At 38.1% G+C, this 72,089-nt stretch overlaps 2 protein-coding genes across 5 annotated transcripts; one reads left to right on the forward strand and one right to left on the reverse strand.

Moving 5' to 3' along the window:
• The first annotated feature begins 15,458 nt into the window (after positions 1-15,458).
• On the forward strand, positions 15,459-19,408 carry LOC104108307 (large ribosomal RNA subunit accumulation protein YCED homolog 2, chloroplastic). 2 transcript variants are annotated; one of them, XM_009617308.4, is made up of 7 exons: positions 15,460-15,658; positions 16,060-16,239; positions 17,107-17,196; positions 18,359-18,454; positions 18,634-18,714; positions 18,816-18,861; positions 19,084-19,408. In XM_009617308.4, the coding sequence occupies exons 1-7, from the start codon at positions 15,524-15,526 to the stop codon at positions 19,170-19,172; spliced, it is 717 nt and encodes a 238-aa protein (XP_009615603.1). In that variant the 5' UTR covers positions 15,460-15,523; the 3' UTR covers positions 19,173-19,408. The 2 variants fall into 2 exon arrangements, with proteins under 2 accessions (XP_009615604.1, XP_009615603.1); XM_009617309.4 differs by lacking the exon at positions 17,107-17,196 and having other exon boundaries at positions 15,459-15,658.
• A 6,691-nt stretch (positions 19,409-26,099) lies between these two features.
• LOC104108306 (uncharacterized) lies at positions 26,100-51,087 on the reverse strand. 3 transcript variants are annotated; one of them, XM_070199841.1, is made up of 8 exons: positions 50,819-51,087; positions 47,212-47,610; positions 46,072-46,124; positions 45,571-45,966; positions 32,405-33,890; positions 31,770-31,879; positions 30,539-30,680; positions 26,100-26,941 (listed from the first exon to the last, which is right to left on the reverse strand). In XM_070199841.1, the coding sequence occupies exons 1-8, from the start codon at positions 51,069-51,071 to the stop codon at positions 26,289-26,291; spliced, it is 3,492 nt and encodes a 1,163-aa protein (XP_070055942.1). In that variant the 5' UTR covers positions 51,072-51,087; the 3' UTR covers positions 26,100-26,288. The 3 variants fall into 3 exon arrangements, with proteins under 3 accessions (XP_070055942.1, XP_070055943.1, XP_070055944.1); XM_070199842.1 differs by having other exon boundaries at positions 31,770-31,864; positions 50,819-51,086; XM_070199843.1 differs by lacking the exon at positions 50,819-51,087 and having other exon boundaries at positions 46,062-46,124; positions 47,212-47,351.
• Between the last annotated feature and the right edge of the window lie 21,002 nt (positions 51,088-72,089).

A 72,089-nucleotide genomic window follows, 5' to 3' on the forward strand; every position in this document is an offset into this window, starting at 1 on the left:
CGCATGCCATGTTGAATCCGTTCAACACCCGGACCGCCGGTACGATTTGATCCTGCTACCCCAGTGTTCTATGACCCTCGATCTGATGATGTTGGTCGAGCCACCTAGAGCAATCAACTGTAACGACCCGGCGGTCGTTTTGGGTATTTTGGCCCTGATTCCCTAATTTATACTTCCTCTATGTTATATTGTGGTTACGTGACTCGCCGGGGTATTTGGTTTTGGTTTTGGGAGAGTTTCGAAATGATATAGGACACATAGTCCCTAAGTTGGAAGTTTAAGTCGTAGGAGTTGACTGTAGTTTGACTTGGGTGAAGATGACTTTGGAATAGAGTTTTGATGGTTCCAATAGCTCCATATGGTGATTTGAGTCTAAAGAGCGTATTCGGATGTTGATTTGGAGGTCCATAGGTCGTTTTGGCATTAATTGGTGAAAGTTGGAAACTTGTGGAATTTTGGGAAGTTAGACCGGGAGTGAACTTTTTGATATTGGGGTCGGATTTTAATTTCACAAGTTGGAATAGGCCTGTAATGTCAATTATGACTTGAGTGCAAAATTTGGTGTCAATCGAAGTTGTTTTGGTATGTATCGGCGTCGGTTCCGAAATTTGGAAGTTCATAGTTGCTTAAGCTTGAATTTGGGTTGCAATTCATTGAATTCATGTTGTTTGATGTGATTTTTGGCTTTGAGTAGGTCCGTTAGTGTTTTGGAACTAGTTGGTATACTCAGACAGGGTCCCGGGGGCCTCGGGTGCGATTCGGATCGATATCAGATCATTTTAGACTTGTGTAAATCTGTTGAAGCTAGGCTATGTGTCTTCGCACCTGTGAAGGAATTGGCCGCTGGTGTGGGCAGAAGTAGATTTTGTCTAGGCCCAGCTAGGATCGCAGGTGCGATCAATTTTCAGCAGAAGTAGACTAGCGGATGCGGAGGCTACCTTCGCAGAAGTGGAACTTGGGGAGACACCCTTGGGCTTGACCGCAGATGCGGTCCTTTCTCCGCAGAAGCGGTCTCGCAGATGCGAGCCCTTATCCGCAGAAGCGAAAGCCCTGGACTTAAGTTGGGACCGCACTTGCGATGGTTTTTTCGCATGTGAGGCATCGCAGAAGCGACCTATTGGTCGCAGAAGCGGAAGTCGCTGGGCAGAAAATGGGGATTCGAGGGTTTGATTTCATAATTCATTTTGGGACTTTGGGAGCTCGATTTGAGGCAAATTTTTGAGGGATTATCAGAGGAATTGTTGGGGTAAGCATTCTTGACTCATTTTTGATTAATTCCCATGAATATACTGTTAATTACATCTTTTAAATTAGTGTTTTGGAGTTTAAAATTGGGGGAAATGGAGGAAACTTCTTAGGCTGAATTTTGGAGTTTTGAGCGGGATTTTAGTATCGTATTTGTGTAATTCTTGTATAGTTGAACTCGATATTGAATGGGTATTTAGTTTTTGTAATTTTGGTCAGATTTCGAGACACGAGCCCGGGTTGACTTTTTGGAGTGATTTTTCAATTCTTTGCTAAGATCATAATTTATTCATTTAAAGTAGTTTTCTATAGTTATATTTATAGTATGAAATTATATTGGCTAGATTCGAGTCGTTCGGAGTTGGAAAATCAAGGGAAACGCCTTCTAATTGATTGATTTGTCGTGGTTTGAGGTAAGTAACTTGTCTAACCTTGTGTGAGGGAAATATTTCTTCGGATTTGGTACTGTTGTGATAATTTGTGATATGTGAAGGCTGTGTACGCAAGGTGACGAGTGCGTACACGGGCTAAATGTTGAGATTCCAGTTTTAGCTTCGTAGTTTCTTTTTCATGCTTTAATAGAGTCACTTTAGCATATTATAGTCATCATGTTTAGACTAATTTCACATGTCTAATTATCTTATATCTTATTTGCAACTTGTACTACATGTTTAGTTGAATTACTTGCTTTCTTAATTCCGTATTCATTAAACTGTGAAAATTCTTTACTTGAAATTTGCTATCCTTGAAATATCTTGTTGTTGAGTTTGGTGTTGAGTTGCAAAGGTCGTGGTTTCTATTGAGACAAGGTGTAAGTTATGAAGTGTCATTTTATTTAGTTGTTACATTTTGACTTCCGTGTTATTGTTGAGGTGATTGTTTGGTTGTGTGCACGAGGTTTTCGCCGTGCTGTTGTTATTTTTTGTATGAGATTTCTGCCGTGTGGTTGTTACTGTTTGCACGAGGTTTTTGCCGTGACGTGATTATTGATACGCATGCGGTGGTATAAGGTCTGGGTGTTGAAACGTATGCGGTGAGATAAGGTAGGCTTGATACGCGTGGTTAGTAGGGAACTACTAGAAGCCATGCGGTGTGATAAGGTGGGCTAAAACGCAAGGTGCTATTTCGGAAAAAATGATTTTTAAAACTTAATGTAAAGGCTCCCGCGGTGATATAAGGAAAGACTATGATTTATTTTAATAATTTGGGACTACGAGGCGGTACCTTAGGAGTGCCCATATTGATCTTCTTTATTTGCTGTATTGTTTGGTTGTTGTTTCCTTAACATGTAAAATCCTTGTTTTCCTTTCGTGATTTTATTAGCTTCCTTGATTTCCGTGTTGTTACTTTCTGTAATTTCTTTATTGTTTCCCTTCCCTGTTATTTCAGTATATTATTATATTTTATGTCTTGTTTCTTATTATCTCCAGTAGGGCCTCGGCCTGACCTCGTCAATACTCTACCGAGGTTAGGCTTGGCACTTACTAGGTACCGTTGTGGTGTACTCATACTACGCTTCTGCACATGTTTTGTTCATATACAGGTACATCCTATCAACCTTTGGAGACTTCAAGGTACACCTGCCCGCGTTCGCAGGCCTCGAAGTCCCCTTCTACCCTGTTCTTTTCTTATTTCTTTTCATCTTTATAGTCAGTGATGTATATGAGTGTTCAGTATTGTATTTAGAGCTTGTGACTTATATTTTCACCAGGTTTTGGGAGATGTACATGTTGAGTTGCAGATTTTATTTCATATAGTTGTTGATATTTTTTTTGAAATTAAAATTATCATTTCAGTTATTCCGCATGTTTGTTAGGCTTACCTAGTCTTAGAGACTAGGTGCCGTCACGACATTCTACGGAGGGAAATTGGGGTCGTGACAAGTTGGTATCAGCGCTCTAGGTTCATAGGTATTATGAGTCACAAGCAGGTTTAGTAGAGTCTCGCAGATCGGTACGGAGACGTCTGTACTTATCTTCGGGAGGCTATGGAACTGTTATGAAAAGCTTTACTTCTTTGATTCCTTATCGTGCGAAATTATTGACCTCAGGATTCTAAACTTCTGTCTTTCTATTCTCTCGTAGATGGTGAGGACACGCACAGCTGGATCAGATGACCATACACCCGTGCCCCTGCTATAGCCGCGAGAGGCCAGGGATGGGGTAGAGGCTGGGGACGTCCACGTGGTGCAGCCAGAGCACCCGCACGAGCTGCTACAGAGGAGCCACCAGTAGCTCCAGTTGGAGGGCAGGCACCTGAGACGCATGTTACTGCACCAGCACTCTAGGAGACTCTCCCCCAACTTCTGAGCATGTTCGGCACTTTAGCTCAGGCAGGGTTGATCCCACTTGTTCTTGTCACATCTCAAGCTGGGGGAGGAGCACAGACTCTTGCCGCCCGTACCCCAGAGTAGCAGGTCCAGGTTGACATAATCCCAGAGGTCATACCAGCACAGCCGGTCGCCCCAGTTCAGCCCGAGGTTAGGGCAGCAGTTTCTGAGGGGGAGAAGCTCAGGCTCGAGAGGTACAAGAAGTACCACCCTCCTACGTTCAGTGGCTTGGCATCAGAGGATGCCCATGGTTTTCTTTAGGAGTGCAACCGTATTCTCCGTACTATGGTAGTCCATCCAAGGCAGCTTCACTCACTTGGACTCAGTTCTCGAATATGTTCTTGAGGGAGTATGTTCCCCAGAGTCTCAGAGATACATGGCGCATAGAGTTTGAGCAGTTGCACCAGGGTTCTATGACTGTGTCAGAGTATGCAGTCCGGTTCAGTGATTTGGCTAGGCATGCACCAGCCTTGGTTGCTACTGTTAGAGAGCGAGTCCGTCGATTTATCGAGAGGCTCAACCCTAATATCAGATTTAGCATGGACCGAGAATTGGAGATGGACATCGCATACCAGCAAGTGGTGGGGATCGCTAGGAGATTGGAGGGCATGTTGACTCAGGAGAGAGATGAGAATGAGTCCAAGAGGTCTCGAGATTCTGGCACATATAGTGGTACCCGTGCCCCGGTTGTAGCTTGTCATGATAGGGGCTATGTAAGTCGCATTGTTCATTCAGCACTTCCAGCTTCCAGCATTATTCCGGCCACTCCGAGGCCTCAGGCTCCCTATTATGCACTGTCATTGTCTAGTGCACCTCCTGCAAGAGGTGCTTTTAATGGTCAGTCCAATCGATCAGGCCCGAGCCATCCACAACAGCCACGTCCTCCGAGAGCTTATTTTGAGTGTGGTGACACTCGTCATATGGTGAGGGATTGCCCCAGGCTCAGGAGGGGTGCACCTTCACAGACTACTTAGGCTCCGCGTGCTCCACCGGGTCCTCAGGCCATTGGTACCACACCAATTACCACTCCACCTGCACAACCATCTAGAAGTAGAGGTCGAGCAGGTAGAGGTCGCCCTAGAGGAAGAGTCAGGCCAGATATTACGCTCTTCCTGCTAGGACGGAGGCAGTTGCATCCGACTAAGTCATCACAGGTATTGTTCCGGTGTGTCATAGAGATGCATCAGTCTTTGGGTGTAATCTTATTTTGCTTCATATTTGGGTGTATCCCATAATTCTTTGAGTTCTCCTGTCTATGTATCCACACCTGTGAGAGATTCTATTATTGTTGACTGTGTGTATCGATCGTGTTTAGTTGTTCTTGGTGGTTTTGAGACCATAGCCGATCTATTGTTGCTCAGTATGGTAGAATTTGATATTATTTTTGGCATGGACTGGTTGTCTCTCTATCATGCTATTCTCGATTGTCACGCCAAGACCGTGAGGCTGGCTATGCCAGGATTACCACGGATAGAGTAGAGAGGTGCTTTAGATTATATTCCTAGCAGAGTTATCTCATTTCTAAAGGCTTAGTGTATGGTTGAGAAGGGGTATAATGCTTATCTAGCTTTCGTGAGGGATGTCAGTGTTGATACTCCTACCGTGGAGTCAGTTCTGGTAGTGAGGGATTTTCCAGATGTATTTCCAGTGGATCTTCCGGGCATGCCGACAGGGATATCGACTTTGTCATTGATTTGCTACCGGGCACTCAGCCCGTCTCTATTCCCCCATATCATATGGCCCTACCAGAGTTGAAGGAGTTAAAGGAGAAGTTTCGGGAGTTGCTTGGTAAGGGCTTTATTCGGCCCAGTGTGTCGCCTTGGGGTGCTCCAGTCATGTTTGTAAAGAAGAAGGATGGTTTTATGCGCATGTGAAGAACATGTATCCATTGCCATGTATTGATGACCTATTTGATCAGCTATAGGGTGCCAGAGTGTTCTCCAAGATTGACTTACGTTCAGGCTATCATCAGTTGAAGATTTGGGAACCAGATATCCCGAAGACTACCTTTAGGACTCGGTATGGTCATTACGAGTTCCTTGTGATGTCATTTGGGCTGACCAACTCCCCAGCAACATTCATGCACTTGATGAACACTATATTCCGACCCTATCTTGACTCATTCATCATTATGTTTATTGACAACATTCTGGTGTACTCCCGGAGCCAAGAGGATCATGAGCAGCACCTGAGGACTGTGCTTTAGACCTTGAGAGAAAAGAAGTTATATGCAAAATTTTCAAAGTGTGAATTTTAGCTTGATTCGGTGGCATTTTGGGGTTATGTAGTATTGAGTGAGGGGATCAAGGTAGATCCGCAAGAAGATTGAAGTAGTGCAGAGCTGGCCCAGACCGTCTTCAGCTACAGAGATCTAGAGTTCTCTTAGTTTGGCAGGGCATTACCGCCGATTTTTAGAGGGTTTCTCGTCTATTACAACACCTATGACCAGATTGACCCCGAAGGGTGCTCCGTTCAGGTGGACCAAGGAGTGTGAGGAGAGCTTTCAAAAGATCAAGACAGCTTTGACCATAGCCCCAGTGTTAGTATTGCCTTCGAGTTCGGGGTCTTATATTGTGTACTGTGATGCATCGTGTATCGGTCTCGGCGCGGTGTTGATGCAGGATAGTAGGGTGATTGCCTATGTGTCTAGACAATTAAAGTTGTATGAGAAGAAATATCCTATCCACGACCTTGATTTAGCAGCTATTGTTCATGCCTTGAAGATTTGGCGGCACTATTTGTACGGTATCCCTTGTGAGGTCTACACCGATCACAAGAGTCTGCAACATCTATTCAAACAGAAGGATCTTAACTTGTAGCAGCGGATGTTGTTAGAGTTGCTTAAGGACTATGATATCTATATCATCCTGGGAAGGCCAATGTGGTGGTCGATGCCTTGAGTCGCAAGGCGGAGAGTTTGGACAGCTTAGCATATCTACCGGTAGTAGAGAGGCCATTAGCCTTGGATGTTCAAGCCTTGGCCAACCAGTTTGTTAGATTGGATGTTTCTGAGCCGAGTCGAGTTTTGGCTTATGTGGTTTCTCGATCTTCCCTTTATGATCATATCAGAGAGTGTCAGTGTGACAACCCCCATATGTTTGTCCTCAAAGACACGGTTCAGCACGGCGATGACAAGGAGGTCACTATTGGAGATGGTGGTGTATTACGGATGCAGGGCAAGCTATGTGTGCCCAATGAAGATGGCTTGCGTGAGTTGATTCTCCAGGAGGCTTACAGTTTGCGGTACTCCATTCATCCAGGTGCCGCGAAGATATATCAGGACCTGAGGCAGCATTATTGGTGGAGGAGAATGAAGAAGGACATAGTGGAGTATGTAGCTCGGTGCCTAAATTGTCGGCAAGTGAAGTATGAGCATCAGCGACCAGGTAGATTACTTCAGAGGTTAGAGATCCCAGAGTGGAAATGGGAGAGGATCACTATGGATTTTGTAGTTGGACTCCCGCAAACACAGAGGAAGTTCGATACAGTTTGGGTGATTGTGGATAGATTGACCAAGTCAGCTAATTTTATTCCAGTGGTGACTACTTACTCTTAAGAGTAGCTGGCTCAGGTTTATATTCGCAAGATTGTGAGGCTTCATGGTGTGCTGGTATCTATCATTTCTGATTGGGGTATGTAGTTTACATCATGGTTCTGGAGAGCCATACAGCATTAGTTAGGTACTCGGGTTGAGTTGAGCACAACATTTCACCATCAGACGGACAGGCGGTCCGAGCGCACTATTCAGATATTGGAGGATATGCTCTGTGCATTTGTGTGGAGTTTGGGGGTTCTTGGGATCAGTTCTTGCCGCTTGCAGATTTTCCTACAACAACAGTTATCAGTCGAGCATTCAGATGGCCACGTACGAGGCTTTGTATGGTAGGCGGTGCCGGTCTCTGGTGGGTTGGTTTGGGTCAGGTGAGGCTAGGCTATTGGGTACATACTTGGTTCAGGATGCTTTGGAAAAGGTTAAATTGATTCAGGATTGACTTCATACAGCCCAATCCAGACACAAGAGTTATGTGGATCGAAAGGTTCACGACGTTGCATTCATAGTTGGGGAGCGGGTCTTGCTCCGGGTTTCACCCATGAAGGGTGTTATGAGGTTCGGGAATAAGGGCAAGCTGAGCCCTAGATATATCGGACCTTTTGAGATTCTTGAGAGGGTTGGAGATGTGGCATACAGACTTGCGCTACCACCTAGTCTAGCTGTAGTTCATCCAGTGCTCCATGTTTCTATGCTCTGAAAGTATCACAGCGATCCGTCCCATGTGCTAGACTTCAGCTCAGTCCAGTTCGACATGGATCTGTCTTATGTTGAGTAGTTGGTGGCCATTTTAGATAGGCAGGTTTGAAAGTTGAGGTCGAAGAGCATTGCTTCAGCGAAGGTTCAGTGGAGGGGTCAACCAGTCGAAGATGCGACTTCAGAGACCGAGCATGATATGCGTAGCCGTTATCCTCATCCTTTCACCATTTCAGGTATGTCTCTATACTCGTTCGAGGATGAACGTTTGTTTTAAGAGGGGAAGGATGTAACGACCCGACCAGTCATTTTGAGTATTTTAACCCCGATTCCCTAACTTATGCTTCCTCTATGTTATATTGTGCTTACATGGCTCGTCAAGGTATTTGATTTTGGTTTCGAGAGAGTTTCGGAGTGATATGGGACACATAATCCATAACTTGAAAGTTTAAGTCGTAGGAGTTGGCCGTAGTTTGACTTAGGTGAAGATGACTCCAGAATAGAGTTTTGATGGTTCCAATATCTCCGTATGATGATTTGAGTATTAGGAGCGTGTTCAGATGTTGATTTGGAGGTCCGTAGGTCATTTTGGCATTAATTGGCGAAAGTTGGAAATTTGTGAAAGTTTGGGAAGTTTGACCGGGAGTGAACTTTTTGATATTAGGGTCGGATTCCAATTTTGAAAGTTGGAATAGGTCTGTAATGTCAATTATGACTTGTGTGCAAAATTTAGTGTCAATCAGAGTTGTTTTGGTATGTACCAGCGTCGGTTCCAAAATTCGGAAGTTCATAGTTGCTTAAGCTTGAATTTGGCTTGCGATTCATTGAATTCATGTTTTTTGATGTGGGTTTTGGCCTCAAGTAGGCCCGTTAGGTGTTTTGGAACTAGTTGGTATACTCGGACGGGGTCCTGGGGGCCCCGGGTGTGATTCGGATCGATATCGAATCACTTTAGACTTGTGTAAATCTGTTGAAGTTGGGTTGTTTCTGGTGTCTTCGCACCTGCGGAGGAATTGGCCGCATGTGCGGGATCGTAAATGCGAGCCTCTGGTCGCAGAAGCGGATTTTTTCTAGGCTAGCTAGGATCGCAGGTGCGATCAATTGTCCGCAGAAGCGGACTCGCGAATGCGGAGGCTACGTTCGCAGAAGCGGAACTTGGGGAGACAGCCTGGGGCTTGGCCGCAGATGCGGTCCTTTCTCCGCAGAAGTGATCTCATCCAATTTTACTCCTCTATTTGAGGATATGAAAACGGTCGAAGCAATAGTATTACCCAACAAGAGTCGGGGTCGAATTCTGCAGGGAGCTATGTGAATGGGTGTTAGTAGTATATCTCTTAGCACGTGAGTTTGCATATCTAAATTTGCACTTCCGCAATAATTGGTTTTGTTTGAAAATATAAATCAAACTACGATTGCGATTTAAAAAATGAAACTAGGAAATTATTTTTGGTTGTTTTTCAAATGATATAAAAGGCCTAGGGCTATGACCTTCACCTAGGTATTTGCCTAATGGGTTGTAAACTTTAAAGCTTGTTTTTTTGGTCGGGGTGTATTATGGCTATCAACACTCAAGTACCCACTCACTGCCTATCAGTCAGAGAGTGGTTTTGCCTAGTTTGGCCTTCTCAAGTCCAAATGGGTATTGAACAAAACAGTTGATACTAAGCTCAAGTCGGGTTTTACTATCTCTAGGTTCAACCCTTTAATTGGGCTTATCAGTCTCTCGATTGACCCAATTTCTTGCTAGCCAAGTTTTTCAAGACTAAGTCTCTTTTTCTCAAGTAGAGACCAAGTCAAATAGGCATGAAATAATATTTGCAACTATTAATTCTTCACATAAAAGCAAGAACTAGGCTAGATAATCAACACCCAACCATAAACAAGCAATAAATTAAACACCCATTAAGTTTACACACTAGGGTTGGGTCACAACTCTAGTGAAAATATAGCTACTCATGTTTAAATTGGAAGAAAAAGAAGAAGAAGAAGAAGTGATAATTAAACCCATATTGATAATTAAAATGATGAAATTAATATTCAAAAAGCTCAAAATAGCAAAAACTAATAAAAAGAGTAAAAGAAACCGTCTACTATAGCAGCTGATGTCAAAAACTTAACCTTAAAAAGTGAAACTCTCCAATTTATACAGTGCTAGAATTTTCGGACAAAAATTCCCTTTCAGAGGTTCTGCGGCCGCACAATTCCATGTGCGATCCGCACTTTGCTTCAGCTTGATAGGATTGGAAACCTGTAGCCGCATAAATCTGAACTGCGGCCGCACTTCTCTCTTTCTGAGGACAGCACAAATATGTCTGCAGTCGCACCATGCTCTTTTGCGGTCTGTACAAATGTGGTTGTGGCCGCATCATGCTCTTCTGTGGCCGCACAATAATTGTGCGGTCCGCACTCTTGTTGAACTTGAGATGCAGGTTCTCTGAACTTTGGCTTTTACCTAGTTTTTGCGATTGCACAATTTCATGTGCGGTCCGCATCTTACAACCTTCTCTGATGGAATTGCTTTATGACATGCGACCGTAGATGGTATTCTGCGGACCACACTTTAAGCTTTTGTGTTGTTTTTGTCCTTAAGTTCAAATTACTCCTTCTTGAAGTGGATTTCATCTTTGGAGCTCATCTTCCAATATTCATGCAATTAAGCATATTTTATCAGTTTTCGGGAACACAATTAAGCGCTTTTGGACTAAAACGAAAGCAAAAAGGCGCTAATAAGTAGTCAAAATCTCCACTTATCAACTCCCCCAAATTTAAGTTTTTGCTTGTCCTCAAGCAAATAAGGTAATTCTCACCTCCACAAGTTAAGAGCCATTCCAGCTAATCAAAGGTGAATCAATCACACATCAATTGGGAACAATAATTACCCACGACACTTATGAATTATCAACAAGACAACAAGTTAAACTTTTAAGCACGAATAGTTCTAATGTGACACTTGAGCATCAAGAATTGACTTTATTCATCAAGGAAGCTCGCTCTTTCATGTAGGTCATTGTGGACCCCAAACTCCTCCGCCTCTTATTTCAGTATATTATTATATTTTCTGTCTTGCTTCTTATTATCTCCAGTAGGGCCTCGACCTGACCTCGTCAATACTCTACCGAGGTTAGGCTTGGCACTTACTCGGTACCGTTGTGGGGTACTCATACTACGCTTCTGCACATGTTTTGTGCAGATCCAGGTACATCCTATCAGCCTCGGTATTAGCACATTGAGTTGCTTGCTTTGAAGACTTCAAGGTACACCTGCCCGCGTCTGCAGGCCACGGAGTACCCTTCTACCCTGTTCTTTTCTTATTTCTTTACATCTTTATAGACAGTGATGTATAGGAGTGTTCAGTACTGTATCTAGAGCTTGTGACTTATATTTTCACCGAATTTTGGGAGATGTACATGTTGAGTTACAGATTTTATTTCATATAGTTGTTGATTTTATTTTTTTTGGGATTTAAATTATCATTTCAGTTATTCCGTATGTTTGTTAGGCTTACCTAGTCTTAAAGACTAGGTGTCGTCACGACATCCTAAGGAGGGAAATTGGGGTCGTGACTTCAACACACATTTAACCCGAGATTTATTGATAAGTACGGCTATTGCTAGTGCATCATTGTGAGGCTGTATGATGCCCTTGTCATCTTCATTGCTGAACGAGATGGCTCCTTCCGGGACGTAATCCCGAGTGCATTTTTCTCTCGCGATAGAAACTTTGGTAAGTTTATCATTGGCCCTTGGGGGACATCAACTCTCCCAATGATCATGTTGGTTAGGTTGTGGGGCTCCTCTTGTTCGACTTGTTTGTTGGCGCCCCTATTTCTGAAGTGGTTTTTGGCTCTCTCGCTTAGGAATTCTCGAAGGTGCCCATTGTTGAACAATCGAGCTACTTCTCCTCTTAGCTATCGACAATATTCGGTCCTATGACCATGAGTACCGTAGTATTTACACACCAAGCTATGATCTCTCTGGGCAGGATTGGACTGCAGTGGTGTTGGCCACTTAGTATCTTTGATGCGTCTTATGAACGACACTATATTTGCAGCATCCACGTTGAAATTATACTTAGATAATCTCGGTGCTTCCCTACTCCCGAGTGACTTGTCAAATCCACTCTTGCTCACAGGCCCCGACTGCTCGGTCCTTAATCATTTCTCTTATCGTTCTTTGTCGGGTGGCGCTGGGATACTTTACTCCTCCGATCCACGTCGTATGGCTGGTATCAATCTCGGACCAGCCTCGGCTCCTGATCGATGATTCTCTTAGACCTGTCATCGGTTTTGATGGGGGTAAATAGACCCCGAAGAGGCCTAGAGTTGGTCGTCCTCGACTCTGATCTTCGATTGATACTTGTTGTAGACGTCGACCCAGGTGACCGCCGGGTACTCCACCAAGTTTTGCTTTAGCTGCTGAGAAGCCACGGAACTTCGGGGGTTAAGCCCTTGAGTAAATACCTAAATGGCCCAATCATCCGCGATCGGGGGTAGATCCATCCGTTCCATCTAGAACCTTGACATGAACTCCCTAAGCATCTCGTTATCCCTCTGATTGACCTTGAAAAGGTCCGACTTCCTCGTCTCGACCTTGATGGTGCCGGCATGGGCCTTTATGAAAGCATATGCAAGCATAGAAAACGAGTCAATAGAATTTGGAGGCAAGTTGTGATACCATATCATTGCTCCCTTGGACAAGATTTTCCCAAATATTTTCAGCAACACCGACTCAATTTCGTCACCTTCCAGGCCATTCCCTTTGATTGTGAATGTATAGGAGGTTACATGCTCATTTGGATCTGTGGTCCCATTATATCTGGGAATGTTGGGCATTCAAAACCTCTTCGGTGCCGCGCTTGGGGGGAAGACTTCTGAATGAACTTTTTGGAATCCGGCCCCTTCAATATCAGCGGCGCTCCCGGGATCTGATCGACCCTGGACTTATACGTTTCCACTTTCTTTTCATTGGCCTCTATCTTTTTCTCGCTAGACTCCACCCGTTTTGTCAATTCTTCGAGCATCTTCATCACCTCGGAAGTTTCCCCGAGCCCGAATTTACCCGGTTCCACGGCAACTTGTTCATCCCTCTGAGTATTTTCCCGGGATTGCTCGGGCTCGACCCTGTTAGGGGCATAGCTCTGGTTCTGTAACTGCACTATCGTCTCTTGCTGAGCGTGTAACATTTCAAAAATCAACCGCAGGCTCACCCCATCACCTTCACCTTCGGGTGCCTCTCGAGGCGCTGATCGGGGTCCCCGCCAAACGCTATTTTCGGGATCAGTCGGTAGATTGATGTTGATGGAAACCCGTGAGTTAGCATCCACCGGGTCGGTAGCTGGGACACCACTGGGATCAATAGGGGGCAAGTCATTGCTAGGTATCACGTTATTGTTCTCACCGTGATGGTCTGACTCGGTGTCAACGTTCAAGTAAGCGGACTGAAAATTTGACATCCTTAGGCTAACCTGGAATCAAAACTTCAACGAACAAGCGTAAAACAAGGTGTGTTATGGAGATTCGTATCAACTCAACACTATTATCCTTATCCCCACGGTGGGCGTCAAACTATTTACCCCAAAAAATGAGTAACAATTAAATTTGTACGCGGTTTAAAGGACATGTGATTTAATTCGATACGAATGAACTAAGAACAGCAAGTAACTAAGTTAAAGATAAAATGAACAATCAAACCAATTATGATATGATGATTAAGCTTGATCTTAAGATGAACGCTGAAATTTGGCCTCGATCAGACCCTCGATGTAAGCTCGGTTGCGATTAGAGGAGAGAATAACTGAAGAACACTTTGAATAATAGCTGAAAGACAAAAAAGAACTTTTATATTGCTTTGATTTACGTGTCAACAGTGTGTCAAAATAAAAAAAAACTTTCTCTTTCATATAGTAAGGGAATTTCAGTCCTAGTACAAGTCTAAATAAGGTAAAAATCTTCTTTCTCCGATAAATATCGATCCGTAGTTGATATCAGACAGGATTCGCACCGTAATATCCGGTTGAGGGCGAATATTACGGCTCCCTACTTGTCATATATAATCGTTCCCCGCGTTTCCCGTGGTCTAGAAACTTTACTTAGTCTGGGTCCGTTATTTTATTGTACCTATCCAGATACATCGTTCACTCCTCCCGGGTTCCGATACGAGGGGTCTTTCGTCCTTGCTTATAGTCGCGTTGAACCGTGCTTCCATCTTGTTTCCTTATTGGAAAATTGAAAAAAACTTTGCCTCTGATTTTACCTGTGCACAATATGTATGAGTATATAGAAAATGGTATAAATACTCAAAGTGGCACCCGAAGTACCAAAAGATTGCTTGTTGCGACTGGCCCAAGGTTTAATGTTTCGCCCTCTTGACTTGGGATCGAGCGTTGACAACGCTATTTTTTAATAACAATTCTGTTCCTCCTTACAGGATAATCGTTCTCCTATTTTCTTCTTTTCTTTTTCTGTTATGCTTCTTCTTTTCCTTGTTTCTTGATTTCTATCCTTTTCTTCAATTGTTTCTGACTCTCTTTTTCCTAATGAGTTCCTATTGACTTTTTAAATTTTATAATTCTTGCTTCTATTTCAAAATTTATAGTGTTCTGAAAAGAAAAGAAAAAATCTAGTGCATATTAAGTAAATTTTTGCTTTGAGTATCCAAATATGCATCTATGGCGAGTTTTAGTCCTATTTCTCCATCTTTTAATTAAATCATAACTTTAGAATATGAAATTTCGTCAAAGACAATTATAAATGAATAATACTAATATTTTGTTGATATTAATTATATTATTGAAGTTTTATGTTTTGCTCACCATAATTATTAAATTATTTTTTTTGATCGATTTGTCTATATAAACCAGACAGGCGAATAACCCGAACCAAAACTCAAAAGAGATCAAGTCAAAGTCCAAAGCGCTATGACACCCGGAATGTTTAAATTCTGGATCCGCCTCTTTTAATTACTAGATACTAGTTTCCACTGGATTTTTAGCATAATGCCATTCCCTTAGTGTCTTTGATCGTAAATTGTTATGAGTTTGCTAAAATCTAGTGTTTAGTTTTGATTGGTTTTGCTTGAATCAGGTATAAAAATGCATGTTCTCTATCTAACATGAGTATCCACTACGGACTCTTGTGCTTCATTTGTAATTTTTTCCTACTTTTATTCTTTCTCTACCTCTGTATTCGTTCTCTTTTTTATTTTATGTTTTTTTTTTTGAGTTATGATTTTGTTTGAAATTTCAACGGAGAAATTTTTCCTCTAATGTCAAAAGCAAGGTAGGTTATTAGCAAAAAAAAAAAAAAAAAAAAAAAAAAAAACAAGGTAGGCATCTAACCGAGAAGAAAATGCCGGCCAATCAGAAGTAGTCGCGTTCTTCTTAGAGACAAAAAAAAAAAAAAAGAATTGATTTAGCTAAATAGTATGTTGCTTAATTTAAATCTAGGTGCACCTAATTATCGAAAATAAAATTTATTTATTTCTTTAAAATTTAAACACTCTTTAATAAAATTCTTGTTTTCGCTACTGTTTGAGTCAAATGCAAATGAAGCTTTTGAGATAAAAGGAAATATCCAAATTGCCAAAATTAAAAATCCAAGAAAAAAATAAGAAACAAGAAAGAATAAATATATCCACCTATTTGGCCTACCCAACCTGTTGGAAGGTCAAGCAGTATAGAGGATAAGAAGAGTGAAAAGAAGGGATATGGCAAGAGCTGGGAGCTGGATATCATCAAGATGCTCCATAAACGCTATATCCCAAGCACAACCTATTAAACCCTTCTTCTATTTTTCCCCAAACAACACCAAAGCTTCATTAAAAGGAAATGACTTCTCATTGGTAAATTCTTTTTCTTTTTATGATTTTAAGTTTATGATCTCTCAACTTGCCATCAAATTTATAATTCATTTTAATTACCGATTCACAATTAAATATTTGTATATATTTCCTAATATAAATATAGTATCCTAGCAAAAGTTAAGAGTTCGTTCTAATCCGCACCTAGTGCTCTAGCTCCCCTGCTTCTTGTAGTAACGAAGCAACAAAACATCTTACTATTTTTTATTCTCTCTTTCATATACACTTCATTAAAAGTAGTTATTTGTAATTTTTCGTACCAATATGGACCGACAACCTACAAAAAAATGATAAATGATTTGTTAAAAGTGATTTGATAGTGTAAAGTTTTTTTACATGGTCTTAATTTTCTTGTTTAATTTGGTTATTTCCAAATCTTGAAGATAACAAAAAGAAGTCAAAGGGCTTGTAAGCGTTTGGTGACAATTTCTACCTCTGATGGAAGATGGCATGGGGAATGGAAGTGTGACTACATTTTCTCTCTTCGAGATCTTCAACTTGAAGATTTAGCTGAAGATGGCCATAAAGATACTCAAGTTTCCATTAATCTCTGTATTCACAAGGTTTCATCGCTATTCCTTTAATTTGCCATTCTTATTCTGTGATTAATTCTTACATGAATGGATTCCATAGAGTGGTGCATTTGATTATGTCAACCAAACATGCGGACAACTTAAATAGTTTTTACACTATCAAGTTATCCATATTATAAATGTAGGGTTATTCATAAAAGGTGGAATTCGTAAGCCCAAAGTTAAGGAAGACCATCTATTACAGCAGGTAAAATAAGTTGGTACTATAAAATTTCTATGCAGAGTGACAGTATCTATAAGTCAAATATTCCCTCCGTTCACTTTTACTTGGCATGTTTTGACTTTTCACGCTCCTTAAGAAATAATAAATGAAGTGCATAATTTATCATGATATCCATATTAATTGATGCATATTTTATTGGATTTGAGAAAATGATTTGAAATGAGTAATAAATAGAAGAAAAAAATTGTCTTCTCTTGATATGCGTAAAGTGACAAGTAAAAATAAAAATCTATTTTTAGTATACATGACAAGTAAAAGTGAACGGAGGGAGTATTATTTTCATTCTATTGCCAATATTAGCATTGTTATGCTGCTGATATTACTCAAAGAGTACTTCCGTTGGATAATATTTGGTTAAAAGCGAAGAAGAAAAGGAGTGTTCGAAGTTTAATAAGTTGAAAAGGAGCATTTGAATTAATTTTTTTAATTATGTTTCAACATGTATTTCACTTTAAAAAAAAATATTTGAATGTTTTGTGAGTATCCATTATTTCACTTAAAATATTTCTCAAACAAGTTTTATATATTTCACCAATGTTCAAATAGTGAAATTCTGTATTTTGCAAATAACGATGAGCAAATCCTGAATGCAAGACCTTTTAATTCATGAGCAGCACACAGGTTTTGGCCTCTCAGTGGATGGAAGAGTTATCACATCTTTCACTAGAAAATGTAGCAACTGCTCTTCCACATACTGCAGAGAGGTATTTATTGTACAGTGTACTTTCTAATATTTAAAAACTTACTGTCTGTTTGATTGGGCACGTAGTTTTAAAAAAATAAAAAAATTTAGAATTTATGATTTTAAACAAGTCAAAATATGTATGGCTATAATTGTTTTGAAACCTGTGGTGGTAAATATATCAGAATATTTGTATGGTTATAAAAGTTTCTCATTAAGGATAGAATTGAAAGTTCAAGTTAAATTATTTCCAAATTTAGGAAGGGGTCATTCTTTTTAGAACGGACCAAAAAGAAAATATGTTCACATAAACTGGAACAGAGAGAGTACGTTCACAGCTTGTTTGGATGATTGTTACCTGTTATATTGTATCGTATTGTTACTTTAAATACAATGTTTGTTTTGATTGTTACTTAAATTTTATTGTATCGTATCGTTTAAATCTGTCGTTACGTAATGACGAAAAGTGTCACTTTATGGAACGACCGATTTGGCGTGATCGCATCATTTCTTTATTTTTTCTCTCATGTTGCCTTTTTTGTTATTAAATAATCATATTTTATCCTTAACCTACCTTTTTAGTATATAATAGTATTATTTTGTACCTTACGTTTTCCTTATAATATCGTAAGTTTATTATTCGTATTGTTGGTGCATGATATCATGAAAAGACGGCAAACGATACAATCTATCCAAACATTATATACATCAAAATGATACAGTACAATGAAACGAACATAGCAACCATCCAAACTTCTGTCACGCTTTTATTCGTAACTTTTAATATTTTGAAACCAAAAATATTTTTTAAATTTGTTAAGTAGAATGGTAGTTTTAAGCCTCTTAAAATAAAGGAAAAGGTTCAAATTTGTCCCTACACTATCTTTTACCATTAGTCTTATACTTGTCTTGTAACATGAATGGGTGGATCCACATGTACAGATTCTTGGAGAAAAAAAGGTTCAAATTCACTCCACAATTTTGAGTATACTTCAAAGTTACACTAAAGTTGGAGCTCTGTTAGGGTTAGGGGTAAAAATTAAAAACTTTTTCTATTAGATCAACTAAGTGGCTCAATTTCAGATAGTACTTAAACATTTTCCCAATTCCAAATAACGAAATTCTTGTGCTTGATTTCTGGGTTTTCCTTCATAAATCTGGATAATTTGTTCCTCTTTGCTCAGATTGATGCAAGCTTTAAAGTTTGGGTTTTACCATCAAGCAGACAAAAAGGATCAGCTACCGATGAGCTTCCACTGCTTGGTTGGGATGATCCATCTGTAAGAATACAAATTAAGCCTCTTTCTCTGGTTCTATGTTTGCTCAGATTCTTCATAAATATTATCGGGTGAATTCTCCAAAAATAATGCATATTTTGAGGATACGACATTGGTATGATAGCATTTTTGGAGAGTCCAATAAAGAAACCTAAAAGTTTATCCTTTTTGGCACATTGCAGGTTATCTATGTGAAACCAGGATTTGAAGCTGACCTTGATTCTCTAATACAAGATACCATAAGCCTTGCTGCCGCTGTGAAAGTATCCAGTTTTCTTCTATATATAAAATAACTCCATTTTATTTATAAAGAAAAGAATTTTAGAAGATGGCAAGATATGATCGGTATTGCTTATTTTTGCAGGAGACTTGTTCAGAATCATGTGAAAAATCCCAACCTAAATTGCAGCGTAAGAAACACTATATTGAGATGTCCTTATTCTATCGTTTTGAGTTAGAAAAATTATTTGTACATGGTTTCAAAATATCTGAATTCTGATTTTTCAGAAACCGAATATAGTTACAGCAGAGTCGGTCAATTGATAAGTGAAATAGGAAATCAAATTGGAAAAACGAAATGCATTTCTATTACAATAATAACATACGTTAATTATTTAATTGGTTCATTGCAGCTTTGGGCAAAGAGAATGCTGCTTCAATTGATAGGAGGTGGTCCAGATTATTGGAGCTCAAGAAGGTAACTTTAATGAAATCTCAATAGCTATGGGGTGAGATTGATTATTGCACCAATGATAAAAGAAGTTGGCTTTTATTGACTCAATGGGTTGGGGAAAGAGCCAACAAAGGAAAGAGATATTTGCGTTTGGATCCATCCCTCATCACTCAAATATTCATCTCAGTGTAGACACGGTTGTTACTTAAAGGACAAGGCAAAGCACCTGAATCATACTGTAAACAAATACTTTATATTAGGAATAAAAAGAACTCATTCCTTTCTCTTTTTGTTGAAAGTTATACTATATATTTTGATACACTATAGCAGAAAGAGCAAAAGGAGAAATTGAATGATAGCAAATCAGTTGCTATAAAAGAATGTAAACTGCCAGATTGAGTCTACGGCTCATTTTGTTGCTGGAAATAGTATTATACCCGATCAGACATGGAATAACTTGCAGGGAAATGACACCAGAAAATAACGATAATAATACTGGAATAATATTATTTGTAAGCAGATATACGAATTAGCTTGAGTCGTGCTAGGCACTGTCCTAAGAAACTATTTCAGCAACGTGAAATGTTTCCCTAGGATTAAACAAGCTCATCTCTATTTATTTAGAGGATACAGGAATCAGCAAAATTAAATAATACCAGCAAGTTTTGGAATAAACCGGAGGGAAGAAATAATTTCAACAAATAATGATTTGGTCAATAGTGGGAATAATAATTATAGTAATGATTAGCCAAAGAAGAAAGCAATGATTAGCTAAGAAAAGTGTAACAAAGACCAATTTTTGTTGATATCTCTTACGGATGAACAAGAAGGCTATTTATAGAGATACTAGGGTTTTCTTAAATTGTCAAGTGTTTAATTGCACGAAAGATGATTGCCACTTGTTTTTGGCTTAGCCATTTGGCCTCATATCTTCATGCAAAAGGTCACATGGTAGATATTCATAACCACTTGAAAATAGGTAGGACACTTGTAAAATAAAAGGACACATGGCTATTTAATTTTTGAAAATACTGCCACAATCCCCACATATTTTCAAAAATTTATAGGAAAAAGATAAAAGAATGGAAGAATTAACAACTTGATGGATTTGCATGGTCCAAATATAGGTTTGGTGTATTCTGGACTATAAACCAAACTTAGACCAATAAAATTTAACTCACAGAATTACTGGTGAAATATAATATTTTTATAAACCAATAATTCTTATTGTAAGTCAGAGATTTTATCAATCACATTTTGACCCCCGGTAATTTTGCTGTTCAACGCGGTTTTGCGCCCAATGGGCCATGCGCGTGCCTGGTTATTCATGAGAGCTCTAGAGACTAGGCCAAAATCTCATAGGAGCAGCCCACTCCACTCTCATATAGGTGAATTCATCAAGTGTATACTGCTTTTAAATATACCATCCATACGGACTATGAACTTCATTAAGAGTTATAACTCAACCTCTCAATTGGTAGCAGTCAAGCACTCTCTTTTAGTGCTTCAGTGCCAATATCGACTTGTTATTACCCATATGAACTTACTTCATGGGATCTCCAATCACATAAGTTGGGTTACCATCTCTATTGACAACATGTCGGCCTTAACCCCATCTCTTTTGAGGTTTGATGAATTAATTTTCTTCCCACAGGTTTAGTCATAGGATCGGCCAAATTTATCTCTAACTTCACATAGTCAGTGAAAATTATTCCATCTCTCAACAACTGTTTTATGACATCATGTCTCAATTTTATTTGTCTACGTATACAATTATAAGGTTTATTCTTTGCAATAGCTATTGCCGCTTGACAATCACAATGCATAGACACATGAGGCAATACATCCTTTATTAAAGAGATATTAGCTAAGAAGTTTCTTAGCCACTCCGCCTCAGAACCAGCTAACTCCAGAGCTACAAACTCTGATTCTATAGTTGATCTAGCAATGATCGTCTGTTTAGCTAATTTCCACGATATTGCACCACCACCAAGGGTGAATACATAACCAGTAGTGGATTTTGTCTCATCTGAATCAGAGATCCAGTTTGCATCATTGTACCCTTCTAAGGTAGAAGGAAATCCACTATATAGAATACCATAATTCATGGTTCCTCTCAAATATTTCATTAGTCTATCTAATGTAGACCAATGATCTCTGTTGGGATTATGAGTATATCTACTCAGTCTACACACAACATAGGCTATATCAGGCCTTGTAAAATTCATTAAATGTATCAGACTCCCAATAATCTGCGCATATTTAGACTGAGCAATTGGGTCACCATTATTCTTTTTCAACTGAGAGTTAGTATTAAAAGGAGTGCTCACAGATGTGACATTAAAATATTTAAACTTCTTAAGAAGTCTCTCAACATAATGTTCTTGTGACAACATAATTCTATCTTCACTCCTTATAACTTTAACTCCCAATATTGTATTTACTTCACCCAGATCTTTCATATCAAAATTAGCAGATAAAAATAATTTAGTATTTTGCACAATAAACTTGTACCAAATATAAGCATGTCATCAACATACAGACATATTATCACATAATCATTGTCTACCACTTTAGTATAAACACATTTATCCACCTCCACTGGAAAAAAAATAGTCTCTCAGTAAGACTTATTCAAATTTCTCATACCACTGCTTAGGAGCTTGTATAAGGCCATAAAGAGATTTAATTAATTTACAAACTTTATTTTCTTGTCCAGAAATGACACAACCTTTAGGTTGAACCATATAAATTTCTTCTTCTAAATCACCATTTAGAAAAGCAGTTTTCACATCCATTTGGTAGATAAAAAGCTTACGGATTGAAGCTAAGGCAATTAAAACTCGAATAGAAGAAATTCTAGTCACTGGTGCAAATGTATCAAAATAATCTATATTTTATTTTTGAGAAAATTCTTTTGCTACTAACCGAGCTTTATATTTATCTAAAGATCCATCAGGATTAAATTTCTTTTTGAAAATTCATTTACAACCAATAGGCTTTGCACCCGGAGGTAAATCAGTTAAAATTCATGTATTATTTTTCAAAATAGAATCGATTTCAACTTTTATTACCTCTTTCCAATATTTAGCATCTGAAGAAGATATAGCTTCAAAATAATTTGATGGTTCATAATCGACAAGAAAAGTTTGAAAATCATTTCCATAAAAAAAATATTCTTTCCTAGGCCTTTTGCTCCTTCTTAGTTCCTCATTAGAGGTAATTTCACTATTTGTTTCAACAGGTGTATGAAAAATTTTATCAAACAATGAATAAATATATTCAAAGAACTCAACATTTTTTATCTCAATTATTATATTACAATTAAGCACATCACTTTTTAAAACAATAAATCTATATGCAGCACTATGTTCAGCATATCCAATAAGCATGCAATCAGCAATTTTAGAACCTATTTTTCTCTTTTTAGGTTCAGGCAAAAGACCTTTAGCAAGGCACCCCCACACTTTTAAATATTTCAAGTTAGGTTTATAACCCCTCCACAATTCATACGGAATTTTGTCAGTTCTTCTATGTGGTATTCTATTTTGTAAGTGACATGCAGATAAAATAGCTTCACCCCACAAATTATCAGGAGCATTAGAACTAACTAACATAGAGTTCATCATCTCTTTCAATGTTCTATTTTTCCTTTCAGCTACTCCATTTGACTCAGGTGAATAAAGCGGAGTTACTTCATGAATTATTCCATTCTTTTCACAAAATTCATTCAAAGATAAATATTCTCCACCTTTATCAGATCTAATTCTCTTAATTTTTCTACTAAGTTGATTTTCAACCTTAGTTTTATAAGAAATAAAATCATTAAAAGTATCATCTTTATTTCTAAGCAAATACAACTTAGTATATCTAGAAAAATCATCAATAAAAGTCACATAATATCTTTTACCACCTCTAGTCATAGTCTGCTTCAAATCATCTAAATCAATGTGAATTAAAGATAACAATTCAGTTTCTCTATTTACAGAAAAATAAGTCTTTCTATTACTTTTAGCTTCAACACATGTTTCACACTTGTCAATATTATTTGAGCCTAAACCAGATATTAATCCTAGTGACTGCATTTTCTTTATATACGCGACATTAACATGTCCTAGTCTAGCATGCCACAAAGAAATTAACTCAACCATATAAGCAGAAGAAGATGCATTTTTATATCTAGTATCAAAAATATTAAGCACAAATAAATCATGGTTACAATATCCATTGCCCACAAAAATATTATTTTTGGTCAATACGACCTCATCATTCTCGAAAGAAACCTTCACTCTAACTTTTCCTAATAATCCCACAGAAACCAAATTGGTTTGTATATTAGGAACATGCAATACATCACTCAATGCTAGAGTTTTACCAGATGTGAGTTTGAGAAGAATTTTTTCTTTCCCAGGAACGCGAGTTGTTCTTGAGTCACCAAGTTAAATAGTTTCTTCTCCTTCTTCAACTTGGGTGTAAGACATTTTTGTCTGCACAAATATGCCTAGTAGCACCAGAGTCTATCATCCAATTTTTTACATTGGCCACATTATTTATTTGAAAAATGACCGCAACAATTATATTATCCGCTTTAATCAAATTTAATTTTGACTTAGCGAGATTGTCATTTATCTCAACTCTTCTCTTGCATTGAGGTGCATTTTTCTTGAAGATTTTAATATTAGAATTGGATATGTAACCATTTTTATTTACATACCTGTATTTTGACATTATTGTCTGCCAAAGTTGTGGATGCAATAACGTATTTTCAACACCATGGATATCTGGCAGGACAACTGGAACAGTAGCAGCAGAGACAATACCAAAATTGGTAGCACCATCAAAAATTTCCGAAGTAGTTTTACTTGCCATAGTTTCTTAGATTGTAGGGAAATGACACCAGAAAATAATGATAATAATACTGCAATAATATTATTTATAAGCAGATACACGAATTGGCTTGAGTCGTATTGGGCACTGTCCTAAAAAACTATTTCAACAATGTAAAATATTTTCCCAGGATTAAACAAGTCCATCTCTATTTGTTTAGATGATACAAGAATTAGCAAAATTAAATAATACCAGCAAGTTTTGGAATAAACCGGAGGGAAGAAATAATTTCAACAAATAATAATTTGGTCAATAGTGGGAATAATAATTATAGTAATGATTAGCCAAAGAAGAAAGCAATGATTAGCTAAGAAAAGTGTAACAAAGACCAATTTTTGTTGATATCTCTTACGGATGAACAAGAAGGCTATTTATAGAGATACTAGGATCTTCTTAAATTGCCAAGTGTTTAATTGCATGAAAGATGATTGCCACTTGTTTTTGGCTTAGCCATTTGGTCTTATATCTTCATGCAAAATGCCACATGGTAGATATTCATAGCCACTTGGAAATAGGTAGGACACTTATAAAATAAAAAGACACATGACTATTTAATTTTTGAAAATACTGCCATATAACTTAGGCCAAATACATAGATAGCCCCTTAAAGTTGTCACCAATTTTCACATAGACACTTTAACTAAAGCATTTTCCTATTAGACACTCCAACCTTATCTAAAGTGTTTCAATTAAACACTAATTTGACAGCTCCAATTAAAGAGCGCGAGGTTCAGATATGTCTGATGTAAATGAACGAAGGAGTGAATGGCACGTGGAAAGACTCATTCTTGACAAAATCCCCACATTTTCGTCTTCCTCTTTCCTTTTCTCCTGTCATCTGCATGTGTATATTATTCTTCTTTACCCATTAGAAAAAGATTGGACATATACTATGCATAAATGGAGATATAAATGATAATATACTCTAGACTGGCGGAGTTCAACTTTGGCCGTGGTTATACTCCTTACATGAGTGCTCCTTCAAGCCATTCAGAAGCTGACCCAATTGAAGATGGCGATTCAATTGGAAAAAAATTCATACATGAGAAAAATCAACAACGACCCAATCGGAAAGAAATCTTAAAGAGAAAGAGATCAATATTGACCCAGTTAAAAATGACAAATTTGCTTTTGATTTTAGAGGACATTAGAGAGTTTATTTATGAGAAGCTGATTTGCTCTTTGATGGAAAGATTAAGTCCTTTGAAACCATCACCACAGTTTCACTAAACAAAACACATTGATTCTCCAAAATTACCAAAGTCCCCAAAGAAATTGTTCGAGCAAGCATTCACTCCCCGATTCAAGAAAAAGATTTTGACCCATTTGCCACTGCTACTTTTGAAAATTGATCAGAGAACCTCCAATTTGAAAAATTCTTCAAGTTAATGAAATTAAAAAGAGATATATTCGCATGGTGATAAGCTTTTCCATGATATCCGTGAATGTTTTTTGAAATATCATTTCTTAGTTACCTTTTACTAGTAATGTTTATTACTGGGGAGAATTGTATGATATTGTGTGGAAGAGCTGATGAACGAATCTGGAATCACCCGGCCTTTCACGCGCTTAAGAAATGTGTAAAACGCCCATTGGGTCATGTCAGCAACTTGTGTTTAATTGGCACACATTAGATGAGGTTAAAGTGTGCAATGGGTAAATACCTTAGTTAAAGTATCTAAGTGAAAATTGGTGACAACTTCAAGGGGTGTCTATTTATTTGGCCAATAACTTATACAGAAATAGTTTTCGAGAGATAAAACTCCTAAAAGACAAATTAACCTTGATTCATCTTTCTAATTTTCACTTTACATCAAAAGCAAGGGCAAAATTGTAAGCTTTTATATCATACACCGATATCCCAATTTTAATGCAATAAACCAAAAGTTTGCCAAAAAGATCATATAGACTACATAATCCAGCGATTTTTTATCGTGTTATAATCTTTATATAACATTGTCCACGAACCAACCACCCTAAGTTCATCTGTGGGGTGTGTGTGTGGGTGGGGGAAGGGGGGGGGGGGGTATAGAGATGAGGGAGGGACAGACAGACCGACTCAGTACGAAGTCAGTCAAATGAAAGATATGGTACAAAAAGCAGACCACATTAGGATATTTGAATGTTGTTTTATCCTTATACACCTATACACAACTCTTGTGATAGTCGCTGCCTATTGTAAAGCAAATTCTATTGTTAAACTCTAATAATGTCGCACTTTAGACTCTTGAAAGGAATAACTAATTCAGCAATTTAACCTGATCCAGAAGATCTAGGTCATCTCCAAGCCCCATCTATTTGCTCCTCATCATAATTTCTAACAATCCAAGCTCCTTCAGAAATTTCATCAAATAGCTGGCCCCAACCCCAACTCGAAAATCCCAAAAAGAACCAGAAGTCATGGATAGACTGGTTTCCTAGCCTTAGCTCTTCTATGATGCTTATTGTGGCCCTATGGTCAAGAAAATAAACATTTGGTAATACTTCCATAGACTGGTTAACAATATACTTTCTGGACAATGAAACGAGAGGCATTCCACGTTTCATAATGGGGCCACCGAAAGATAGAGGAGCCTCCTTCAGAAGCTGTAAGTTATCTTCAAGTTCATCAAGCGAGTCCCAGCTGATATGTTTGTTGACAATCAGACCTTGAAATCCTGTGCTTTGATTCACTTTCACAACAAGTACCTTGGATCCATCAAATGGGTGAACATTTAGAAGCTTCTCCGTAGCAACAAGGATGGAGCCAACAATCACATGAGGAGATATTTTCGCGGAGCTACTAAGAGGAGCTCTATTTTGGCTGAACTGAACATCTAATGTTGGCGGTCCTTCTTGAAGTATTATTTCATGCGGTAAGTTCTTAAATGGAGGAGCCTCTGCATTCATGTTATGATTTATCCCTGGTTCACCTTCACTCCACAGTATACCTGATGTAGGAAAAAGGGAAAGACAAATTTGAAACATATAAAAAGAACTTGTAATATGCAACTGCACTAATTGGCAAAGCAAATGACCAGAAAACTTATGATGATAGGTTTCACTGCAATCTGGATACTCCAGGAATCTTCCTTTAAACAGGTATTCAACAGATACTCTAGGGATAGGTTTCTCCTCTTCTTTTGGTTGGATAGATACTACTTAATTGGTTATAATTCTCTCCTTTTGCCTTCAGTGTAAAGGATAAACCTCTCTTTAATGTTGGACATGAAATGCAAACCAGTGACTTATGGAATAAGAACAATAGAGGATTGAGCATATATATTTTTCAAACAAAAGACAAAGCAATCTCACAATTACTACAGGTGCTACTAGTATTCTTTCCTAAACATGGGCGTCAATCTATCTATATCTAATATTATTATAAAAGTGGGAAGCCCATAAGTTAAAAGTTAAATTACTTAAATATCCTTTTAATTAACCTAAATATTTTATTTAACTAAAAAAAAATAACTACAAAGAGACATGTCTTTTTCAGAGTAGCCACCGTTTTGTTTCATTAACTTATTCATTTACTGTATTAATCAAGCACATATTCGCCAAATAATAAGACTTTGCTTTTCTTTGAGGATTACAAGCCTGAAGAATATTGGATTAAGACAACGTTGAAAATTAAAGATGGAATTTTCTACGAGTTTAAGGAAAGCACTATCTGAATCCTCTTGTCTTTTTTCCCGAAAGCATCTTAAATTCAAAACGACTCTTTTTTTGCTTTAAGTGGTGCTACCGGTTCAAACTTGTGGGGTGAAGGGCAATGCAAGATCTTGAATTCTTGGTATAATTTTTTTTGAAAACCTGAAGAAAAAAAGAAATGTGAATGTTTTCCTTACGAGATCAAAACACAGTGAATTCAAAGAGAAATTGACAACAAAACCGGGTTCTATTTTCTTATAACTTCAATATTTATAATCTATAATCTATATATATATCTATTTCTAGTGATTTTTTTTAACCTTATTTTCATAAATATTACGATAAATGACCATCTTGTGATTATCTTCAAATTTATGTTTGTTGTGTTTAAGAATAAGTTAGTTAATGCTACAGTTAGCTTTACTTCATTGTTAAACAGAAATTCATTAATTGGCATATTTTATGGTACATGTATAAAATCATGTGTTACTTAACTTCCAATTTATGGAAAGGTATGAAATATATATTACAGCAATATATTCAAGTCAATGTGTTTAGGTTATTCAAGCCAAAAAAAAATAATCTTAATGCTTAGAAACAGAATGTGAAAGCAGAATGCTTGAAAAAAGATAAAAAGAAATTGTTAAATGAAAAGCTAATGCATATCATTTACTCCCTCCGTTTACTTTTACTTGGCAGGTATACTAAAAATAGATTTTCATTTTTACTTGTCACTTTACGTATATCAAGAGAAAACAATTTTTTTTCCTGTTATACCCACAGTATTTATTACTCATTTCAAATCATTTTCTCAAATTCAATAAAATATGCATCAATTAATATGGGTATCATGGTAAATTATGCACTTCATTTATTATTTCTTAAGGGGCGTGAAAAGTCAAAACGTGCCAAGTAAAAGTGAACGGAGGGAGTACTTGCCTTTTACGAGTTCATTTAATTCAGGCCACAAATAGATTTAAAATTCTTCCTTAACATCGTTATCTTGCAAGAGATATAAATGTAATAAATAATCTTAAAACAAGCAAACACTTACTGAATGAAGAAATTGACCAGTACTTATCAGGATTCAAGTATGTATTAATTGTTTTTCTATTTTCCAAGAAACGAGTGATATTGTTCTTCCCAAAGTAGTTTAAGTGAGGATATATTGCATTTATATCTCCAACTGTCGAAAGAAACGTCCTCATTCAACTCACTTCACTTCTTCACTTTTTTTGTTCATCTATTATCAATTATTACTACTTTTTGAACTATGATCATTTGGTTTAGTTCTGACTAAGAAGAGGGGCTCTGCTTAATTGTTTTTCTGGGGTCTCAAATAGGTGGATTTTCTATCTTTTCTTTTTTATTACTTTCTTTTTTGTCATCATGAGTTAGTGATTGAATAACTCTAAATAATAAGATTTCGGTTTGATTTTCTTAGACCTGTTGATTGAGTTGGTACTTTATTTATTTGTAACTGACCGGAGATATTACTCATGTGCTTTTAAAGTGGTAATTATTTAGATAATTCACCTATTGAGGATGGTTTTCGCTATATATTTTTACCTCCCCTTGTAGATTGTGTGTAATTTCTCTATTATCTTTGGTTAGATGTAAATGATACACTTCCTATAAATTATCAAAATTTAATCTTTTTTGTTCATGGATTTATGTTATTAATTTGATGCATTTTGCATATATGAACGTACATGCGCTACCCGTTATTATTTTTTCCACTCCAATATAGCCTTTTGTGTTTTAGAATCATCTACATTTCATCTTATTAAACAACATTAAACGAAGAAAAATATTTTGATAAAGATTTTTATAAGAAATACGTTATCTTATAAAATCAAAGCAATGTTATAGTCACATCGTTGAAGGTGATGGTAACAAACAAGGCATATAATTTTCATATACTTATTGATATCAAATTATTTGTACTTTATTCTTTCACGTATAATTATTTACTAAGTTTTTTTATAAAGTAATATTAATCTTATTTTTACAAAATCGTATATTACGTGACTTGATATTCACGTGGAACGCACGTGCCGAGTAACTAATTTCAATAATATTCCTGTAGCTCTAGTAAGTGGTAGTTTAACTATTTTAAGAATTTATTCTAGTGCTGTCAAAGGCTCATTTAAGGCGCGCTTAAGCCCTAAAACTCAGAAAAGCTCAGGGAAGGCGCTTTGCCTCACTTAAGCTGCGCTTCAGTGTAGGCAAGGTACCAAGACGTGCCCCTTATCGCCCATGAGTTCTATCTTGAATGGAGCAATGCTAGACTACAAATATAATCGAAAAATAAGTGTATTAGTTGTTAAAGAAAAGAATATGAATGAATTTGTTACTTTTATCTTGAATTTCATATATATATTTTTTTTCTTGCATTGCGCCTTTTTTAACTAAAGCCCACACTTAAATTGCGCTTTGCGCTTAAAGCCCCAATTGACCTAGAACGCTTTTTAGAGCTTTTCGCCTTTGACAACACTGATTTATTCTGCTATATATCTACACCCTGCACAAAATTTAGCATCCTCATATTTTGCAGGTTTCTTATCCTACCTAATGTTCGGTTCAGGCGTAATTTGAGTTAACTTTATTCTCAATTTAGGAGACTTTAATTTCTACACTGCTATTAAGGACACAAAACAAAACCTATCTGTAAAAAAAAAAAGCGTACACACTAAATCTCCACATCTATTATCCTAATAATGCTTTATTAGATACTCTCAAATATATGGTTCCAGCTCCCCCACTTTCTAGGTAAGTAACCACTTCCAACTTGAGTAAATGATATTTCTTAACTTCCTCGCTCGAGTTATTTTTCCCCTTCATTCAGATGTGTTGATGAAAAACAGTGGATATTTTCAAATCTGGAAACTCACCTTTCTCCTGAAGAAGATCGTAAAAGTGGCCCCCGTGGTGAGCAAGAAAGTTAATGATATTGGATACTACTATATCTCCACCATAAGGGATAGCTTTCTTCCTCCCAGCTGGAAATAAGAGTAGAGATGGATAAAGTTCCCTCTGCAAAATTGCAATGGACAAGCACAACACAAAAATTAACACTTAAATACAAGTGGAGGCTTGATTGTGGACTGCTTAATTTGAGTTAGGAAGCACTAGAATTTAGAGATTATAAAAGCTTAGAATTTTCCACCTGCATTTCACATACCAGGATGAAACTTAATAGAAGATTTCGGAGCGAAAGTGCATGATTTTCAGCCATTAGTTTTATTTGATTAACAGGATCACCCAACAGCAAAGCTCTTCTGTAATTAGGGTAAATTTTATTTCAGAACAGCTGAGCATGTGAGGCGCTTATCTTGGCACATCCCTAACTTCACAAAGAAGATCATAGCCCAAGAATGTGAAATAGTAAAAGCAGTGCCATCTACTTGCAAAAGGGTGAAAAGATGAGAAACCAGAGTGCAGATAATTATTATTTCCGTGCCTTTGACCCCAACTATTTGGCGGCCATCTAACTTAAGTAAGCTAAGATGCTAACAATGGGATATAATACTTCTACACGTAATCAGCTGAAAAGGCTATCTCGGGAAGTCGAAATGCATATTATACTAAAAACTACTTATCAGCTAAGCATTTGAAGTATTCACAGTAATTTGTAAAAGTTGGTCATAACAGGATGGAAATGGCCACATGGTAACTATCAACGCTACCAAAGCCAAATATTTTTAGTCTCACAAAAGATTTGCAGATTAATGTAAGGACTTAACCAAGTGAAAGGGGGCACAGTTTCAAAATTGTAGAAATTTCAAGAAATGCCAGTTCCTAGATTTCCTTGTCTAAATAAGGATCCTTACAAGGTCTAATCCCTGTTCCTTTTTTCTTTGTTTCTTTTATTTATTTTATTTTATTTTATTTTATTTAAACTTTAGCTTTCATCTTTTTTGTGCTTCTGCATCTCCTTGATATGTTCTTATCAAATAATACCTCTTGTTTACTGATAAAAAAAAAGAGTGCTCAAGAAATGAGGCATGTCATAGTTGCTCCAAATATGACAATAGATTGATATACCTTGTAATTAGCAGGAGTACAAACATAACAAGTATACTAATGACACAATGACAAATTTTATATGAGTTTAATTCACACCTGAACCGCTGATTTCAGGATTGGGCTGCAGTCATTTAATGTACAATCCATCAAGTAGATCATTGGAAACTTCAGGTTCGCATTGCTCGCCTCATCTGCCACAAATTTAACTACTTGCCAATAAAACAAAGGATACTAAAATAAAGCAAACAAAGAGTATGTTTGCCATGAATGGTAAATCAACATTGCTCTTCACCGCGACCAAGGCTCTGGCAAAGATGTGCAGAATATAACTGAAAGGAAGAGATAAAGCCTATGTTTGCGTTAACTTGATTAATTTGTAATGCAGGATATCACCAGAACAAACTGAAATTAGCTAGTTCTAATATTATTCTGTTTATTATTCTCTTTCATATGGACTAAGAGAGAGGATAGACATGGACCAAATAGCTTCTCAACTTTTAAAAAGCATTTAGAACATTTGTTTATTAACTTCTAGCAGAAAATAGACCTTTCTAGAATGAGATGAAATCATGTAGATTTTGTGTTTTAAATGATATGATAGTTTAAAACAATTTTAACCATTATACATCCTTACAATCTTAATCCCAGGCCTAGTTATATATACAAATTATTTTATATAAATTAATACATAAGTTACCCAAAGAAGAGCAGACATGGGCTAGACTGCTTACCCCTATTCAATGACAGTTTCTCATTCTTAAACCCATTCCTTAAGGTTTTAGTATATCCCTTGATTGCACGATACACTTCACGAACAACCAGTTCCATCCTCTGGCAAAACCCACACCAGCTATTGCTGAAAAGAACTAAAACATCCTTATCTCGAGAATTACCAGCATTTTTGGAATCAGGCTGATTATAAAAGACCAGCTCATTGAACATATGCACTGTCACTCGAGGGATAGAATCAGCCTCGTGAAAATCCAGATTAACAAATGGTGGAATTGGAGCATCCCTAATTGTTGGAACAACATGCTCAGACTGTTGATATGGATGAAGACTTCCATTGAGAAAGCCATCAAGAAATTCAGATAGCAAAGTGCAGCTGAAATCTGTTTGCTCGCTTAAAACATAGTGTTGCTGCGAAGTGGGATCAATTAGTACCACAGATGGTATATTTGAACCTGACGTCAGGGCTCTAAGTCGTCTATAGTGACCATCGAGAAAGAAGAAGGAAGATCTGAAGTTTCTCTTTTCATTCTGCTCGTCCAGCTTCTCGACTGTTTCCTCTGCATTAGGACTAGTAGCAACCTCCAGCATACCATCATGACCAAAGTTTACAGATTTTTGTGAACTTTCATCTTCAAGTAAATTCTTCTCATCATTTTGCAATTCAGTATTAACAGGTTTTATTTGTTCGATGTGTTTCCCTTCCTCAACATGCGGCATTTGATCCTTACCTGAATCAATAGGCCTTACTAGAGCACCTTCTAAAGGACAAAGTTCATCTGACTGAACTTCCGTGTGCACCAATATAGTTTCAGCATCTTTTTGGCAAACGTGAGAAGGCTTGACTTTATTTGATTCAGATTGTTCATTGTATTGCTTCCCCAAAATGGCATCTTCATGCAGCTTTGCTTTTCTATCTGGATCAATAATACCTTCAGAAACACCTTCCACAAGGAGCTCCGAAGCCTTGTTCGACTGAACTTCTGTTTGACCTGGTAAAGCTTGAACAGTTTTGATGTCAAAATCTTCAGATAAAAGTTGAAATCTTGCATCTTTCGCAAGTGAGCTCAATTTCACTTCCTTCTTTTGCTGAAGTGAATATGCCAAGACTTCATGCAATGTACTCCCCTGTAGACCCGAAACCAGATCTTCTAGGATGACTTGTTTTCCCTGGTTCAATACAACAATTGACATCTTGTCTTTGATATTTATTTTTTGAGATGCTGACAAAAGCCCTACTTTAGGGTGTTTGGAAGTACTTCTTGATGCTTGAAAAGCCTTAAGAGATGTCTTTTGCAATCTGAATGCTTTTGGTTCACTCATTTCATTTGACATCTGAATTTTCAGGGCAAACTCTCTAAAAGAATCAAGAGCCTTCCTGCTCTTTTCTCTGATTTTCAAGGAGTCAGACGATCTATCAATGAAAAGAACAACCGATGGCTTATTTGCTGGAAGAGCATTCTCAAGATCATCCACATCATCCTCCAGCTGCATGGTAGGACATCTATGAATCAATATAAAATGACAGATAAATTAACTGAGAGAGCAACCACATTAGCACATAGAAAATTATGACATCATGTATACACATATATATAAATACTGTCTCCAAGCCATCATCTGCTTGGACAATGACTTAAGTAGGTTCTCCTTTCATTGAGTTGTTAGCTGTGATGATTGAATACAATTCAACAGGTCATACCCATAGTTTTATCAAAAAGAAAATCAATACCCATAGTTTTCATCATTCCTAGTTTTTCTCTTCCCTTAATTTTCCCTTCCAACTATAGCCTCCCTAGTCAAACTTCATCTTTCTGCAATATTGTCCTCCGCTCTTTCACAGAATTGTCTCTTTTTCATAAGGTAAATAATTAATTAATTATGGGAAAATCTCCCTTATACAACCAATATACCAAAAAAAAAAACTACAAAATAATGTTATTCTCTACGAACGACATCCATTTTTTTATAACGAAAAAGAAATTAAGAATGAGAAGTTAATCCTCAAATATAGATAGTTGTTCTCTATTCCTTCTCCTCTCCTTCCACAAGATCCGCATGAATGCCAATGGCGCAACATCCAATGCTCTTCGACTTCTCTTCTTCTAAATGTCCAACCAGAGACCATCACACCATAAGCGAGCACCTGACAATAAAGGTGGCATGTGAGCCGGGCCCGGTCCTAAGTGGTCCCGGGCTTCGCGGGCTTCTTGTTGGAACCGGACCGGGACCACGAACTAACGGTCCCGGGTTAAGTGGGCCGGTCCCGGGCCCAAGTGGGCCCAATGGATACTTTCTATTTTTAAAATTTTTTTTTATAGAAATTAGAGAAAATAAATGGTAATAACAATATCTAAGGCAATTCCTTGTAAATTATATTATACAATTGTGACCTAAATGTTTTAATTCAAATTTAAAGACAAAAATATTTTAAAGAGATATTCAAAGCAATGCGTTATAATTTTATTATAGCATTAAAAAAACATGGCAATATCTTTCTTAGTCTTCCTTCCCCTATGGAATGAGCACAACAAGGTGTTAATACCACCATTGAGAAGAAAAAGAAAATAATCAAGATGTGCCAAAATACAAGTTACATATTAATTTTTGTTCATATAAGTTACATGGGTCATCCTTGAAAGAATCGGAAAGTGTTTTTCTTTGTCCTTCCACCATTCCAAAATATTAAAGGAGCCGCCGGGATTTACTTCCTCAATTCCATGTGACAAATAAACTTCAAGCTCATTTAGTTGTGAAAAATCACTAGTACTAGAACCTTGAGAACCCCTGAACCCCACCCAAACACCAAGTGCTCTTACTCCTGCAGTTCTTTTAGATGATTGAGAACTAGAAGAAGAAGGAGTTGGAACATTTGGTCTAGCATGATCTAATGCAACTTGATAAGCATTATAAATAGTTTGAACATTTATTTTAATTGAGACTATTGCGTCCGGAAGTTTAGACTAACTCCTCATCTTCAAGTGCTAAACCATTATAAATAGTTTCATACCAAAATTGAGGACCTCCTAATTTCATAATAGGATTTTACAATGCAGCAACACCATAAATAGGGGGAATAGGGAAAAAATATTTTTTAAACTTTTTTCTCATAGAATCAATAGCAAGTTGATAAATTTCCCCACAAAATGATCAAACAAATTTGCAAGTTCTGCAATATAAACTAAACAGTTAGAAATAGTAGGATAATATTGCCCAGAAAATTCATTTGTAGCAATATGAAATTTTTCTAAAAAATCTACAAGCATTTTAACATTAGCCCAATTCGCATTTGTAAGGTGCTCATCATCATCACTTACATGAGCATTAAACGTTGAGTTTATGGAATTTCTATATTCATATGCAACAACTAAACTTTCATACATGTAATTCCATCTAGTTGGACAAGGTTTAGGAACCTTTCTTTCTCTTAGGCCAAATTCATCGCATCTTTTAAAATATTCTCTAAATCTACTTCTACCGTTTGAATAAAAAAGCCAATTAAAAGCCATTTTAACCTTTTCAATTTCAACATTTAAAATTCGCATACTACCCACAATTAAATGGTAAATATGACAAATACATCTAACATGAAAAATGTTACTAAATGCAGGACTTAGTGTAGTGGTAAGCAAGGCTACAGCATTTGTGTTACTAGTAGCATTATCCATTGAAACTGACATTATTTTATCACTAATGCAAAAATATCTACAAATATCCGTAACCGTGCTAGAAATAAACAGCCATGTGTGACGTGAATTAATTATTCTATAAGCAATAATGCGCTTTTGCATTATCCAATCCTCATCAATCCAATGACTGGTAACAGTAAGGTAATCACAGTCATTACCACTTCTACCAATATCAATTGTAATAGCAACACGACAATTTATATGAGTAAATAAATAGCGCAAATATTGTTCATATTCATGTTTATATTTATATATATCGCTCTTTACGGTTGTGCGAGGAAAACCTTTATAAGTAGGATTATAAACTTTTCTAATATAATGCACAAAGTGAGGGTTAGAAGGAAAACTATAGGGTAAGCACATAACAGTAGCCATTTTTGCCAATTCTTCCCGATCTTTTTTTGGATCATAATATAAAATACCATCGGTAACAGTGTTAATTCCCGGTTGAAATTGATTTGACCCGGTACTAAGGTCACCCTGACTAGGTGCACTTGTCCCCTCGGCCAAAGCTTTCATACGAAAATATCTAGCTTTATCTTGAGGGTGTAGCAATATATGTCTAGTCAAACTTCCCGTCCTCCCACCCCCCCCCCCCCCGACTTCCAACATATTTAAAAACTAACTCGTTGCTACAAGTTTTACACTTAGCCCTATTTTTCTCTTAGTTGAGTAAAAAATGACCAAACAACAGATGTTTCTGCCCGTTTAGAAGGTTGTCTAGAAAAAGTAGGGGCAGTAACAGGAGGGTCAGACGGGGCATCATTTGGATTATTATTAGTTGGGTTAACTTCAGGAGCAGGACTAGTGGGTGTATTGTCATCCGGTTGCGTTTCATCAAAATCTATTTCTTCATCATCATTTTCCTCAATAGTTGGATTACCATAAAGAGCATTCATATATTCATGGTTTAATTGTTCACCGGGTGCAATATTATGGCAAAATTGACTCTCGGTAAATTGTAATAAACTATTATCGCTATCAAGAATTGGAGGTGTAGGACGGGTAACAGGTTTGGGTCGGGGAGCCGGGGGAAGTGGAGGAGGAACAGATTGGCCACTAGATTCACCACTCTTGGATTTTCCCTTATTTTTACTAAATATTTTTTTAAGGAATAAGCCATCTTAATTAATCAAGCAATACAAATGAAATAAAACAAACAAAACTATAATATTAAAACTTAAGAGTTGGAACGAGTTTACCGAATTGACGAACAACTTGTTGAAAATTAATTATCGTTGAAGACTTCAATTCACCAACTTCACAATTTTGCACAAATTGTAACAATAAAGTAAGCAATTATAGAAGAAAATTAGAGAGAGATTGAGAGAGATTGATGATTTTGTGAGAAAAATGAAAGAATGAGGGGTATTTATAGTTGAAAAAAGTGTAATTATAAAAAGTTTGGGGTTGAAACAAAGTTGGGGGGGTTAAATGGCTATTTTATAAATAGCCAACGGCTATTTTGACAGGTAAAACGGTCATATTTTAAATGCCATAACGGCTATAATGTGGCAAATATTTTTAAAAAAAAAATTAACCGTTGGGCCCGGATAGGCCCGTTTAGGACCGCTTGAACCGGTCCACTTCCCAGCCGGTCCCGGTCTCGCGGGCCTCGCCTATGGGACCGGCCCACTACACAGCCCACGGTCCCGGTTCTATCCGGTTAGGACCGTTTAGGCCCATCGGTCATTTGGGCTTGCGGTCCTGGGCTGGGCCCGGTCCTAACCGACCCACATGCCACCCTTACCTGACAATGTAGGAGGTCATCCACATATTCACAAATCGCACATAAAAGCACTATGTAATCCTCCTTTTTGTCAAATTCTCAACTGTCAAGATTGCTCAGCTTGCTCCCGCCCAAGTAAAAAAGCACACCGTTTTTGGTGCACCAATGATCCAAACCGATAAGTGAGGAGAATCTGATTCCTCCCTCACCAAGAGTTTATGATAACATGACTGATAATTATCCATTTCTTGCCATCCCCAGAATCCTCTCCTTCCATCTATTTTGATTTTATGATCTTCGGAGTTGTATTCAAGCACTACAACACCAACTTGTGTGATTATATCTGAATGATATTCTACTTTCGTTTTTTATTAATCCCCGGGTGGAGAAGCTTAAACACCAAGATAACATAGTCCAAGCTGCTTGAGTCCTATCAATTAAGGCATGTTGACTACACAAAACGATATATTCTTTTTTCTAAACCAAGGTCCTATCCAATTTATTAGCCGAGCGCTTCCTGATATTCGGGACCTCTATTAGCCACACAATCTTCTCCTTCATACAGGCTGATGAAGGATGATGCACTCATAAGACAACTCAGATGTCCAAAAACTTAGCCTTCTCCTGTATGAAGACAGACTTGTTCATTCACTTATCTTGGCTGAAATGCACTTCACCTCTTCCAGTTTTCAGTTTGTAATTTGTAACCCTTAAAAGTCCTCTAAGTTTTCTCAGTATACTCGAAACAAATTCAAGCTTATCGACAAAAATGAAATTGTTAAATCTTTTCCAAACAAACTAACGGCAAATGTAGCACATAGTCCCCTGTAATTTCAAGAATGAGCTTTTACATGGGCCAATATTATTTTTGACAAAATTGGCCTCCAAAGTTGTCTACATGCCCACCAAATGGATTGTAAACTGCTCCTGGAGAAGAGTCATTTAGAAGACACGAGTTTCGAGGGAAGAGCCTAAAAACTCTTTCCGACGTCCTTTCTTTCCCGATGGCCTTTTCCACTGGTTTTAACCTAGTTTTTTCATCAATCATTAACTAGTGATTGCTTTAGAAACTTCGTTTTTGCCTTTTTATTCACTTTTTAGTTATGGTTAACAGAATTTATTTCAACAGCAGTGGCAAATCTTTTGATATCACAGAAATTGAAGGTCGAGATGAGGTTTGGTTTGAATGGGTGGAGCGCAAGACGAATTACATGAGAAAAATGATGCTAAGCAGGAAAATCATGCTATGGATTTGCGAACTGTTACACATCGCATCTGAAGGCAGGGGAAACAGTTTAAGGAGATGGAAGACCAGAGACCACATGTACTCTTTTTTTCTGCGCTAAAAAGTATAATGACTATGGCAGATTTATTAGTGTTGTGTCAGTACAGGGAGAGCGCAGAGCAGTGATTATTCTCCCTGAAATAGCTTTTAATGTGGGGTGGAGGGACATTGCAATAAATATTGATCGGTTCATAAACAGGAAGGACCCAACCATTCAAAGATTGCCCACGCCAGTGCCGATTCCATAGACGATAAGCTCAGATAAGCCAGTTGAGAATCACGCATACTTGGATGCCTTCAAAACGGACAAATGGAAAGCTAAAGGCCCATCCACGTCTGCAACACCCTCCAACACTGATCGGATCTTGATAGAAGGCCCAGAAATTTCAAACCATGATGTACTCTCCAGATGTCTAGTTGGGAGCTTCAAAGATTCAAAGGAACTTCCAACTCTGTCCGACGTTCGAATATGGACCAGCAACAAATGGAGTGCAGTCCCAGGGGTGCAGATGTATGAAATGCATGGCTCAAAATTCCTATTTGAATTTCCTTCAAGGAAAATGGCAGGACACATCAGAATTGGGGAATGGAAATTGCGAAATCAATTGATGAATCTTGAATGGTGGTCGCCGACAACAGGTTGCTTCCCGGCTGGTGTTTCTCCAGATTGGGTATGGGTGCGGCTTTTGGGGATCCCCCTTCATCTTTGGTACCAAGACATCTTCAGAAAAATTGGAGATAAATGTGGGGGATGGATCGAAACCGAAGAAGAAACTTCCTTGAGAAATCATTTGGAGGGGGCTCATATCAAAGTCAAGGGGCCTTTCGATCAGATCCCTAAAACTATAGAGCTTGAAAAAGATGGAGTTGTTTTCACAATTCAGGTGTGGTGCGAGGCTCCGGCGAGCTGGTCTACAGTTGGCAAAGAAGATAATTCAAAAGTAAGGTCTAGGAGCAATAGCTTTTCAGCTGGGTCTATAAGGCAAGAGTTGGTAGGGTTGGTGCACAAGGCCCAAGGGGCATGTGGGTGTGATTTAAATTCAAAATTAGTGGGGGTCCATAGTAAGGGGCCTATTTTAAGCATAGAGGGGGTTTCGTTTGGGCCTTCTGAGTGCCAAAATTCTAAGCCCAAATCGGGTCTTTTAAGAAGCCCAGAATTGGGCTTTAAGATCCAACTTACCAACACTTTCGATATTCTCGAAAGAGTCACCTGTGAAGACCCAATGGTGGATGAGTTTAATTCGAACCAACTGCTTACGTTCTCTGAGTCATCTTCTCTTCCTCTTCTAATTTTTGATGGTGAACAAGTAGCCCGAGACATCCTCAACTTCCAGGAAACTCAATCGCAAGTTACACAAGAAGAAGATGGTGTAATATTCACGTCAGGGGATATTATTCCTTCTCTCACTGCATCACAAAATAACATGCAGTCAGTTGATGTTGAAGATCTGGAAAGCTGGTCAGTGGATGAACCTGAACCTCTGGACACTTGTTTCGTTGAGGCAGAGACAGAAGCTTCTCTTTGGGCCCGCAAAAATATCTTGAAGATGAGCAAGTTCTATGGGGTGAATTTTCAGGGGTGTGAGGAAGAAGCTCCATCACTTTTTATGAAAATTGACAGGAGAAGGCAAGAGAAAAGGATGGAGGATGCACTAAAATCAGCCTCTACTCCAAAAAGGAACAAAGGGATTATGGAAGTTCAAAACCTAGTCTTCAATATGAACTTCCCAGAGTCAAGCTCAAGGAACAGGGGGAAATCCATCAACAATAGTTATCAATGAAGGTAAAAATTATTTCTTGGAATGTTAGGGAATTGAATCGAAGGGTCAAAAGGTCTGTAGTTAAAATGCTAATAGAGAGATGGAAGGCAAACATATACTGCTTTCAAGAAACCAAATTGGAGGGGGATAATCAGTGGTTTGTGAAACAAATTTGGGGCAACATGTGGATCAAATTTGGGTGTCTAGAAGCTAGTGGAAGTAGGGGGGCATCCTAGTTATGTGGGATAGTAGGGTTTGGAGAGGAGAAGTAATCAATATAGGAAGCTACACTATTACCTGTAGTTTTGAGTCTCTGATGCAAAACTTTAAATGGCATCTGACAGGAGTATATGGTCCACATTGAAGATTGGAGAGAAGGAATGTTTGGTGGGAAGCTGCTGCTTCAAGGGGACTCTGCGCAGGGCCTTGGGTCGTTTGCGAAGATTTCAACATCATAAGATTCATGGATGAAAGGAGAAATGGCAACTCCATCACTAGAGCCATGTCTGACTTCACTAGCTTTATTGACGACATGGAACTCATTGACCCTCCATTGCTAGGAGGGATTTACACTTGGACAAGGGGAAACAACACTCATATTGCCTCGAGAATCGATAGAATTTTGTTCTCTTCATAGTGGGATGAAAATTTCAGAAACATCAGGCAGTCAGTTTTAACTAAAGTATCATCAGATCACTCCCCTATTGCTCTCGACTGTGGGGATTGGGAGAATGTCAAATCATACTTCAAATTTGAAAATTGGTGGTTGGGTGTTGAAGGTTTCAGAGAAAAGGTGGCTGACTGGTGGTCTTCTTTTGTCATTCATGGCAGACCAGATTACATCCTGGCTCAAAAATTAAAGCTCCTAAAAGGCAAGCTTAGAGAATGGGGCTCATCTCTAGGAGGAAATCTAGAAGCCAGGAAAACAGAATGTCTGAACAGAAATTTTAAGCTTGATGCTGCGCAAGAAAGCAGAGATCTCAGTGATGATGAACTGACCCTAAAGGCAAGCTTGGCCATGGACCTGGAAGAAACTGCAAAAAACGAGGAGATCTCTTGAAGACAAAAATCCAGAATCCAATGGTTGAAACAGGGGGACAGAAACACAAAATTTTTCCATAAGGTGGCCAATGCAAATAGGAGGTTCAACACCATTGACAAACTCAACATCAATGGTACGCAGGTGGAGGGTTTGAATACAATCAAGGCTGAGATTCTATCATTTTACCAGCAGCTTACAAAGAACCAGAGGAATGGAGGCCAGAGTTCAACTATCCTCACGGCTCCAAGATCAATGAAACTGAGGTGCAGTGGCTTCAAAGAGAGTTTGATGAGCAGGAAATATTAAAGGGTCTTAAAGCATGTGCAACAGATAAGGCTCCTGGCCCTGATGGGTACACTATTGCCTTCTTTCTCCATTGTTGGGATGTGATTAAGGTGGACCTTCTGAATACCTTCCATAATTTTCACACAAATGAATATTTCGAAAAAAGCTTTAATGCCACATACTTAGCTTTAATTCCTAAGAAGACAGAGGCAGGAGATTTGAAGGATTACAGACCCATAAGTCTAATAGGGAGTGTCTACAAAATCATATCCAAGGTTTTAACAGAGAGATTGAAGAAGGTGATTCATAAACCGGTGGATGAGCAACAAATGGCCTTTATTAAAGGCAGACAAATCATGGATGCATCTCTAATAGCCAATGAATGTGTGGATTTCAGAATCAAGGAGAAGAGCCCAGGCATCTTGTGCAAATTAGATATTGAAAAGGCCTTTGATCACATTAACTGGAGTTTGCTCCTCAGAGATTTGGGTTTCGGCGACAAATGGATTAGGTGGATTCAGTTATGTATCTCAAATGTCAGATTTTCCATCCTTATCAATGGTTCCCCAGAAGGCTTTTTTCCAGGGAGATCCTCTCTCCCCTTTCCTTTTTATTATTGCTATGGAAGGGTTGAATTGCATGATCAGGAAGGCGAACATGGAGTGGTGGATTAGGGGCTTCAGGGTTCCCAACAATGCAAGAAGTGTCATGGAAATCACTCATCTTCTTTATGCTGATGACTCACTTATCTTTTGTGATGCCAAGGAGGAGCAGGTTACTCACCTGAGATTGATTTTGACTGTTTACGAGGCCATCTCAGGTTTACATGTGAACTGGAGTAAATCCTTGATTTTCACAGTTAATGAGGTCACAGATCCTCAAAGACTAGCTGGCTCCCTAGGATGTGAAGTGGGATCTCTTCCTACCACCTATTTGGGGCTACCACTAGGTGCAAAGAGCAAGTCCAAGCAGATATGGAATGGGAAAGGTGTGAAAATAAGTTATCCAGGTGGAAGAACAATTACCTGTCCTTGGGAGGGAGGGTCACACTAGTCAACAGTGTACTAGACTCCCTTCCCACCTACATGATGTCAATTTTTGAGAAAAAGATTGATGCTTTGAGGAGGAACTTTATATGGCATGGGAATAAAGAGAAAAGAGGCTACCATCTAGTTAAATGGAATACTCTCACAACTAGCAAGAAGGAAGGTGGATTGGGAATCAGAAATTTGAGGCAGCATAACAAGAGCCTACTTATGAAATGGCTATGGAGATTCCCACTGGAGGAACACGCCCTGTGGAGTAAAGTGATATGTGGAAAATATGGGACTGAAGGCCAGTGGAGCTCAGGTACAGTGGCTAGCCCTTATGGTGTGAGTGTGTGGAGATCTATTAGATCTCTCTGGCAAAACCTAATGAGCAATTCGTGCATAAAGGTGGGCAATGGTGCAAAAACTCTCCTCTGGAAGGATGATTGGATAGGGAATACTCCACTAAAAGACAGTTTCCCTGATCTATACTCTTTAGCGCAGCAGCCAGATGCTTCTATTGCTGATACCTGGAGTCAGCAAGGCTGGAATTTAAGCTTCAGAAGATTTCTGAATCATTGGGAGGTGATCAGAGTAATTGAGCTTCTGAAACTTTTGGAAAACTTCAAAGGTCCAACTGAGCAAGTGGACAAACTGTTATGGAAAAACAATAGCAAAGGAGTTTTTACTGTGAAATCTGTATATGAGGTTTTAAACAGAAGTTCGCAGCAATAAGAGACTTGGATATGGAAGCACATCTGGAGGTTGAAGGTCCCTTTAAAAGTTAATGTGTTTTGCTGGCTAGTGGTCAAACAGGTTGTTCTGACACATGAGAGCTTAACGAAGAGAGGAATGCCTCTGTGCTCCAAATGTTTTCTGTGCGGAAGGGCCATCGAAACAAACAATCATCTATTTCTTCATTGTCAGGTGTCCAATAGATTGTGGCAGCTTTTCATAAGTATGAAAAGCTTAAGCTGGGTGATGCCTAGAGAAACTATGGACTTGTTGTCTAGTTGGGACTATTTAGCTACAGGAAGCAGCCAGAAGAGGTGGTGGAGTCTCATTCCAGCATGCATTTGGTGGACTATCTGGCTGGAAAGGAACTTCAGATGTTTTGAAGATTCAGCAAATCCTGAACAGAAGATTAAAATGAATTGTATATCTTTATTTCACTTTTGGTGTAAAGAAGCTTTAGTACAAGATGTAGATTCCATAGTTGATCTCATCGGATCCTTGTAAATGCTACAAGACTTGTTTTTGTTCATCTTTCTCTTTCTTTTGAAAGTCTTGTAACTAGGGACCTTTTCTCTCAGCACTATCTTGGCGCTGAGATTTATCTATATATCAATGAAACCCGTTATCATTTCAAAAAAAAAAAGTTGTCTACATGCCTACCCCAACGACCCCTCCCTAGCCCCAAAACTCTTGTGACCCTGCTCTTTCTACAACCCCACTCTCTCAAACCCCATACTCCCTTCCCACCTCCCCAGCAAACCTCCATGAAATCCAAAGCCACTCATATTCATAGAATCATAGTAAAAAAAGAAAGCAAATCCGTCAAAAACTATTTTGAATAAAAACCCTTTAAGATATAATTAAGTAAATAGAAGTGTGTTATCTCTAACAGCTTAAGCTTTTAGAAGAGATAGCACACGTTTTGACATGATACCAGAGCAGGTAGAAAAGGATACTTCTCATGTTAAAAGAAAAGACAAATTCTAATGAAGTCTTGAAATTTTTATTGATTGACAAGAAAGAGCCCTGCACAAAGGATGAATAAGAAAAGTAAAGAGCCCTCATACAAAGATATAATTCTACGGGAAATGCAGACGTTTATTTATACTATCAGGAATATCCTCATTCAAGGAATTCAAATGTCAGTAACTAGAAAAATTCAACAACAACCCAGTGGAATCCCACAAGTAGGGTCTGAGGAGGGTAGTATGTACGCAAACCTTACCGCTATCCTCGGGAAGGTAGAGAGGATGTTGCCGATAGACCCTCGGCTCAAGAAAGACGAAAAGAAGCAGTAGAAACAAGTAATATCAACAAAGAGAGCCAGAAAGATAGTAACAGCAATTACAGAGGCAGAAAAATAGATGGAAGGAAGCAGTAGCAACAAGCAATAACAACAGCAAAATACTAAGAAACAGAAGCGCAAGATAATAGGAAAACAGCATGAAATACTAGCAATCTAAGACAAGAAAAACTACCAGACTAACCCTAATACCATCGGTACGGAATTAAAATACGCTCGACTACCTACTACCTTTCTACCCTAACTAGAAAAATCTAGAGTGAGATTTTATACAAAGATTATCAAGAATGTAAAGCACAAGTTTTCACTTGCCTCTGCAACTGGCCAAGCTTGAATTTTGGCAAAAGCTTTGAGATCATCACCTTCTCTGAGAACCTTCAAACAACTGGGGCATCCAGCAAAATGCAATGTCACCAACCATGATCCAGAATCCTTAATGTTCAGTGATGAGAGCAACGCTTTATCAAGAACCAGACCGAATCTTAGCCTTTCAGGAGGAAGAAATAAGTCTCTCGCAACAGTTAAAAACTTTGATAAGAATGATTCGAAATGTTGGAATTCATCAATTTTACAGGAAGCCCCACTATTAAGGCTCATATTCTCAGCTGCGAGGAAAGCACTATTGTTTGCTGAGGTAAACTCACTAAGCCAAGGCATGTCACTAAATCGATTGTCAACACCACAATCCATATTTGCATTTTCCAACCCCTAATATTAGAAACAAAATACAGGTAAAGCCATTAAGCAATATGGGTTTCACAATTCTAAAAACAGTTTCATAGTCATAAGCACTAAAAAGCTACCATCTGCCACCTGATTTTCATTCTCTTTAGCTGCAATTGTTCCATTAAACTGTTCGTGAAATCCTGTTTCGAATAAGCGCGTCAGTTTAGAACTTCTCATGCCATCATTCAAGTGCGAAATAGAAGAAGAAAGAAAAAAAGGCAAAGAGAAATTATGATACCATTAAATGTTTATCCGCATGATAGATTAGCCCCGCTTAATCACATATTATTTGCATTTCACAAATCCAAGTTCTAGTTACTAAGAATGAATGATACAAGCAATCACATAAAGAAAAAACTAGAAAAATGGATTCTGCAAAGAGTTGTACCACCCAAAAAAAAAGCATCTTCTCACTTCCAAGGCTCATAAAGACTTATAATACTAAAAGCTCTAAGTAATTGAGTCCTTCTGGTGGCCCACCATCCAATATGTTTAGAATCAGGAGATTTTAGCATGTTCACAAGTAGGTGATAGATAGAGAGGATACAACAGGATAGCAACTTCAATCACAATATTGAAGGGAATCAATGTCTTTCCCAATTTTAAATCGCCAACAAGGACACATGTCCTTTACAGAACTTAAATATTTAGACATAGAAAGTTCATACACTTTAGTTTTAGAATGTCACTTTAGTGCTCAAGCAGATTAAATTATGTTATCCATGAGAATTAAGCCCATTGAATTGTTAATATGTAATGACTACTTGACCTTTAAATTATAACAACAATAACAATAATGATGATGACAGAAGTATCTTTTACATTAGGAAGTCAAAGACTTCCGCACCTTCATTAAAGTATAACTACGACCAGCAATTCGTACTATCTCATTGTCATTGATGAACAGTTCCCCTTGGATGCTTAAATATGGACAGAACCAATCATTTAGTTGATATTTTAGAAACCATGATGTGTTAAATGCTACACATTGTTAAGTAAACTAAGAACTTTGAAAGTATTAGAAAGATCAATGAAATTGTTTCAGTTAGCATGGCTCTACCTTTTCTTTTCTTTTTTGGAAAGGTCATTTCAGTACTCTACTACTAATCCTTCATGAGGCTATTTCATTTTTTTTATAAAGTTCATGAGGCAATTTCATTTTATAAAAATTATTCACCTTCCATTACTGGAAATAAAGCAACAAAAACCAGAAGTGAAGTTCTTTACCAAAACCATGTTCGCTGTTGTTACTGCCACCTTTCGCTAGCAATTTCTGGGTCCATCCACAAAATTCAGAAAGAATCAAAGCCTTATCGGTTGAACCAAGAAAAATTTCTATGTCTTCGGGTGTCTTTAAAATTTTGAAGGGAAACTGTTCTGGCAACAGTGACATAACATAATGTAAAGATGACAATATGTTCTGCACTCGAAGTCTTCCCAGATACTTGTGGGGGTGTGAGTGATGATAATAAAATATTGTTATTCCCTCATCAGCTCCAACTGCATCTGCCAGCATTCTCTCACTGCTCCTATATAATACCATCAGCTTCAGTGAACCAAATATCCCTTGGTCATGAGCAACTACATCAGCCAACTCATTCATAAGGGACCGAGACTCACCAGACCCTGATCAATAAGGAAACTCATCAGACAATATATTAGAAGTACAAATGCATCTGATAAAATATGGTTGCACCCACCTGTACCATTCACTAGGTCTCCAACAAAATAAATCCTAATCAGCTTTTGGTATTGATAGAACTAAAGGATGGGTAGAAAAGCAAAGTATTAAACTAAAAATAGAAAGAGGAAAATTGTACAAATAGTAACAAAAAGTAGTCTCACAAAAGGATTCATTCACTAATTTTAAATCAAATCATGACAAATTGTCTCAGAACAGTGAGAACCAACTGGAACCATGGGTGCTAAGCCAGACGGGGAATAAAGTTCAGTGCAGCTAATGATGGGTTTAGGGTTTAGGGTTCAAAGCTATCTATCATATGCAGAAAGTTGCTCATTTCCTCCAATTCCCGATCGTTGCACTTTCTTCTACGGGAAATGATCCATGCTTGAGTAGACCAATAATCTTCCACTGTGGCACCGTGATTATTTATTATGCTGAAAATACTAGGGAACTGATCTTTGACGGGTGTATGTCTCAACCATCTTTCTTTCGAAAATAAAGTTTTTTACCATTGCCTGTTTTGATGTAAATGTGTTCTGAGAACATATCCATAAGTTTCTGATATGTTCCCGATTCCCAACTTCATAGGAATGACTTGGCATTACTGTCATTCAAGAATTTCCCATCTTGTACTTCTTTCTAATCCGATTTTCTCATTGCAAAATCTCCATAACCACTTCTCTTTCTCCCCTCTTTCTTTTCCCTCCTTTGTCTTCCTCTCTTTGCCTTGGTTAACGATTCTTATTGCATTTGACAATTCGGCATGAATCTCACACCCACATCCTTGTTGCGTCAATACTGGTCACCCGCGCCAGATGTGGAGGAAATGTACGTAGGAAGACCTTAATAGACCAAATAGTCAATAATATTCATAACCCTCCAGAATACTCTTGAATATTGATCTTTAAGCCGGAAACTTTTTCAAAAATCATAAAGATGGACTATACATAATTATAGTAAAATGCACTATCATAAAAGGAGGAGGTAATATCAACTACTACTATGACGCCTTAATCCAAGCAAGTTAGGATCAACTATATGAATCCTCACTAACATATTGCTCCATGTAAGCTCATCTTAGACCCATACTATACAACAACAACAACAACAACAACAATAATAATAATAATAATAATAAGTACATAAGCACTAGAAGTCCTCTATATTTTTCCCTAGCATATAAATTTCATCTAAAAAAGACTCCTACAAAACATAAGACCTAAAGTAAACATACTGACATGACTAAAACATAGTCCCAACTAATGGGTATCACCTACATAGATCTTATTTTCCATCGTGCACTATTTTACCGCTAGGTCTACATGGATTCCAAGAGATTTAGGTCTTTCGAAACAACATCCTTCCACGTGATTTTAGGTCTACGTCGGAATAAAAGGAGATAATATCATCAGGAAAAAATAAAAATGATTAACCTTCACCTTCCCGCCACCTACTGAACAACCCTAGGGCAACCAACACTCTCGTTTCTTTTAATAACCAAGAAATCTCCTATAAGTCAAATGGTCCAACCTCAATTGGGCCATAGTTGCAACTCGTGATACCAGGCTTCAATCAGCAGCAGGGTTGGAACTTGTGACGTATGCTCTATCCCCGCATCTCGCGTCAAATCCTTATCGGTGAAACGAAGACTTGAGGACTCAACCAACGTTCTTGCCATCTTGTCTTAAGAGACGTATGACAAATCCATCACCATTTTAAAAAACTCATTAAACTTTTATTAAACAGCGATATTTATAAGAGTAAAGCTTTAATCATTTTATTATCCATGTGGTCGGCTAGTTCAACAACACAAAGAACATCATCAACTTAAGCAAACTCCTGCAGATAGAAATAATGATGATGAAAGCAACCCTGGCTAATGAATAATTGTCATATGTATTCTACCTCCTTCCTAATAAAGTAGAATTACAAATTTGGTTCATAGCTTACATGAAGCATTGTCCTTTGACTTTTTTATCAAACTAATCATACCTCATGGACCTAAACCTAGTCTAGCTTTCTAGAAATAGTCACCCAGACACCAAATCATTCCTTAGAAAGTAAAAGGATTTCCAGGAATGATACTTTCCTGTGATTCTAGCCACCGGCACTCATAATCATCAAGTCAGGATTAACTTCTCTTAGGCAAACTGGTTGTAATAAGTTATTCTCTCACTTCTTTTCGTTGGTTTCCAAGACCTGGTAACCCTGAAACCTTTTCCTCCTGCTATTCTTTTTCTAGAAACTCAACCAATTTTGCTTCATTTTCAAACGTCTACTTTTACACTTTCTGTTTCCACCTATTCACACCAAAAAATATTCTTTTTTCTCTCACTTTTTATTTTGTTGTTTTCAACCATGATATCTTCTTTATACTTCAATTCGACTTCTTTTCAGACTACCATTCTGCCTCCTTTCAGCAGTTTTCTTTCTCTTTATATTTCTCATTTCTTTTTGCAACCCCTCCAAATCGCTTAAACACAAGCAAAAAAACTACAACTTTGCAAGTACATAGAATGGTACGAGTTGGAAATCTGATGGCAAAAACACTTAGTGTATTTCCGTACCAAAAGCTGACTGTACACTGAACTTTCACCATGAACTTTGGTTAATTTAACCAGATCATTTCCCACAATTTGACATTGCAACGCTCTACGTTCACTAAGTATGCAACAACAACAACAACAACAAGTACTACGTCTCAGTCCTAAACAAAATGGGACCCGTTATATAAATCCTCATCGACCACGTTGCTCCATTTAAATCAACTTATGCCAATATTATGTAAATAAAATAAAATGTATTAGAAATACGTTCAGAAAGCATACTTAACAAAATATCTTAAAACATGGACGCTAAATCACTTCTAAGGTACCTTCCTGTCAGCAACTCTTCATACCATAACAACTGTACTTGCTATACAAACACCCAAGCAATAAATTTACATATCAATTTTGAACAAGATTCAAAATCAGGTCGTCAGTCTTGTAGAAAAGTCCCCAATTTTAAGAACAACAAATGAACCCTTTCTAAAACACAAGTCAGGACATCTATAACACTCCTAATGCACTAGAAGCTAAACAAAGCCCTATTTGCAGCAAATATTGATAAGAAAAATACTGAATGTGGAAGGAGAAAAGTGGGGATTACAAGGGACAGTGACCAAAAGAAGAAGATGCGGATGTAGGCGAATCTGGGAAGAGTAGTTCAGCTTCGATAGGATCTCCCATTCCACTAACGACTGACCGCTGCCGGATTCTGCTGCACCGGGCAGAAGAAACGCCGCCGCCGGCAGTAACAGTAGAATCAGCAGGACTTTAATATTCGTCATTTTCCGACGAAAATTTCTCAAGTTGCCAACCAGCTCATTTTTTACTTTCATTGAGACAAAGAAAGAGGTCATTATCCGGGGAAGAAAAAAGCTCATAAATAGGGTGTGTTTGGTAAAGAATTTGAAATTCTTTTTTTTGAAAAATAAGTATGTTTTATTTATTTTTTAGTGTTTCGTTAATAAACAAAAAATAGTATCCTAAGAGTATTTACATAATAATCTAAAACTAACACTACGAGGGACGGGTGGACCAGAGGAGGGAGAGCACAGTAAGCAGGGTCGGGGGCGGAGGGGTGGATTGGGCTGGGGTAGGTGGGGGTGGACGCGAGAGTGGGGTAGGGGATGGATTCGGGCTGAGAGTGAGCAAGCCAAAACATTGTACCTGTTGTGTGTTCTTTAAATATGTTTACCCGTAAAACGATACAGTTAAAATTTATTACGTGGTTTATAAACAAACGAACTAATTTCATCCCAAAATGATAAATAAATTAAATAAAATATAAGACTTAGCGTTGAAATTAAAAGAAATAGCAAATCTAGTTCCGGGAGCAAGGCTTCCGAAGACAACAGTAAGAACAGTTCTAGGCAAGAAATAAAATTATATTATTCAGCTTGATAGTAAAATGTAGCATAAGTTTTGCCAGAGATTTCGTGTCTACAATGGTTGTTGAAGCTCCTATTTATAGTTATACCTTGGGAACAAGATCCTAGGATCAAGCCCTTCTTAAATGACAATAATGGGGCCATTGCTAAATATGTAATGGCAGGCTATGAATGCCAAAATTCTCTACAACGGATGCGTATTTAATACTGAGGAATATTATTCATTAAATGACATCCGATGATAAACATTCATTTGCCTTCGTTGACTGCGTTCCCTTCGGGATCTACCCGATACCAACCGAAGCTATTGTACTCGATCTTGGTTACCACTCGCTTCATCTTCTGTCTGCCTCCAGTTCCACATGTCATGTAATCATTCGAGCATTTAATATAAACCAAATTTACCCTATACAGATAGTCCCCCTACTTTCCGGTGGCACATCTTTGTGTCATCGGGAAGTTAGTGAAGATTCATTTCTTGGCGAAAAATTTTCTGAACCCTTCTGAAAAGTTTCTGATGCTTGATAAGACGCATGTCTCCTCGCATTTAATACCCCGAACACGTGTTACTCCCTGATTTACAGTATTTTCGCCGGTTCTCGAGGTAATCATGGCCATGATTTTAGCCGCCTATATCTTTACTTATACGCCTCATTCTTCTTCCTTCATTTCTAACAACTTCATAAGCTTCCTTAACTTCTTTGCACTTAACTTCCTTCTGCTTTCATCTCTCTTTGATCTTCTTCAAAAAACTCTACCAACTTCTTATCATTATGGCTTCTTCTACTAATTCTTCCAATAACTCTGGTCTTTTCTTCGGTGGGGGCCCGAAGAGGAGCAAAGATAAAGAGGTTGATGTTGAAGCTAATCCTCCCACGGTAAGCACCATCATACCTAAACATCTGAACACTGCCAAAGATTTCAAAGAGAAGTTCCCCACTTCAAACCCTCAAACTTGGGCTGTTGATAAATACCCCTCTTCTAATCACCCTTCCAGTATTCCTGCTATGAAGGAGGACTGTGATTGCCATGCCCTAAACATCATTGCTCCCGATCTGGTAGAGCAAGAAACCTTCACTAAGAATGGTTTCACGTACGTTTACACGTACTCCTTCACTTTGGGCCCATTCTCATTGAGCGGGGGACTTGACCCCGTGATTTTGGAGTTCTACTACCGATATCAAGTCTGCTTGGCACATGTAGGACCCTCTATGTGGCGAACGGTGGCTAGTCTACAGCGGCTATGCTTGGAAATGAAGGAGCCCATCACCTTGGCTCATATGATGAACCTCTACTCCCCTAAAATCTTCCGTATGGGAGTAATAAACTTCAACAAGCGTGGCCACCATGCTTTGCTTACCAGCATAGATGACGACAATGACCGTGGATGGATGGAGCAGTTTGTCATCATTGCTATGAGGGATATTATCCCGGCCACAACTCCATCTTTCCCTGAATCCTGGAATCGTTCACGTAAGTTCAAAATTTAGCTCTTTCTCCGAAAAAGATTGTCCTATGTCACTGTTAACCTTTTTTCTTTCGTTATTTCAGCTACTTGATGGAAACCACCAAGGGTCGAAGGCCTGGACTGATGGGTTCAGAAGATTCTGGACATCACTACGTTAGAGACGCGCCGATGGAAGGAGTTGGCCCCCAAGTATGAGTGGAGGGCCATGAACCACGGTAAACTGACTCTTCCTTCATTCCACCTTTGTACATAAAAAAACCTGCTAATCCTACCTTTTTGTTTGATTCAGGTCTCTCGCAGGGTTCTGTTTCCTGCCATGAGGAGGATGTTTTAGTCGATCCCGCAGAGGCTGCGAGGTTGTTGCATGAGGCTTTTGTAAGGCCCCGAAAAATTTCACAAAGAAATTTAAAGTTTGGTGGTGCCGGGGTAGGCTAATGTGTATAGTCCCCGTGAATTCCTATAGCTATTTCGAGCAATTTCGAGCTTAGGAATACAATTTAATGTAGACCCAAACTACATGAGAAATTTTTGCAGTGGATAAAGTTATTTGGATACTTGGGGATAATTATTTTATTAATCTTGAGTGTTGTAATAATGGGGAACACTTTGGATGTTAATTTTAAAGCAATAAGACTAAAGAAAATACAGTGAGTTATCTCCCCACACAAGGGGGAAGCAGAAAATTTTAGCAAACTAGTGAGCTAAAGCCTTATAGCACAGGGATAGCATCAGTGGAAAAATACTGTACCTGATTTTAGCAAACCAGTGAGCTAAATCCTTATAGCACAGGGATAGCACCAGTGGAAAAATACTTAACCTCGACCTATTAATACCTGAGCGGGGAGAGAGAAAAATAAAAGAGTTTCAAGACTAGGACTTTTCTCTCCATCACCCATCCGGCCAAGGCTTCCAATACATACTTAAGGTGAGTTTTTAAGTGTGTTTTTATGATGATTTCACTTCTCAATCACTAGTTACAACAAGGTCTTGATTGGATTTCATGGGATTTCTTCAAAATCTCAAGAACACTCCAAAAGTTGACTTTCAAAATTTGGTCTAAAAGAGGTAATCTTTCACCCTTAAACCTACATGCATAGATTGTTAGTGAATATATGAGAAATAAATAAGTGCTAGCACTTATGAAATGGTGATTGGAAGTCATAAGTGCTTAATCTAGATTATTGAGTGTTATAGAGATTTTGTAATAAGTTAATTGGTAAAATTTTGATGGATGTGAGTTCATTGATGATTATAATGGTGATAAGAAGGTAGTTAGTGGGAAAAGGATGTTGTAGTATCTCTTGTTGGTGGGAAGGAAAGATTGTTGGATGAAAAAATACCATTACTAGAGGTAATTGAATGCTATACACTCTGGGTGTTTGATAAAATGCCAAAATGACAAAAAACCTGGAAATATTTACTAATATTGGTCCAATTGAACTATGTTGATGTAGATTGAAGTTGTAAGAGTAGTGGGAGGTTTTAGTATCACTAAAGAGCTCCATCAAGGTATGTTGGCTAAACTTCTCTCTTAGAATTGAATCCCACGATGTTCATGTAAGTCTCAAGTTATTCATTGTAAATTAACTATTTCGAATAAGCTTTGTGTTGAAAGGTATATATTCAGAATATGTTCTGTATGCTCTTATCATATGATGTTATCCTTCGACAATGTGTTCAAAGCATGAGTTGGGTATAAAATGTTATGACTCCAAGTAGTATTTCAAGTGAAGGCTATTATGCCAAATTGTGTAAGAAGTCTCAATATACATAAGACTCTTAATTGCTCATAGGTATACTAAAAGTCGTTATTAGGGATTCCTTGTTGTCGATAATCTATAAAGATGCTTGAAAATAAAAGTAGTGAGTTGGGGATATAAAGTGTGAGCATTGTGCCAAGAATGAAATTTATACTTGTGGCCAATAGTGCCAATGAAATGAAATGAGCCTTGATTCAACTATTCCAAATTGAGTCCGAAAATAGAACTATCCAAAAGCTTATGCACTCAAGTCATGTACAAATGTGGTTGTTCTAACTAATGCTATGATTGGTAGGTATTTCCAATATGTTTTGAGTTATTACATATCCATGAATTGAAATTGTGTATTGCCCTTTTGGGGAAAGGTATTTCAAGAGTATTCTATATGATGATGTTTATGATGATAATCCTTGAAAGTAAAGAAATAAAAGTGCGGAATATGATAAACGGCCACAGTGCCATGAATGAAGAATAATATGTATGGTCAAGGAAGTCAATGAAATAATGATGTTGTAAGTAGTTGAAAGTAATTGTGAAGTGATATATGGTGTGAAAGGTTATGAGATGAACGTATTTGTACTTATGTTTCCAATGTGTTATAAGCTCTTATGCCCTCATGAGGAGAGGCTATGGTGTTCCTAAATATTTTAAATATTCTTGATATCCTATGATCACCCATGGCAAGTACAAGTAAGTGATGATATGAACATGAAATGTAGTCGTTTGCCAAAATGAGAATTATGAGGTATTGTATGTCCCTATGGTTTCAATCATAGTATGTATGCTACTAAAATAATTAATGTAAATGACTTCGATGTTAAGTCCCTAAGAATCATGAACTTATCTAATGACCTTAAGATGACAAGAGAGTATATAATGTAGTGGAAGAAGGATGTCCTATGCTAAGTGACGATAAATCTTATGGAAAACGTATTTGGGCCATGTGCCATTAAAATTGACTTATTGATTTACCATACGTGTGCTAACGTAATGAGTTGTGTTTCTCCATGATGAGCATGAGCATGAACATGAAGTATTCCAATGATATGGGAAATTACGACCTTAAATGTAATTTTAATCACGTCGCTTTGAGTTTATATATGGTATTCTGATACACCTCCACCCGCATATACTGGGGTGATGTGGTAGGGCCGCTTTGTGTAGAGATTGTGGTATTGTGATACACCTCCACCCGCATATATTGGGGTGAGGCGGCAGGGTCATTTTGTGTAGAGATTGTGGTATTGTGATACACCTCCACCCGCATATATTGGGGTGAGGCGACATGGCCACTTTATGTAGAGATTATGATATTATGATACACCTACATCCGCATATATTGGGGTGAGGCGGCAGGGCCGCTTTGTGTAGAGATTGTGGTATTGTGATACACCTCCACCCGCATATATTGGGGTGAGGCAGCAGGGCCGCTTTGTGTAGAGATTGTGGTATTATGATACACCTCCACCAGCATATATTGGGGTGAGGCGTCAGGTCCACTTTATGTAGAGATTATGGTATTGTGATACACCTCCACCCGCATATATTAGGGTGAGGCAGCAGGGTCGCTTTATGTAGAGATTATGGTATTGTGATACACCTCCACCCGCATATATTGGGGTGAGGCGACATGGCCGCTTTATGTAGAGATTATGGTATTATGATACACCTCCACCCGTATATATTGGGGTGAGGCGGCAGGGCCCGCTTTGTGTAGAGATTGTGGTATTGTGATACACCTCTACCTGCATATATTGGGGTGAGGCGGCAGGGCCGCTTTGTGTAGAGATTATGGTATTGTGATACACCTTCATCCGCATATATTGAATTGAGGCGGCATGGCCGCTTTGTGTAGGGATTGTGGTATTGTGATACACCTCCACCCGTATATATTGGGGTGAGGCGGCAAGGTCGCTTTGTGTAGAGATTGTGGTATCGTGATACACCTCCACCCGCATATGTTGGGGTGAGGCGGTAGGGCCGCTTTGTGTGAAGGTGGTTATAGAGGATCCCCAACTTAATATCTATAAATGTTATTGGAAGCTCTTAATAAATTTGCTTGATGTTAACGGCTATCTAAGCCATTTTACTGTTACCATGATTCATCATATTCATGTTGTATTTCCAAGTCCTTGAATATGTGTATTTGTATTGTGTAAGTAAACACTGTGAACGGTCTATGAAAAGCAGAGGTGTATTATGTAAGTAAACACTGTGAACGGTCTATGAAAGACATATGTGTATTGTATAGGTGATACTGTGAACGGTCTATGAGACACATATGTGTATAATATGATATGTGAACACTAAGGACGGTCTATGAAATGTATATGTGTAAAATAAGATAGGAAGCTGACACTTTCATTGGCCTTGTTTGTACATGTTGTTACAATTACATTATATTATGTATTCTACGTATAGTTCATATGGCTCAGTTGATCCTAAAAGAAGTTTAGAATGATGCAAGTATAATAAGACTTGAAATGTGATTCTATGGGATGTTTCATAGTTTCTTGATGTACTTTATTTGCCTTTTATTTGAGGTACCGTATTTTCATATATTGTTTTGACTGCCTTACATACGAGTACTATTCCACATGTGCTCACGTCCCTTTTGCCGGGGGCACTGCATCTTTTAATGGATACAGGTATATTTTTACAGGATGATACTGATCTTTGATACGAATTCTTTGTCACGACCCAAACCGATGGCCCATGACGAGTACCCGAGTCCTACCTGTCGAACACCCATAAGCATACGTCTAAGATATAAACATGAATTAAGGGCAGGTCATGAATAACATCTGCCATTAAACTGCTGAAGCACTTGAATAACATACGTGAGAAAAACATGTTCAAAAGATATATATACATATACATGCGGAATACGGCAGGGCGAGCCGACAAGGCTGCGATAGACAACTATATATCCAAAACTAGAAGCCGACAAGGCCACATACTATCCAACTATACATGACTGTCTACAGACCTCTAATAGAATGTACAACTGTATAAAGGACGGGACTGGGCCCCGTTGTACCCATATCTACATACCAAAAATAGCGTACCAAAACTAGTAACAGCTCTGGATCAAGTGGAGCACACAAACTCTCGCTGATCAAGGATCCTAAAAAGGGGTACCGGCAGCCTGTCTACCTGCACCTGCGGCATGAAACGCATCGTCCTCAGGCAAAAAGGATATCAGTACGAATAATGTACCGATATGTAAGGCATGAAAATCAGTACATAAAGACATAGATAAAACATGGAGTAAAGAATTCCACCTGTGAGTTTAAATAACTTTGTGAATCCTGAAACATTTATAATGTCATGCACGTACGTGTAAATGTCGTATCATGCATAAGTATAGGTGTACATAACATCATCAAGCCTCTGAGGGCATCCTATCATATCATCTCGGCCACTGTGGGCAAAATCATCAACATTTACCAGCTGATCAGGTGGTGGTGCGTATATAACGCCGTAACCTATTCCCACATCCCATATTCATATAATATACGTGTATATAACGCCATCTGGTTATGGGTCAATGTACATGTATAAATGAATGAAATGCATAAGAAATACATTAATAAGATTTCTCGGAATATTATAAGATCAATATGCCTTTCGATGAATTTTGTAGCAATTCTCACGTTGATGCGTAGTCTTGTATGAATTTTGTAGCAAATCACGTTGCTATCATTTTGTATGAGTTTGCTGGAGCAATTTACATTGCTATGAAGATTAGATATATCTCTCTTTGTGAATTTTGAGATATCTTTTACCTTAGTGGGTGTGGGCCCCACTTAGGTGATGACTTAGCCAAAAGTCCCTCTAAATGTGCCACCTTGTAATGCAAGTAAAGAGTCACAAATGGGGCATAACTTGCTTCCACGTTGGGGGGGGGGGGAGATTTCCCACCAATAATTATCTACCCATTTCCTTAATTAACTTGTTAATCCCCACTAATTCAATAATTAACCAATTACCCACATAATTAAGAATTATCTCAAATTACTTAAAATACTACTCACCTTTAAATACCTTATACACCTTACTATCATGGTCATGTGGTACCTTGTATGGCACTATCCCAAATTAACAACCTTCAACGAAACTCATTTTCTTCCACTTGTTTACCCTCTGACCTTTACGACTTTACTTATCGCCTGTTATAAATAGCATAAATGCTTATAACCTCAAAAATAATCTCATTACCGAGTTTACATCGATTAACTTACGGTAAAACTTTAACATACGAAATGCGGGATGTAACATTCTTCTTCACTACTCAGCTTATGGTGAGCCCGTTACAGTTTTAGTGGGTGTTTGGGTCTAGTTCATTTTATGTATTTAGGTATCTATTGTCATAAAAGCTCCATGTACACTGTGGGTTATGAACTTAAAGTTTTGAGTTTTGTCATGTATATATGTTCACAGTATTTACAGTTATTTATAAAGCTATGTATCCATCGTGAGGAAAACTTAGGCCATTGAGCCAAATGTATTCAATTTGAAAGTCAAGATATAATTATGTTATAGTATATCATGCATGAGTAATGATGAGAGGTTAATGTAAATTAGGCTTGCTCGACTAGGTTTACTCGGTTAAGCACCGGTCGTACTCTTCGAGGTCGGGGCGTGACAGCTTTCACCCGGACTGGTGCCCTCGAGTCTGCTTCCGGTATAGGTGCTTCTTCTTGAAGTCCTCGTCTAGAGAACAAGCAACCAAAAAGGTAGTGTTCTTCCTCCACCGGGGGTAAAAATAAGAAAGTAAAGAAGGCCACGCCCGAGCCAGCCACAGCCACTATGGTCATTGACGATGATGCGGAAGCTAGTGATGAAGAGGCTTCCCTTCAAAGGAGACAACGATATTCATCAGCTCAACAAAATGCTCAATCTGGAGAGCTTAGAACCCCAATCGAGTGCGATGTCCGAGTTGGTGGAGAATGTTGATTCTCCCTTTCCGATCCCAGTTGCTGCTTCCAATACTATGAGGCCGAGTACCGGGCCTATTCTGCCTTCGGTTGGTGAGCAACCAACAAACAACACTACCTCTGTCGCAGCTGCTTCTCAACCTACAACACCATCAGCTTCATCTCCCTCCATACTGGCCATGCCTTTATCACCAGCAACTGCTACATATCCTCCGTTGGCAGCAGACGCCCGAGAGGAGGATGTCCCTCCTTCCCAGTCCCCTAACCACGGGAATTTGGGGCACAACTATTCACCCCATTATGTGGATCCCCAAGGGAAGAGGATTGTCTCTCTCTCTCTCGGTCTCAAAGAATGCCATCTGCTGTCCAGGCCGGTGAAGCTTGCCAATTACCTGAAGCCGTTAGCTTCAGAGAAAGATAAGAAGAAAATTCACTCTCTTTCACGGGAGTGTATGTTAAATAACGCCATGCACAATGTAGCAGCGATATTGTACTTGTTCTTTTTACTGCATGTTTCTATTCGTTTGTTATAACAGGGGTTTTGGCTTCGATATTTGTTTTACATGCCAACTTCCTCACTTACGAGGGCCTTCAAAGATTGATCTTTGACAAAGAAGGATTTATGTCAGAGCAGAATCAACTGTTGGCCGAGAGGAACCAATTCGCCGCACGCCTCCAGGTGTTTCAAGCGAAGGCTGTTGAAGCGCCTGAGCTTGAGGCCCGGTTGCAACAGAGTGAGCAGGATGTGATGGCTCACAGCCAAGAAGCCTAATCACTTGGCATCTTGTGCCCACATTACCAATCACAACCGCACAGACAAATCACGTGCTGCACGGACAACTCATGTTCCAATACCATTAATACCTCATATCTTCACGGACAACTCACGTGCTAAGGGAGTGACAATATCTCATATCCGCACGGATAACTCACGTGCCAACAATAACAATAACTCATAACCGCACGGACAACTCACATGCCAATGGTACAACTCTCACACAGAAGGCAAGTAAACGGGAATACATGTAAATGATCAATAAACATCAAGATTCATCTTCTTAAGCCGATATGAGTGATTAATTGCGTGTATGCTTGTGCAAGTGTTTTGTCACAACTCGAGTCAACAAGTAAGAGCAGAGACAACTAATGGCACATAGGAAACAACAAAACAAAGTGTAAAATTCATAACTCACACAAGGTAGGCACACCACTACACAAATATCATCAATAACAATGCCCCCAGGCAATCACAAGTCATCACAAATCAACCCCGACATAGCACCCCTTGTCTCGCCACATGTGCCACAATAAAGTAAATGCCTGCCTTGTCTCGCCACACGCGCATAATAATATTCCCACCTTGTCTTGCCACATGCAAAAACCCACATATATATAGCCCGCCTTGTCACGCCGCATGAGCAAATATCAATAATAACAATAGAACAAACAACTCACGTGCAAATACCCCGACAATCCTCTCAACAGTATCACGTGTGCCAAAAACATAACAACACAATATAACAACTCGCACCACATGTGCCCATATGCCACAACATTTCTTAAAACAATTCCAAAACCACAATCACACACAACTCTCAGCTCAACAACACGGAATGCAACAACAACAATAACATGAGAGTACGACAAGTAAATCAACACAAGAATTACAAACCACAAAGAAACAGAAGAACGAGTTCACAAGGAAAGTCATGACAAGTAATAATGGCTTTAACAAGAATAACTCAACAATGAGGGAGATAGTATGTATCAATGATATCAACTAGGAGTAACTCAACAATAGGAGAGATAACATGTAACAATGATTCCAAATAAGTACAACTCAATGATAAGAGAGATACATGTAACCGTGATTCCAAATAAATACAACTCAACGATAAGGGAGATACATGTAACAATGACTTCAAATAAGGATAAATCAACAATGGAGAATATAACAATAACTTCAATTAAGGATAATCAACTACGGAAGAGATAACATGGCAATAAAAGAGGCAACAACTTCAGTTTAGGCATATAAGAGTATATTTGGCAATAAAGGTTAGAACATGAACCAATCAACTTCATTTTAATGTACATAAGAACCTAAGAGTCTAAGCCGGTCAAATTTTCACATTTAATCCGTGTACACACTCGTCACCTCATGTACACGTCTTTCACGTAGTTCAAATAGTGCAAACAAACCAATTCCTACGGGGTAGCTCCCCCACACAACGTTAGGCAAGATACTACTTACCTCAAAAGCCCTCAATCAACACTCTAAAATAGCTTTTCCTTTACAATTCACGTCCGCTCGACTCAAATCTAATCAAAATTGACTTAGTAACATCAAATAATGCAAGAGAAATCAATTTCAATAATCAAAGCTACGATCTTTGCACAGTTGCTCAAAAAATCAACAAAAGTTAACCCCGGGCTCGCACGGTCAAAATCCGGGATCAATGGTAGATTCCGATTACCCATGACCCCACGAATTCATATATGTGATTAGTTTCAAAATTCGAGTCCAAATCGACTCTCAAAACTCAAATTCTTATTCTTTTGAAAACTTGACAAAGTTTCACAAATTTTCACTTTGATTCACATGATTTGATGTTAAAATCTAAGATATATTGATGGAATATGATTATAAAGAGATTAGAATCACTTACCCAAAGTTTGTAGATGAAAATCCCTCTTTAAAATTGCCTCATACCGAGTCTAGGGTTCCAAAATATGAAAATGAGATCAAAAATCTCGTCCCTCAAATTTTTGTCCAGTTGCAGGTGTCGCAAATGCGACCTGGAGTTCGTAAATGCGATCCCTGCAAATGCAAAGAAACAATCGCAAAAGCGAAGCCCTCCCATTCTTGCTGTCATTGCAATTGCGATAAAAAGTCCGCAATTGCGAACATGGACACATCGCAAATGCAACCAAGAAGATCGCAAATGCAAACCAGCTACCCAGGCCACTCCATCGCAAATGAGATCACTGGGATCGCAAATGCGAACCTAGCAGACCTTGCCTAATATCACAAATGCGATCCAAAACCTGCAAATGCGAGACCTGAGGCATCTGATCACACCGGCAATTTCCAAACTCTTCCAAAACGCATCCGAAACTCACTAGAGCCCTCAGGGCTCCAAATCAAACATCAACACAAGTCTAAAAACATAACACGAACTTGCTCGCGCGATAAAATCATCCGAATAACATTCGAAATCATGAATGGGACCTCCAAAACATATGAAATCAATATAAACTCAAGAACTTCTAAAAACACAATCGCATGTCTGATTCCTATCAAATCAACTCGGAATATTGCCAAACTTTGCGGACAATTTTCAAATGACAAAATGGACTTATTCCAAGTCACAAAACAGAAATCCAAACATGATAGTTGTGAAGTTGACCTACGGTCAAACTTATCAAAATTCTAAGCCTTCAAATTGCCAACTTTTGACAAAACAACACAAATCAACCTACGGACCCCCGAATTCAATTTTGGGCATACGTCCAAGTCCAAAATCACGATACGAACCTATCGAAGCCATCAAAATACCGTTCCGGGATCATTTCCATAAAAGTCAAACCTCGGTCAACATTTTCAACTTAAGCTTCTAAAGTGAGAATCACTCACCCAAATTCATCCCGAAATATTCGAAATTCAAATCCGACCATGCACACAAGTAATAGTACACAATATAAAGCTACTCAAGACCTCGAACCACTGAATGGAACCTTAAACCTCAAAATAACCGGTCGGGTCGTTGCAATAACGACATGCCATGAATGCCAAAATTCTCTGCAACGGCTGTGTATTTAATATTGTGGAATATTCTTCATTAAATACTATCCGATGAAAAATATTTGTTTGCTTCCATTGACTGTGTTCCCTTCGAAATTTACCCGATACCAACTGAACTTATTATCCTCGGTCTTGGTTCCCACTCGCTTCATCTTCCGTCTTCCTCCGATTCCACATGTCATGTAATCATTCGGGCATTTAATATAAATTAATTTTAATATATACAAAATATTATTTCAATTTTTTACGTTGTTGAGTAAATATCTTTTTTTACTTTTATAGATATTGCATAGTTCTTCAAATTTAGAAGTTCGAGATTCTTGTTTGGGGGGTGGAAACCGAAAGATAGTGATAGATTATTGTTAAAATCGCTGAATATTGATAATTTGTGATTTGATTTTTAGTTCAAACTGATTTACTTATCGGCTTTAAAAATCTCAAATTTTCATTGTTAGTCCTTAGATTGTGTTGAAGAAGACAAAGTGGCTCTTCTTGATTTAGTGTTATTAGACTAAAATAGTGATTTGGGATCATTTGTGTTGGTATTTGGAGGCTTTATTTAAAATTTGAGATCATTTGGAGTAAATTTAGGTTGGTTTGATCGAAATTGGAATTGCAAATTCGAATACCACTACGCTGACAACACAAACTATTTGTGTCAATCGAGTAGACTTCGATGAACAATTTAATAGATATGTCAAATGAAGATAACACAAAGTTATGCCAATCTGATAGAGTTTGGTGCACAATTGAACAAACACAAAGTCATGCCAATCGGCCAGAGTATGTGAATAATTTTACAAATAGGACGAATGCAAATAATACAAAGTCACACCAACATGGTACATTTTGATGAGTAATAGAATAATCACAAAGTCATATAAACAGAGTAAAGTTTGCAAATAACTAACAATATTAGTAGAGTAAATATAGCATAATATCTACTAATCCGATAGAGAAATCTATGACGAGCAATAAATGTAGGAGGGTCGAGGGTCATTTTCTAAACACATTAAAAACAAAGCTATTATTTACGGACTAGCCCCCTTATAGGGCCATTCGTGTCAATCTCATTGAGGAAGGTTGAAAGCTTTACTTGGAAATAGCAGTGGCAAATGGGCAGGTTAAAATGAATTTGGAAAGATTACAAATAAGTCAAATAAAAAATGGGTTACAACTCAATTCACTCATATTCATGCGGGTAAAAAAATGAGTTAGGCAACTAAAGTGTTAAGTGGAAAAAAGGTTAACCCATTTTTACACATATGTGAGAAATAATTTTATTTTTAGTAAGAATGTATCACCCGTTGTACCCTATTTTGCACGAGCCAAAATAAGATTCAACTAGTGGTTTTTCTGTTGATGATAAAGTAGAGTCTCCACCTAATATTTAAAGGTATATCAGGGTACCTGTTTAATTACTAAGATCATTTCTCTATTAGTCTGCTAACCAGTCAGATTTTGGATATTCTAAGGGGAAGGTGTTAGGAACCCCTTAAAATCTGCCTGAGGTAGCTCCATAGGACTTAGACTAGGTTTAAGAAATTATATGTCTATATTCTGCTCAATTAGTGCTTAAAAGTATAGCTTATTGTATATCTAGTTTAAAACTTATCACTTGAAAATAGTATATGTAATTAAAAGGGGATATAGGTTTTATTTGTAAAAGCCCTTTAAAAATGTTACATCTATATGATTGAAAGAGTTTCTAGAAGTATATCTACAATGTTTATATTTGCAAACTTTGTGAGATGTGGCTAAGTTTAAAATACCTTATCTTTGAAATGGTGTGGCTATTTATATAGCTCTAGTAAATAAAGGTTGTTTAAAGCTAGTCTTTAGGTATACCTCGAAGATTGATTCTCAAATCTCATATTTTAATTTAAAGAAATCGTCCGAAAACTTTGGCTTTGCAGCAACATTTGATCGATTTTTATAGAAAAGATCAACCTTTAGGAAACCACTTTTTCGATTCGGTTTTTCTGGTTTTTGAAAAAGAGAAGGTTGCCGATCTTTGGGAAGGCTGTCTTAGTTTCAAAAACACTTCATGAAAATCGTTAGTAAAGGTTAAGAACTGAATAATATGAATGATTAGTAAATTAGAATTTTTGTTACTAAGTCATAATGTTTCTTTTATCCTATGTCTTGAGAGCTTGCCTAGGTTATTAACATAATCCAAAGATATAACGCAAAGCATTCAATCAAATTTTATAAGTGTTATATACATATGAGAATGATAAGGGAAAGAAGTGGACTCTGGGTTTGGGCCTGAAGGAAGGTAAGCCCAACAAATAGTGAAGACGGATAGCGGCAGCTTCAGACTCCAAAATGTTCAGGCAAAGAACTTGGGCTCGAGTTCTTTGAGAACTCGACAGGCCCAATTTTAAATACATGTACAAGAAGACAAGAAAGTCATTAGATATGCTGCCCCAATATACATAATTATACATAAGAAACACTAGTATAGACCCAAGATTAATAATAACAATCAACAGTAATCAAGAATGCAGAATTAGTATAAATCACATATAGTAAAGCAATTTACAGTGAAAGCCTGTGTTTCCATTGAACACTAAACCGAAAGAGATTAACAAACTGTCAATAGATAAAAAGCTTAGGATAGAATTCCATTCATGGCCAAGGTACTCTTTGGATCCTTGGCACTTCAACATGATATACAAACAACAGTTTCCTTTAAGGCAGAGATGAGTACAGAACTCCTAATGGGTGGCATTTAAATATGTGCCTGATATATTCTAACCAAACTTACAACATTACAACATGATTGAGTGTTGAACATGGAATTTGGCTAACATTGTCATCATAGTGGTCCTGAATAGTGAACATTTGTACTAGGCAAGCATATTCAGTTATGAGCTAAATAAATTAGTTGTTATAATGAAGCCTTGCACCACATGGTTCTATCAGATGGTATTGAGCTATATCATAACTTTAATTAGGTTTATAGACATGACTTAAACCAAGTAGATAGCAGGAGACAGAACTGAAGTGCATAGGCTCCTTAGAGCTTAATCCAGCTACTTTAAGGCATCATATCATATATTGAAGTTTCACAGATGTAAGAAAACAGTATGGAAGCTGACAGAAGGTCTTACACTAATTTTTTAGAGTTATAGAATCATAGAAGAATATAGAGAAAGATAGTTCAAGCATTGTAACTACCAAATTTAGGTCAAGTGATAGCCTTATGCTTAAATTCAGACATTCATACCAATTAGGTCAGATATCAAGTGAATCATGCCATATTTAGCTAAGAGAAAGTCCACCCAAGTCTCATGACCTACAATAGTAACCAAACCAGAATGATAGACATATGCTATCACAATAAAATTCTCTACTGGCGTGGACACATGAACATAGTACAAGAATCACAAAACACAACCATATCTGAAGCAAGATAGGATGAATCTTACCAATAAACGGGACCGGATCGATGTAACATAAATGCATCTCTATACTCAACTGAAACCATACCTGTAAGGACATCATCTGGTGCATCGGCCTCTACCTAACCAGAAAGTGCATAACAATGAGCCTGACCTTCCTCTCTAGGGCGACCTCTACCCACCTGGCCTCCACCCCTAGTTGGTAGTGAAGGTATATTAGCAACTGGAGCAGATTTCATAGCCTAAATACCCTGTTGTGACATATCTATCCAGTGTGTAGGATAATCTCTCACAATGTGGCTGGTATCTCCATACTCAATGCAACCTTTCCGCTGATGTGGCTGTGGAAGTTGTCCAGTATGAGTACTCTATGACCCATGGATATCTGAAACGCCGCGTGAAGCCTGAAGTGAAAATTGAACTGGCTGATCCACAAAACCTCTACCATGATGTACCCTGCCTCCAAAATACGGATCAGTAGGTCCTCTCGGTTCACGAGGCCTCTTAGCCTCTCTACCCTCTCTCTCCTAGCCCCGTATGCACTCTAATCGACGAGAAATCTCTACTATCTGCTAAAACGGAATATCCATCTCCAACTACCAAGCCATGCTGAATCGAATACCATAACTGATCCCCTCAATGAACCTGCCGACTCACTCTCTAATTGTAGAAACCAAAGCAGGTGCATACCTGGACAAATCATTGAATCTAACAGCATACTCTGACACCCTGGCGCAGCTGCTCGAACTCCGCGCGCCATGCATTCCGAAGGATCTGAGTAACAAACTCTCTCAAGAACATCTATGAAAACTGAGCCTATGAAAGTGAAGCTTCGTCGCCTGGGCTACCCTCCTCGTAAGCGCTCCACCACAGATAAGCTGCTCCCGACAGCTGGAAAGTAGTAATAACAACCCCGCTCATCTCCACAATACCCATGGTACGAAGAATACGATGCCACTTCTCTAGAAAATTGTGTGCATCCTCTAAATCTAAACCACTGAAAGTAGGAGAACGATACTTCTTGAATCTCTCAAGTCTCAGCTCCTCCTCCTCAGATGCCCCTGGCCTAACCACAGGCTGAATCATAATAACAGACTGTGTTGGCATGACATCCGGAAGCTGACCAATGTGGACTCGCTGCTCTGGAGTACGGGCGGCGGGAGTGTGAGCTCCTTCCCCGGTAGTTGAAGTAGCTGGTGGAACCAGAATCAATCCCGCCTGATCTAATGTACCAAACATGCTTAGGAACTGTACTAAAGTCTCCTGAAGACCCGGGGTAGCAACAAGCACCTCCGGTGCCTTTCCACCAATTGACGCTAATAGTGGCTCCTCAGCTGCAGCTCTAACAGACTCTCTATTTGTAGCACGTGCTCCTCATCGGCCTCTACCTCTGCTACGGCCCCTAGCAACACAGGCTCTGGGGGCAGCGTCATCAGTAACTTCAGATCGTGTTCTCACCATTTGTGAGAGAATAGATTGATAAAAGCTCAAACTTTGAAATCAATAAACTCGCATGATAGGAATGAAAAATGTGAAGTTTCCTAATAGTTCTGTAGTCTCTCGAGGATAAGTACATACATTTTCGTACCGATCCGCAAGAATCTACTAAACTCGCTTATGACTCGCAACACATATGAACCTAGATCTCTGATACCAACTTGTCGTAGGATGTCGTGATGACACCTAGTCTCTACGACTACGTAAGACTAACACTTACTGATTTAATAACAGATTTTAACCAAATAACTATTAAGCATGAAACAGAAATTTCTATAATAAGCCAACAATCCAAGGTAGATACATAACATCCCAAAACCGGCAGTACAAGTCATAAGCTCTACTGAGTTCACTAGGAAATATCTAAGTACAACTGTTCCAGAATAGAAATAAACTGTACAAAATAACTTCAGAAGGTGACTCCTAGGCCTGCGAACGTGATGGCAGGTATACCTTGAGTCACCACAGCAATGCTCTATCAACTAGCTAATGATCAACAAACTCCGAAGTACCTAGATCTACATAAAAATGTGTAAAACGTGTAGCATGAGTACACCACGACGGTACCTAGTAAGTATCAGGACTAACCTCGGTGGAGTAGTGGCGAGGGACAGTCAAGACACATACTAGACTTAATAACCTGTATAATCATGAATGTGAAACTAAGAGGAAACAATATTAATATAAAGTTAAGCATGGTAAAATAACAAAACAATACTTGCAATAGAAAACTAGAAACAACACTTAGCAACATGGAACAAATAGGTAATAACACCGTAGAGTAAGCTGAACGCAATTTAAGTCTGGTGAAGCCAAGTAAAGGAAAACAAGTAACAACTCAATAAGAAAAATCGCTTTCACACAAGATTTATTCAATAATTTCCCCGAGGTACCACACCTCACAATCACAAATCCCGGGTTCCAAATCACGAACCCTAATCACTTGGCATCTTGTGCCCACATTATCAATCACAACCGCACAGACATATCACGTGCTGCACTAATAACTCATGTTCCAATACCATTAATACCTCATATCTTCGCGGACAACTCACGTGCTAAGAGAGTGACAATATCGCATATCCACACGGACAACTCACATGCCAACAATAACAATAACTCATAACCGCAAGGACAACTCACATGCCAATGGTACAACTCTCACACAGAAGGCAAATAAATGAGAATGCATGTAAATGATCAATAAACATCAGGATTCATCTTCTTAAGTCGATATGAGTGATTAATTACGTGTATGCTTGTGCAAATGTTCTATCACAACTCGAGTCAACAAGTAAGAGCAGAGACAACGAATGGCACATAGGAAACAAAAAAAAGATGTATAAAATGCATAACTCACACAAGGTAGGCACACCACTACACAAATATCATCAATAACAATGCCCCCAGGCCATCACAAGTCATCAAAAATCAACCCCGACATAGCCCCCCTTGTCTCGCCACGTGTGCCATAATAAAGTAAATGCCTGCCTTGTCTCGCCACACGCGCATAATAATATTCCCACCTTATCTTGCCACATGCAAAAACCCACATATATATAGCCCGCCTTGTCACGCTGCATGAGCAAATATCAATAATAACAATAGAACGAACAACTCATGTGCAAACACCCCGACAATCCTCTTAGCAGTATCACATGTGCCAAAAACATAACAACACAATATAACAACTCGCACCACATGTGCCCTTATGCCACAACATTTCTTAAAACAATTCCAAAACCACAATCACACACAACTCTTAGCTCAATAACACGGAGTGCAACAACAACAATAACATGAGAGTACGACAAGTAAATCAACATAAGAATTACAAACCACAAAGAAACAGAAGAACGAGTTCACAAGGAAAGTCATGACAAGTAATAATGGCTTTAACAAGAATAACTCAACAATGAGGGAGATAGTATGTAGCAATGATATCAACTAGGAGTAACTCAACAATAGGAAAGATAACATGTAACAATGATTCCAAATAAGTACAACTCAATGATAAGAGAGATACATGTAACAGTGATTCCAAATAAATAAAACTCAACGATAAGAGAGATATATGTAACAATGACTTCAAATAAGGATAAATCAACAATGGAGAATATAACAATAACTTCAATTAAGGATAATTAACTACGGAAGAGATAACATGGCAATAAAAGAGGCAATAACTTCAGTTTAGGCATATAAGAGTATATTTGGCTATAAAGGTTAGAACATGAACCAATCAACTTCATTTTAATGTACATAAGAACCTAAGAGTCTAAGCCGGTCAAATTTCCACATATAATCCGTGTACACACTCGTCACCTCATTATATTTATAATGAGGTGTTCATTATAAACACCAATACCACAGTGGTGATTATACACAATGAGAGATATATTTCAATAACATATCCAGATCATCAAAGCATCGTCAAACATCCCATGGTTTGCACACAAGCCATATAGCACTATCATATACTCTTATCCATCTTAAGAGCACTCAAATAGGATTAATTATAAGTGCCAACAAACAATGAGAGAACAATAACACATGAATATGTGGACTCGGAATAGTTAAGTTATGTAGTTCAAAGGAGTATAGGAGGTGTTAGGTGTATTGCTCTTAATAATCCTATTAGAAGGCTTATTCTTATGAAAGATCATTATCTATAATCATGTATACTTAATATAAGTCTACATACAAATTGATTCTCCACCTCTTACTAAGTGAGGAAGTTAACAATCCACTTCAAAGTTCTTAAGAAAACAGAGGCAGGCAGATACATTGGCAAGTGATTTCTAAGAGATCTTCATTCCATCTAGGTTGATTAAGAGTTAACCGTAAAGTCCTACATTCCAACAAGATAGATCACGGGGGGGGGGGGGGGGGGGGGTTCCTAAGTCTGTATGTAAGCTTCAGTGAACTTAATAGATTTTAATGACATGGGAGCACAGTCATAAACATGATATACAAATGGCAGTTTCCTTTAAGGCAGAGATAATTACAGAACTCCTAATGGGTGGCATTTAAACATGTGCCTGATATATTATAACCAAACTTACAGCATTACAACATGACTGCGTGTTGAACATGGAATTTGGCTAACATTGTCATCATAGTGGTCTTGAATAGTGAACATTTGTACTAGGCAAGCATATTCAATTATGAGCTAAATAGATTAGTTGTTATAATGAAGCCTTGCACCACATGGTTCTATCGGATGGTATTGAGCTATATCACAACTTTAATTAGGTTTATAGACATGACTTAAACCAAGTAGATAGCAGGAGATAGAACTGAAGTGCATAGGCTCATTAGAGCTTAATCCAACTACTTTAAGGCATCATCTCATATAGTGAAGTTTCACAGATGTAAGAAAACAGTATGGAAGCTGACAAAAGGTCTTACACTAATTTTTTAGAGTTATAGAATCATAGAAGAATATAGAGAAAGACAGTTCAAGCATTGTAACTACCAAATTTAGGTCAAATGATAGCCTTATGCTTAACTTCAGACATTCATACCAATTAGGTCAGATATCAAGTGAATTATGCCAATAACACTAGGTCACAATGCACATGAGTGCCACAACAGAACATTAGGAGAT

This window comes from Nicotiana tomentosiformis, chromosome 4, assembly GCF_000390325.3.
Source record: "Nicotiana tomentosiformis chromosome 4, ASM39032v3, whole genome shotgun sequence".
Taxonomy (NCBI): Eukaryota; Viridiplantae; Streptophyta; class Magnoliopsida; order Solanales; family Solanaceae; genus Nicotiana; species Nicotiana tomentosiformis.

Bases quoted from the DNA above. Each gene is read 5' to 3' on its own strand.
- LOC104108307 (XM_009617308.4), top strand. From the start codon at position 15,524: ATGGCAAGAGCTGGGAGCTGGATATCATCAAGATGCTCCATAAACGCT. The intron at 17,197-18,358 runs GTATTTATTGTA...CTCTTTGCTCAG, and splicing joins CTTCCACATACTGCAGAGAG to ATTGATGCAAGCTTTAAAGT. The intron at 18,862-19,083 runs GTAAGAAACACT...GGTTCATTGCAG, and splicing joins ATCCCAACCTAAATTGCAGC to CTTTGGGCAAAGAGAATGCT.
- LOC104108306 (XM_070199841.1), bottom strand. From the start codon at position 51,071: ATGACCTCTTTCTTTGTCTCAATGAAAGTAAAAAATGAGCTGGTTGGC. The intron at 47,611-50,818 runs GTAATCCCCACT...CTTATTGATCAG, and splicing joins TCTTTTGGTCACTGTCCCTT to GGTCTGGTGAGTCTCGGTCC. The intron at 45,967-46,071 runs GTGGCAGATGGT...TTCTAATATTAG, and splicing joins CTAAAGAGAATGAAAATCAG to GGGTTGGAAAATGCAAATAT.